Below are 51,061 nucleotides of genomic sequence, written 5' to 3'. Positions count from 1 at the left end.
GCTCTCTTTTTGTCTCTTTCTCCCTTGATGAACACTTGTTTCAGGCATTTCTGGTTAGTCAACTGTTGTTTGGTCTCTTCCAACTAATGAGGAAATTGGATTATCCATATGTATTCTCTACAACAGTTGGCCTCTCACTGCTCAACAGGTTCCTAAGGTGCCAAATTTCTTGGAGGATCTGTCCCTACAGAATCTTGAATGACTGGAGTGACTGAATGCTCTGGTGGTCATCTGGTATGATTCATAGAACCATAGTTAGATTTTCAACTTTCATTCTATTTCATCCCTCCTCACCGTCCCCCAGGGGCACTCCCTTTAGGGCCTCCCATGATTTGGAGATGCTCCTGGTAGAGTGGCACCTGACTTCATGTGGTGGAAGGTACCCTATATGCATGGATGATGACATCCACAATCCAGTCAGACAAGTCTGATGCCAAATCCGACTTCCAAACTGGGACAGGAGATCCTTCCTGTCGGGGAGATACCATGGTGGGCTGCGGCAGAGCCGGAGCAGCAGGGGAAACCATGTCCCTGCTGACCAAAAGGGGACCACCAGCAGGAGCCTGTGGCCCTGTTGAAAGACTCCCTGAAGTGTTGGCAGTATCAGAGGGATTGGTGGGATGGCGTAAAGAAGAAGAAGAAGAAGCATCCTGCCCCAGAGGACTGGTCTCCTCTGCTAGAAAGAACCAAATGGGCAGTGGATCAATGCCTCTGAGGCAAAGAGGTTCACCTTTGCCCTTCCAAACAGGCTCCAGATGGTGTACACCACCTCTGGGTGATGGCTTGTGATGAAAGTCTGCAACCTGGTTCCTCTTCCCTGGTAGATACATTGCCTGCAAGCTGGCCAGGCGGTGGCTGCCCACATCAGCAGCCCCCGGGATACCTGCAGCAACCATGCAGATCTGGTGCCGCCTTGGTGGTTCATATGGTACGCGGTTGAGGTGTTGTCTGACTGGACAAGTACATGTTTCCCCCTCAAGTATGGCAGGAAGTGCCGGACAACCATGTGCATAGCCTGTAGCTCAAGAACACTGACATGCCTGCTTGTGAACTGCAGGTGAAGTACAATGGGAATATGAAAGCAGGTGTCCTTCAGATCTACAGACATGGACCTTTCCCCCCGGAGTGATAGTTCAAAGAACATCCACTCTGCTCCCATATGGAGGGGAAACACCTTGAGGAACCTGTTGAGTCCCCTCAAGTTGAGAACAAGACAATATCCATCTGTCTTCTTCCATACAAGAAAATAAGCTGAGTAGAACCCCCTGGGGTGTGTCAAGGGATCTATTGGTTTGATTGCACCCTTGGCCAGGAGGGTAGCTACCTCCAGCTCAAGGCTAGGATCTAGCATCTGGTCGCAGAGCCAAATCAGGAGGAACTATGAGGGATGTAATTGCAGGCTCAACAGCTGGCATGCGACCCAGGCCAAACCTTGCTGCATCCTGCATGGCACCCAGGAATCAACCATCCAAATTAGGATGGGATCAACTCCTGGTGTCCTCCCAACATGTATACATCTCCCCCAGATACTCCTCTGCGGGTAGAACAGTGAAGGCAGTAGGGGCTGGTCTGCACCTGAAAAAGGCACTAACTGGTGCAGGACCTGGAGACACATCCAGCTGCAAATGCCAAGGCCATGGTTAATGGCCGTCATAGAGCTGGCCCCTGGTTTGTCCAGAGAGCACTGGTCTGAAGAATGGGAGCCCAGCTCCGAAGTGTGGGAGGCCCCTCCTTCCTCCACATCATGAAGGAGGGTGGCTGAAGCCGCTACTGATACATCTTCATCTGGGAATGACTCAGGCACGGGCGGGATGGGTGTCTCTGCATCCTCTGCCTCAGTGCCAGAACGGAGAGTTAAGCTGGATTGGCAGAGAAGTGCTCCACCTGAGAGGAGAGCTTACTTCTCTCGGATTCTGCCTTCTACCTGGAGGGGGCTCCTGCAGCAGTCCCCACCCAATGCTTAGGGTGGGTAGGTTGTTCCGGAGGCAGATGGACTGACAAGGGGAGCCATACAGGTGCTACAGTAGTGAGAAGCCAACATGGTGACAACATCTGAGGAGTATTCCCCCAAGGATGCAGTCAATAATATTAGTTTGGGTGAGAGCAACGTCGCTAATTAAAATACCAACCACCAAGTTGGCCCGAACAATAACACTGTAGGCATAAAGCTGAAAAACAGTAATACCTACCATCTATCTACCACCTGCTGGGAACAGGGAGCCAAAACCATCACCTTCGCCAGCAGGAAATGCTGTAAATATAGGGAGTGGGGAGCAGAAACACCACCTTCACTAACAAGGGTTGCTGCAAGACTCAGTAAGTTAGCACAGGCGGGAGCACCACTGCTAACGGAAGGCACAAACAAACACTAGTGTGTATTGGGAGCAGGGAGCGGAAACACCTCCCTTACCAACAAGAGTTGCTGCAAGTTAGCACAGGTGAGAGCATCACTGGTAACTGGGGACATAAAGCAGGCAATAGCATAGTCACTAACTGAAGGCACACAGTAAACACTAGTATATGTTGGGAGTGGGGAGTGGAAGCACCTTCCTCAATTAACAAAGGCTAGTATAATAACTGGCAAAACATTAAAGCTGACAAAAGCTCACAAGTACTTCAGCTTCTAACAAGCTGGGAGTGACAGTGAGTGCACTGTCCACACACAGCCCTCATCAATAATTTTTCATGACATGCTACAATTAGCTTGGCTACTTACTTTAGATGTTGCAACAATGTCCAAAAACACAGATGGCGTGTCACTCAGTCAGACTGAAAGTCATTTGTCAGGAGGGATGAAATGGAACTTGGCATTTTCAGGTGGTAGAATTGTCTTTGAAGTAGTTTAAAATTGCAGTTGGTCTCTGAACAGATATCTATTTCAGTGGACTACTTGGGTTGTTCGTAGCAGTATTCACTTCCTAACAGTGGTGTGTTGTTGGCAGAAAGGTTTGAGATGGTGTGATGTTCTGAAAAGCTGCAGCCTTATAGTAGAGCCCTGATTATATCATGATACACATAGAGTGCAACCAACCATCTAAGGCTTTGATTTTCCATTCCATTCTACTCCATTCCATGTTTTTCTGTTTGTTTACACTCAAAATCACAATTTAAATTTGCATTCAAAATGGGTTTAAAACCTGCTACTGATGTCAAACTGATTGTCAGGTCAAATGCAATAGTTTCACACTGTAGTGCTCTTTTTATCAATGATCACCACAAAATCAAAAATTTCAATTCAAAAGTTCAACTCCTCAGTGAAATATTTTGGGTCTTTTTTGAGTTGTGTTTTTGAGTTCTACCTATTTCGTTAATACATATTAATTAATGAAACACTGCCACACTCTCTAAAAATGTAGAGATGTTCTACGGCAGAAAAAGCATACTCTTACATCCAAATAATAACAGAATGTGCGTGTTGGCTATAGCTTCTATTTGGAGTTAATACTCTGGCTACATGTTTGAGCAGAAATACATCTATTCTATTCCGTCAGTATGCTGTAATTATCAGAATTGATGCAATGAAACAAACTTTTGTTGTTGTTGAAAATGAATTGTGGCATTTATATTGAGGCAAGTCCCCCAGTAAAAGGGGTCCGGCAGCGCCTATGGACAGAGTTAATATTATTCAACAGTGCCAGAAGGACAAAAAGGTTTATTGGAGATTCAGGAATCCTGTCACATTACAGGTGGTTGACTGTATTTAGTGGGGCTCCTGTGCCTCTCATGTTAATAGTGTGTGTGTCCTCCTCATTTCCCTCATCCATCAGGTCACACAGGGTGTCCACCAGGTCTTCCATCAAAGCATAAATCTGCCAGATAGATAGATTTATTCACAGACATAGGGCAGTAAGAAACCTTGAAAGGGTAAACCCATGATTTAGTATTGCACTTACATAAAGTTGGGGGACTTCACTTTTAAAAAAGAATAGTCAAAATCATAGAAGCAGATGCTGATACTTCCTGACTTTTCACCTCAGAATGGATCAAATTCCTACATTTCCCATAATGCAACTGGATACTGCTTTCATTAATCCTGATTTTTAATCCCTTGTATTAAAAATCAAAAACACAGAACCCCACATTTCCCATAATGCAGCCAGATAGTGTATTTCATGAGATAAATGAATAATAATCAAAAATAAAGTACCCACTTCTTTTGAACCCTACAACTCCAGTTTGTAAAACAGGCATTCTGTTAAAAAATTAAAATTTTATGCCCAACCTGTGATAATCCTGATGACATCATTAGGGTAATTTTCTGTAACTTTTGAAACTTCCTACAGAGCCAAAACAGATATAATGCAACTGTTTTACAGGTTGAGTCCTCATGACGAGTAAACTGAACTCAGTGTGTGAAATGCTTGGATAGATAAAATAAAAACTGTATTGTAAAGATAATTAAAGGACTCACCTTTCTGTGCAGGAGCCTTGTGTAAATGGCCATCACCTCCGGCTTTACATTTTGGTCATCAGGAGGCTGCGGATTGATCTCTGGATGGGTATCAGTCAGCGAGGCAGACTCCTTCCCTTGCTTTTCCTTAGTGCGCTTCCCCACTTCTTCCTTTCTTTTCCCCTTCTTTTTGCTGTCCTTTGTGCACAATATTGACAGATAGAAGACATTATTTACTGATGAATTACAATGGAGTTTTTTTTATTGAGCGTGCAGGATGATCCAATATGTAAAATATATTGCATGCCCTGTACTGTTTAAGTTAACATATAGCTGTGTGTGTGTGTTTTTGTGTGTGCGCCACAGATGGCTTGGACCAGTCCAAGTCCTATTAATTCACACCCTGGGCACACATTTGGAGAGCAGGTGCACATTTTCACACAGTGTTCTGTTACCATGGTACCCTGTGAGTAATAGGCGGTACCTTACCTATGATTCAACCATTACACAGAGGAAAAAATCACTGGGCAAAATATACAGTCATACAGGCAAGACTGTGTCTCTAGTATATTTCTAAATTTAATATTATGTCTTTTTTTTACCTTTAAGAGACATGAAACATTAAAGAGAGGTGCAACAGGTACTGGACCAGATTCACACCAGAACGTTGTGTATGTGGTGACCAACTGAGCCACAGGACATCTCATCATATATATCTGAACAACACAGTCAGTGTTCTCATTAGGATTTTCAATCCCTGTGCTGACAAAAAGTTGCTGAAATTTTGATTTGGTGAACAGGGTGGTGCAAAGTGGCTGGGTATAATGAGGATGGGTGCATGTTGGATGGGAGCAGGAAACAATCATCTGCATTAAAATGAGTGGGTGCTAAGTGACATTTTCCTGCTCGTTATCTCACCCAAACCAGTCACACTGCAAAAACATGAATGGAAACTACTATACTCTACTGCTAAGTTACTATAATAGTTTCTCTGGGGGGTAAAACGGTGGATGGAGAGCATTAGTTTCCTAGATTTGGTGGGAAAACTGAATGAGGACTGACTGGGTTTAACACCACTGTTCAGATGGTAAACATATAATTTGCACACACACACACACACACACACACACACACACACACACACACACACACACACACACTAATAGCCTCCAATGTTATGAAGAACTAAACCCAGCATACACACAACATGCTGAGAAACAATTTCAGAAAACAAGCCTATTGCAGAACATAATATTGCAGGTGTCTGCATTATTGAGAATGAGGCAGTAGGTGGCTGAGTTGTGTGGAGGCAGTCAGTAGTAGCAAGATATCAGGAGCCTGGTGAATGGCAGATAAATGAATGATGAACCGACAGCTTGTTTGAAGTGTTGAAGTTGACTCTTGATTGGAGTAGCTGAAAGTCAGCTGAAATTATGTGTCATGTCTTAAGAAACATGGAACTTCATTCATTCTGATAATTAAAATACTTGTGAATCTGCTGCCACTCAGTGGTCCAACATTTTTATCATTCTCCATCTCTGTGTTGGTGAAGGTGGGCCAGCTACACATATACACATATATCTTTTCCTCTCACCTCTACTGATTTTTCAGGTGTTGCTGACTTGGACTCTCCTTTGTTGTCATCTTTAAATTTGGATTTCCCTCCACTCCTTTCCTCTTTAGTAGCTGCTCCTCCCTTTTTTTCACTCTTCTCATCTTTGTTTATGTTATCAGTCAAATCTGTGATGTAATGACAGCAGTAAACAATATGAATTAAACTGCCCTCACCAATCTATGTCTGAGTAAAAGTGTGTGAGTCTCACCAGTGTCAGAGATCGGGCACTCATCCTTTTTTTCGATCCATGTCTCTCTCTCTGGGAGGCCCAGCAGGTTTCTGAGCCACATGGCCTCACAGGCCATCGTGTCCAGGAGTTTCTTCCAGAGCTGCTGTCTGCAGGGGGCACCACACACCACCATAACCTCCAGGCTTACTACACTGAGTGTACAGGTGTGGGATGCTATAAGGGAGATGCTTCATGACTCATGTGTGTTTATGCCTCACCCTATATCTGCTGCTGTTAGATGGCGGTGTTTCAGTTCAGAAGGTTCAGACAGCTGCAGAAGCAGAGAGTTGAGCTGGGCCAGGCTCTTCTCTCTAGAGAGGGTTGACTCTTGTTCAGGCAGAGACAGCACAACCTTAAGTATGAGAACAAATAAATGGATAAATATGTTATATTTTTAATGCATCATCATAATATAAAATTGCACAGAAAAGTGCACTCTGCATTAAAGAGACTATCCTTGAATCAACCCACTAAGTTTACTGCTATATGTACATTTTTGTACTAATCAAGTGTGTACTACACACTACTTTTTGTCTCTACCTGTCGGAGAGTATCAATAGACAGGTCCCAGGTGCTCCCTGGATTCACTTCTTGCCACAGTCTCTTTAGGTCCTTCACTGGCTGATCAAGGTACTGCAACTAAAACCACGGGTGGAGTTTAAATATCTGGAGTTATCCTCCTCAAACAACAATGATGCATGTCAACAGAAGCGAGAAATATGTGTGCCACATTCTGTGGTGAAAAAATGTGACCATGTGAAAGACCAGAAGAGCTGTCATGATCCTAATTTTTGGTAATGCTAGAGGAGACTTTGTTGGGAAAAGTCCCAGTCAGAGTTTAAATGAGCTGACAATAAGGAATAAGAAATAGTATTTCTGTCTCAGTGTTTGGTTCCACCTTCCAGTGCTGATTCCAATAATTCCCTCCCCATGTCTATATACCTCAGGAAACTTCGGGGCCAAACATGCTCTAAAATCACTAGAGAGGAATCTAATCAGCTTCCTAATTAACCCAGTTAGAGTCAGGTTCTCATTGCACTGCCATGGCAACATAACTTCTTTTGCACAGTGCAGAGGCAACAGTGACTGTTAGGTATTAGCAGTTATCATCTATGATTAGTTAATGAGATTAAAAAAAGAATTATGATGGCAAAATGTAGTTGCGGAGTGCTAAATGAATGGGGACCTAGATAATATTCAGGTTGGAGAGGGGCAGCCATAATGGGCTGATCATGCTCTCACCTAGAGACAGTGAAATATTACACAACATGATGAATGGGTCCATTAATTCATTCATCTCACACTAAAACAGGTGTGACTAAGATTCAGGCTGAACTAAACATGGATAAAAAGAGTCTGTACAAAGAAAAATGTTTGATACATGATGGTATATCCAATTACAAATCAAACAAAGGAGAGGAGACTGTTACAAATTTCAGGAGCTTTCTTTGTGAGCACTGCTGAGGTCCTGAAGAGGATTTGTACAAAAAATTAACACGACTTCACTGTTTTTCATGGAAATTGTGTCCATCTATAGGATTTACCTTGGGGTTTTTGTTGAGAAACTTTTGCTCTTCAGTGATGTAGAGCTCTGCAGGAGAGCCAGGTCTCTCTGGGGTGTGGACCCCACGCAGCACCTCATATACAATCGACCGACACATTTTTACCATCACTGTCTTTTCCAGCTTTGTCTGCTTGTGCACACACAACAGAAACACGGACATAAAAAATAAATTGCATATAAGTGTCTGTTAATGAACAACTTAGTGTCATCTGTCCATGTGTCTTTCTGTCTCACTTTCAAGCACACAGTTTAACTGTAAAACTACCTCTAGGAAAAGTCTCTGGTCTGCAGTTTTGTCCTGGTACAGAGCCACTCCCCTCAGCGTGACCTGCATTGATGCTCCTTGCAGCAGCACAGGATGAGTGTTGAGCTGCCATAGTTCAGTTTTGATGCCTGATTTCTCTGACTTAAACACAAACTCCACTCGCTGGGTTTCACCTGGATGGATCACACCTGGATGGGAGGGGGAAGCAAAAAATGGAAAGCAGAAAGGCGGGTTGAATACTGGTTGAAAGATATGCCTGGCTGACACATGAACAAACAGTGTATGACGTAAGAGCGGCGGCAGCAGGTGTCTGATTATGTTTGTGTGTGTACCAGAGGAGGAACTGAAGTAGAAGTGCAGGTTCTTTGTTTGGGATCGCAGGTTAGGAAAGCTGTGTGGTTTGGGAAGCTGCTGCCAGCTGTAGAAGATGGCCGTGCTGCCCTCATTGTGCAGCTCCAAGTGGGACGATGCTCTCTCTCCAGTCACAGCCTCAAAGATTATTGTGGCACTAATTCCTACTTCTCCCTGATTAGTGAGTGTTGGAGAATACAAAGATGACAAAAGAAGGAGAGGTAGAGAATGAAGTCGGTACTTAAATAATGTTCTAGTCTATCAACAAATAATGGCCGGTCAAGGCAGGGGAGCTAAAGAATATCTTAATGTGAAAGTTAGTTAGTGTTGAGATTTATTCATGATGGTTTAACATTGTCTGGGGAAACAGGAAAAGTGAAACACCTGACATGTCTCTGAAACAGTTGGCACTGTTATCAAGACAAAAGATAAACACAGAGGAAATGTTTAACTGGAGAACAGGGAAAATTAGAAATAAAAACCTGTCTCTGATAATGGCCTGGTTCTCTCAGCCAATGAAGTAAGCAAAAGGCCCAGGCAAGTCTGTACCTGGTTAGCAGTAGAGTTTCCGGCCCAGCGAGCGAAGCTGACCGCAGAACCTCAAAGCAGGAATGAGCAGAACATCTGACTGAGCATCATCATACTGTGTGTGTGGATCACTGTGAAAGACAATGAGACAGGAATATCACTCAGAATATGTCTACACTGAGCTGTTTCATTTTTAAAGCGCTGTTTTGTGTGAAAACAATTTGCATCCACACTAACGTTTCCAGGTTGTTTTAGATGAGACAAGAACAATTAAAAGACTACTTCTTCTTTTCAGTTGGGAAACAGCAAAACCGCATCACATCTAGACCACATCTAGAAAGGCGTGGGACAGACACAGCCCAGCTGATAAAATAATTATTTTATGGTCATGATGTGTTCTGACAAAATCAGCATAAATTAATGACAGCTGTTCTATATGATCTGCTATGTTCACACTTAAAATAAATAATCACAAAAAGATGCCACGAAAGTTGTCTTCTTAATTTTCTGGAATGTAACGCAATGAACTATACTGCCATACAACCTGTTTTCCAAAGCTATTTTTACTGTGTAAGAACTGATATTATACTGTTCTGTTTATACTGTTTCTTACAGGTTCTTCTCCTCCTTGTGCTCATTCTCTTCTTCCTTCTCCAGTAAGGGACTACGACACACTGTGACTGAAGTGAATGGCTTGCCAGAGCCTATCACCTCCAGTCCATCAATGTCCTGTAAACAAAGTGACAGAGTGGTGGTTTTCAAAGATGAGGTCAGCTGTATACATTCATTCAACATTCTGGTTCTTGTTATTGAAAAGTAATACCAAGCGTCCTCTTCAGTCCAGCATCAATAGATACATATGTCCTGTCCAGTCATCTAGAAAGTACAGACTGAGAGGACAGAATTGGGTGTCTAATGAAACAAGACAAGGTGCTGTGGAACACACTGTCCAGGTATCAACGGCCAAATTAAAGCTTATCATGATGTACATACACTGTCCCTCACCCTGTTCCAACTCAACTGTCTGAGAGAAGCATTTACATTCATATTTGTTCTATACTTTACTGCAAATGCCTTACCAGTAGAGCTCTACCACTGTATTATAGGTAAGTGTATTGTAAGTAAAATAAAAAAACAATGCAAATCCAATCCAATTTTTCTCCCTCCTCCTTCTGTAGTTCAAACTTGCCCATATTTTTAAGTAATACTGAAGACTTGGTTTTCTTTCACTGCTTTCTCTCCTCCCTCCCTTACTGTTTACCTTTTTCTCTTTTCTTTTCGCTCTTAACAAACCCTCCACTGTCCCCATCATCTCCATCTCTCTCTCTTTGCACAAATGTCACAGAACCATGGGCTAGTCAGCTGCTGACAGGACGAGCTGTCTCTGTCTGTGTGTTTGTCAGAGGGTACTTCAGACCCCAGATTGCCTCAACATCACATTAGCCACTGGCACGACAGAACACGCTGCGTCCATTTTCTCTTATTTCACTGGCACAAACAGTGTGTGTGTGTGTGTGTGTGTGTGTCTGTGTACGTTTATGTGTGCACGTTTGAAAGAGAGAGGAAGACACCAAATGTGAAAAAAAACATGTAATTTGAATAAACCTTCCCATAACCAACACGGTTAATAGGATTAAATAGGAACTGGCTGTGCAAACAAGTTCATATTTGTGTTCATTTGACTTTAAGTGTTTATCCCAGAACCTCCTGCCCCTGCTGATGGAGTCATTGTAATGCAGAGACAGCAGTAAGGCAGGTTCTGTCCCTTTTCTTGGGCTCTGGTACCCCACAGATCTCAACTGTTTTCCTCTATGACTGGACACGCTCCAGATTTCATAACTGTACCTTCTCCATCTTAGAGTGTACATGGGGAGACATGAGTGTTTGGCAGAGCTTCATTAATTTCATGCTTGTGTGTCCTGAATGTACATTTTACAGGCAATTAAATATATCACATATGTGAACAGATTATATATACACAATATGTGTGTGTGTTTATGCCTGTGTGCCTGCATGCATATGTGTATTTGTGTGGGTGTGCAACTACATGTGCTTGTCTGCCTTGCCCATGTGCTGTAGCTTGTTCCCTGTACAGAAGATCTAGAACAGTGCGCCCAAAGCTGGATGATCACAGGCTGTTTGTGAAGTCACAGACTGATTATTAAAGTCCCTCGCACCTTTTGCTCGTGTTGGGGGTGCTGGTAGGACACCAGTCGACGCAGCTGTACACACTGAGCGAAAAAGTAGGATGTAATATGCTGAGTGCAGGGCAGTGGATATGATGTATTGCACATGTTCTATCACCTCCTGTGTCCTCTATGCAGCCCTAGAAAATGTACCAAACATTCATTATGTTGGTCTGTATCAACTGAAGACCAGATCATGAAAAATTCATTTAAGTTGATGGTGATCGTCACACAAGGCTTACTTCCTTTTGCAGATTGGACTATGTATCTGTGAGTTACAACAACATCTTGTTTGCATAACATCGAAATTTGCCATGTCACCAACGACACACCCTTCAGTGAAAACTCTAGAAGTTTCGTAATTTAACATAATCTTAAGATTGCACTGACCAATATGAGTCTTGTTCACTGTTACAGAGAGCCAAAATGGTTAAGTGGATAATATGTGATTTGGAATTGTCGCTGTAACTTTCAGATTAGCTCAGAGGTTTTCAAACTGTGAGGCATACCTCCTCGGAGAAAGAGACTTGAGCTAAAGATGGTGCATGAGGTGAAAGCGACAGGTGCATACCAGTGTTTTGGAAACAACAGGTAGTGAGTTATTGTTGTCTGGACCACTGATTGGGCTCACTCACCTGCACAGTCAGCAGCTGGAGCTGCATCAGTGACCGTGACATACAGCTCATAGAGGCTGTTTGAAGTATGGCATTTAAAAGCCCCTGAATGCTGTAATTTGCGTCAAAAACAGCACTTCCTCTTAGTTACAGCTCAGTCAAAGTATCAATATGTCCTTTGTAGAGGATCCGTAAATCTGCTTAGAATTCACAAGAAAATATGCTCTTTATAACCCCAGAACCTGCCTGACAATCATCAAATTTTTGAGTTTCCTTTAGCTTCATCAAAATAATTCCAGTAATAATTATCTGTACATACATGGGTGCACTACAAACAGGAACTGCTAATCACTAATTCAGCATAAGTTTATGGTGCAAGTTCACCAAAATGTAAACAACTATAGGCTAAAAAAAAAAAAAGTAGGGCACAGTTCTAATTACTCCTGAAAGTACGCTGAAGGCAACATACATTATAGATGTAATGGTGTTGTATAAAACAAAAGTAAGGAAAACTTTCAACTTTCACATGGTTACTCAACAGATCAACAGGCTGTAACTTGAAATCAGAATGGTAAGTCGTAACGACCTTTTTCTACTGAAAACAGATAATACTTCCAAGGTTATACTTAATAATACTGTCCCACAATTTCTTGACTTTTGAGGCAATAGAGATATCAATATTTGGAAGCTGAAAATCAGACAAAACTTGTGTTACCGGCAGTGTGATGTCCATGTCCTGTGCAACCTCCCTGAGCTCCCGGCACTGGTGCTGTAGGTATGCACTCTGGTCCCAAGTCCGAGAGGCTGGACGCAGAGTCTCAGCACAAATGATTCCTAGAGGATTTTTCCAGACAATTTTCCCACAGAGAGAATACAGTTAGTGTGCCTGAATATGCATATGTATGTGTGTATATGTCTTTAAGGCTTTGTCCTATTTCTCACAATTGAACCTTGTGTCAATGTCACTCCCTGTTTAATGTAATCCCCCAAAAAGAGGACCACTGTGTTCTCTTCTTCCTCTGTTGTTTAAATACAACTGGTCACATTCAGTTTATGTTGCATTACCTATGTTACAATTCTTTCTTGAGCTTATTTCAGGATGGTTTGGTTTTTCCCTTGATCCCAACTGTAGTTGCTAGAAGTGCACTTTTTGTTAAATCTGGGACACCACTATGTTCCAGCCAAATGCACAATCAGAAGGAACAGGGTCGAGAATGACTGAAGGGAAAAACTGGGACACAGCGTAGGTGTACCTGATTCCTGACGTATGCTGCTTGGTTGTCCTACATGTGTGACAGGTTCACGCCTGCCCTGTTCCGTCTGAGTCAGAGTGGCTGTGATGCCGCTCATTTCATCTCCATAACGCTGGGGGAGATTCCAAAACTCACTGCCTACACGATAACCCTAAGACATACAAGTAAAGAAACATGGATGAAGAAGCCACAGAGAAACTGCTAACAGAGCTTTAGAGATTTTAGGTCTGGCTAAAAGCAAATGTGTATCATACATATCCAGAGTGGACAAGTGGCATGACTTGGTTTAGAAATTCCCTCTGCTCCTGAGTTTCTCTGAAACGGTTAGCTTGGTTCATCAGTAAATTCTCAACTGGCCTGTCAAGCAAATCTTGATAGTGTTGAGAAGAGCAGAAGATAAACATAGGGTTAGATATACAAAGTTAAGACAATGATTTAGACTTTGGAAATTAAGAAGGAAGCATCCAGTCCCTTCCTGTTGTAGGCAGCTGTACTCTCTAATAAGCTCACCGGATAAGAAGTCCTGCTGCCGTCTGCGCTGCCTCATATGTGTATTCCAGTGCTGCAGGGCATTACTCTGGATGTTTCTGTGGCCTGAGGAGACCAAACGCCCACTCTCCACAGCCTCAGAGTGATGCCTCCCTGGGGCCTCAAATGGAGGATTTCTCTCTGACTTTGGTATTCGCTTCAACAACTGGATGGTTGAGGGCAGACAGAAGAAACCTAAGCTGACTAATGCAGCAAAGTCGAAGTGCTTCTATTGCATTTGTTAGTTTACAGAATGTGAGCAAGTTCAGTTTGTTCTGAATTCACCTCTGTTTCCCCCTTGGCCTCTAGATAACTCCTGAAATCCTCTAAACTACCCAGGATGCTGTGTGGAAGAACCATCCCTTGGTCATCAAACCGAGGCCCTTCTGGCCCTTAAAAGAAAAGTACAGGGATATAAAAAATAAAGTAATTTCACTAGGTACTGTACTGTACACAATGGTTCATGAGGACAAAGAAATACAACATACCTGAGTGGCCCAGAGGCTGAGAGTCAGACTCCAGATTGATGAGGATTCACACAAGCCATTAGCACTGGTTTGTGTAGCACCGGTTTGTAGCCCTTGGGTGGCTTTGGTACATGAAGCTGTAGTCATAATCACATACTCAGTTACACATACAACTGCTTTAAAATCAAAATGCCTCACACTGTACTTAGGGAACAAAGTGATTAGCTGATGGTACTGAATATGGATGAGGTAGGTTTACTTTACTGAGGTCCTGTGGTTGACTGGCCAGAGCCTGGATATCAGCACCTATGAGAGTAGAGTTAGAGAGAAGAGGAGAGGAGAGAAAATGACAACAGTGAGGGAGTGTTTCAGTATTAATGTGTTATGTCAAACTGAGAGCAACAATATGTACAATTAGAAAAATGCATATACTTAGTATAATCTCTCTCCCTGTGTCTCTACACACAGATTATAATGAATTGTGTTGCTTATTAGTGGTCCCCTGATTTTAACATTTTAAAAAGTGAAAAGTGGTTCTACTTCATTGTACACAAGGTGCATTAGTGCTCACACACACACACACACACATACACACTTGCAGAGACAAAGAGATTACCCTGGAACACTGACATGGTTATGCAATTCTGTTAATTTCTCTTGATCCAACTGTGCCTGATTATAGTTTCCATGGCCACAACAACAATTATTAGTCCGGCTTTTGTAGGGTTTCACTTCCCTCCCTCCGTTTTTTCCTTCACAGAGTTTCTCAGATAAGTGCTTTGCTTTTCCGGAGGCAAGAGATGCCCTTGGCCCTTGAGGCAAGAAACTGCAGCAGTGCTTTCAGTCTTTGCAAATGAATTTATCAAAAGCAGACTGTATTGACCTGCTTTCTGGATGAGATTTTGTGTGATTCTCTCTCCCATTTAAGAAATCACATCTGCATGAACTCATTGCTTTACACACCCATTTTAGAAACACAATGGTGGAATGCAGCTAAGTAACTTTACCTAAGTATTGTTACTCAAGTATAACTGAGGTACTTGTACTTAGCTTTCCATGTTAAAGGCCATTTTACTCTGAGTAATTCTCCACCACTGTTTCACAATATAGCCACTACATGCAGGGATAGACCATTTACTGTCATCAGTGAAGCTCCTGAAACAGATGGAGAAGCTACAGTGCGACACACGACCAGCTCTCAGTTAGTGAGGAGGGAAACAGACAGATAGAAGTAAAAGAAAGTCACAGAGGGTTGTAGCTGACCTGAATAACTTAAAGACTTCAATTCTTTCTTCTCACCGCGGCTCATTTGGTCGAAATGTTTATGAAAAGTCACGGACAGCAAATGCAGCGTTGGCAAAGCTAACCGAGCTAGCGCGGCTTCAGCTCATATGTTTTCCTCCAACTGTAACCATGGCAACGGACGCCTTAAAACCAAGGAGCAACCATAGACTGTATTCCTATCTGCCTTTTTCTTACAACACACAATAAGGCATCCAAACAAAAACTAGATAAAATAGAATAATTAAGTTAAAATTATAAAAATACATAAAATATCAAGAATAAAATGATGTATATAGACGATATAAATAGATAAAAAAATAACGTGTGAGTGCTTGTATAGGACTGCTCCTGTCTTTTTTGCTGTTTAGGGATAGACCAGCAATCTCTTTGTTTGTTTGTTTGTTTGTTTGTTTGTTTGTTTGTTTGTTTCTGTCTGTTGGGGTTAGATAGGCAGACAAGCCTACTGGGGATAATAGGTTACTACTACTACTACTACTACTACTACTACTACTACTAATAATAATAATAATAATAATAATAATAATAATAGTAACACATCTATTTGAATCATATTGGACGTTTCAAGTTATCAAGGGGCTTCAGAAACATGCCAACCGTAAATCATATAAGAGCAGAACATGTGCTCAGCTGTATATTCTACATTATGTTTCCTCCTCAAAACACAGTGTTCTCCTGAAGAACACAACAACCCCTTCTGTCAATCAGCATGACGTTGTACCACGTGGTTGAGGATAGCCTATATAAAGACGACTGACTTCAGCTTGAGCAGGAATATAAAACGTCAGATCAGATCTGCCCACTTTGTTGCGCGGAACCGCAGGCCAAAACCATCTCCAAGCGATGGAAATGGACAGCCTCTCCACCGGCCCACAGACTACTCCAATCCCCGTTCCACACCAGCTCAGCCGCTCCACCATAGATGGTTCCCAGTTTCATGGTAATATGGACGGGCAGTGCGCCGGGTCCTCCAAAGTCTTGATGGCTTACAAAAACGCATCGCAGCACCTCAGTTCATCGGGGATTAAAGCGGGTTTGGGGATACTTAAAGTGGCCACGTCTCAGTGGAAGCAGGAGAAGAAGGTGCGTTCAGGGGCAGCCGTGAGGCAACTGTCCACTGCAAACAGTAGTCACCCCTGCAAGAGATCCCCACTTGATCAGCTGGCAGCTCTGGTTCTCCACGGTCAAACCCGGCACCGTCAGATTAGCCAAGAGCACAGAAAAGACGCCCTTTACTCCACCAAGCCGCAGAACTGCAAGCGCATCGTGGTTCTTGGTGCTCCACGGGTCGGCAAGACCTCCATCCTGAGGAGATATCTTCGGGACGGGTTTGTGGAGGAGTACAGCCCCACCTCCGAGGATTTCCTGAGGAAACTGTTTCGTATCCGCGGGGAGACCTATCAAATTGACATCCTGGACGCGTCCAGGGAAAGGGACTTCCCAGCCAAGCGTCGGCTGTCTATCCTCACTGGTGCGTATTGGTTCAGTTATAATCTATGTCCTGCAAAACTTTGTCAGTTTATTTGTTCAAATTTTATCACAGTAGGGGGTGATAGGGGCTTGTGTAAATGCTTAACTCTCTCTCGAAGAATGCATGGATATGCGTAAAACTTGGAGAAAAATGACTGAATTTCTGTCATTGTAATATTTTTGCAGGAGATATTTTTCTTCTGGTATTCAGTGTGGATGACAGGAGCTCTTTCGAAGAGGTGTGCGCCCTGCGAACGGAGATTCTGGCTGCTAAATCCAAACTCACCAAATCAGCTGTGCCAGAGCAGTGCGCACAGCCGCAGGTTCCCTTGTTGGTCTGCGCCAACAAGGTGGATCTCGTGGAGTCTGAGAGACAAATATCAACGGCAGATGTGCTCCAAGCTCTCGGTGACGACTGTGCCTATTTTGAAACGTCTGCAAAGGACAGCACTAATTTAGAGAAAGTCTTCGAGACTTTGGCAAAACGAGGCGGACTTCCGACCGAAACTGGCCCGTCTCAGCATCGCAAAGTCTCCCTTCGTTCGTACCAAGCAATGCGGACAGGCCGTGTGGCGGGGAGGGGAAGCGAGGCGCCGGGGCGCGATGATCCCTGTGGCGCTCTGTACCCACTCGCTCGTCGGCCGAGTTTTAGCACTGATCTCCGACAAGTCATTGGGCCACGAACGACAAGAAAGCCCGGCAAAGCGCTGGAGAAATGTCAGATTCAGTGAGAGACGAACAGACTATGAGACCAACGAAGAAAGCACTGATATTCCCTTAAATATAATGTATTATATCTGCATTATGAAGTGCTTTTTCACAGATGAGATATAATACATGCACTTGAGATGATGTTTTCGAAATAAAACCTTTTAATAGTATAATGGCTTGTTTATTAATACAGGATCGATCAATCAATCAATCAATCAATCAATCTATCTATCTATCTATCTATCTATCTATCTATCTATCTATCTATCTATCTATCTATCTATCTAATTCTCTCTCTCTCTCTGTGTGTGTGTGTGTGTGTGTGTGGGAGGATGTTGAGTCAGGAACTTGATTATTTGATTATTGTATGACTATTACGTAACCTATATTCAGAAATCTATTAGATAGAATCTCTCTTGCCTACACTTTTTTCCTCTTCCTGTAGCTCTCTCTCTCTGTGTGTGTGTGTGTGTTGGAGTCGTGATTGCCAGGAGTCCACTGCCTGAATCCCACACATCCTAAACAGCCAGTTTAGAGCTGAGGTTTCCAGTTGGCATATACCTTCCCATCCTACACTACTCTATAAATGACTCATCAGTAGGCCTTTCACTCAGTGGGCTCTTCTTGCCCATCAGCTATAAATACACACTAGTTATTTAGCCGTCACATCCATGATGACTGTCGGTTCATTCTTGATTTTGTGGAGCTGAAGAAACTTCTGCAAAGGGACATGAGGTCATGTTTTCATCTCATCTCTTAACAACAGAAACATAATCTCCATTCACTGAACAAGATGAAATATTGTGTGAGAAATAAAAGTCTAAAAGTTTTTTATGAACCATGATACAGTTTAATGATTTAGTGTTTTTAACAATGCATCTTACACTCTTTTATTTCTCTGTAGCTGTGAATAAAAGTGTGCTGCACTAAGTGAAGGTCACTCACTCTTAATGCTGGAGGTACTATAGATGCGTTTCCATGGGCATCGCTGTTAAGTTCAGATAACACACCACTCAAGCTTTACATTTACAACAGACCTCACACGATCCCTTCTTACAAGCAGTGTTTTTTCCCCTGTGTGCCCAATTGTAACGAGCAAAATGAAATTACACTGGATCAACAACACCTCACCCACTCTGTCACCTAAAAATAGCGCTAAAAGTGCTCACACTCCAACCCCTTATTTATGTGTTTTCTTTTTCCTGGAAAAATAAAATAAAATAAATAAAACACGTTTTTTACTCACAGAGCTCTAATTGGGTACCATTGTAAGATGTGTGGTGTGGATATGTGAGTCATGATGCCTGAAAGCCTCAGTCTGAGTGTGAAGGTCGAAAGAGGCTGAGAGAGGAAGATGAGACCTCATACAAAACCTATTTTTTGAGTAAAAGGAACTGCTCCTAATAACGCATAAGGGCACAATTAGGCTAATAGCCACTAAAATTGAATATTCAATGGACAAATAAGATGTATAATCACCTAAAGACCCATAATCTTTTCTTCCATTATGTGACTGTAGGGATGAGATGTGAAGAGGTTCCCTACAACCGCTGCTTCTGAGTTCAAATATCAGTTCACCTCCCTTCTCAAAGAAACATGTTTCCAGCTGTCATGTTTGTCTACAGTGATGACAGGTGACTTTGTATTAATGTCAACTTATCCTTCTCGGTAGATGTTTGTCAGTTGACAGGTGACTGAAATGTCAACTTTTGCTGGCAGATTGTATCAGCTGTAACTACTAGCTAATTACACTAATGTAAGGTACTGTAAAGATAATGGTTCTGAAAGAGGACAAATGTAAGTTCAAGATTACTTCATTCTAACATTTATCTGTTTGGCTGTTTCTAAAGTAGAAATTCCCCCAAATTAAAGAACGAGACAGAGCTGCTAACATTATCTGAAACTGTGATTGCATCCAGGGCCAGCTTCCTTACAGTGGGAAAATTCTACACAGCAAATCTGGAGGTGAAAGGTGCTTTAAATGTAACCTGTAACCCCAATGAACGATGATATGCTTCTTGTTCTTGGAAGTGGTGCTCTGTCTCTACAGGAGTAAGCTAGGTAGCTGAACATGCTAACAAATGCGGATTAAATTCTAAACACACTGTTTGATGCATTTCTTAAATGTCCCGAAGTCAGTGTCTATGATTGGATAATCATTGTCAGTGGGAAGCGTTTAACTAATTAATTAAATGCAATAGTCAAGTCAAATAGATACCTCTGTTAGAAATAAGTTATTACCAGTGTTTGAGCTAATGTTCTGTTTATACACTTACTCATAATTGTTTATGTTACATGCAGTAAAGTTAATACTCTTAACCACCATCGTGTGAAAATGTCTTTGGCAGCAATGTGATTCATACCAATGAAGCTAATTTGAGTATGATTCACATGACATCTGTGAAAATGTAATATCATCAAAGGACTGACAGTGAGAGAAAAACATATTTTGCAACTGACAATATGTTTACATGTTTTCTGTCTCTGCAGTGAGGCAGTCTGAACTTTCCCTTTCTGTGTGCTGTCGCGTGCTGGGAAGTTCACATTGCAGGAAGCTGCAGTGATTTTCACCCCTGTGCGGCCCCAGTGACTTTATTGCACGTGTAGTGACACCTTTTCTTTGTTATAGCAATCACTGCACACACAAAGATGCAAACACACATACACACACAAACACTTGAGTGAAAAGATGCTCCTCCCTCTGGTTGCACGTGAGGATGATTCACATATGTTCCTGTTGTTCTGTCGTTCTGTATGTTTCTCTGACACACACACATACACACAAACCATAACAGGCTTGCTTCCAAGCATGGACAACTGAAACGTGATGCTGTACTCTACTCAGCCTTCTCCTTCACTGGAAGAATTGCTGATCTGCCAAGGCAGCACAATTTGAAGTCCTTAGTTCAACAAATCAGGTGCTTTAAGTAGCATTTTGTTATTGTCATATTTTCCATGCTTGGTGTTGCACACACAAAACCATGCACAGAAATCAGTGGTATTGAACTCAACATAGAGGAGATATCGTTTTATTGGTAATTAGGCCATCTAAGTAGGTCTAAGACTGGAGTTTAGAGAGTCTGAGTTAGCATGTCAGGGCTGTGTTTTTATAAATTGTTACAGCTTTCTGTAAAATCATTGACATGTCTTTAATTGTTTGGACTTTGCTTGGGCTGAGTTTGAAGATGATATTGATGAAACATTTATACTGACAAATACAAATAAACTTGACTCCTTTGGCTAGTTTGTAAAGGTCTCATCAGGGCCAAGGTTTGTCTATAAATACATAAACTTTTTTATCACCTCCTCTGGTATGACTGCAGATGCTCTGATGTTGAAAGCGCAGGGTAAGTAGTATCAGAACATTCACTACTGTTGTACACACGTCACCTCCTGACTTTCTATGACTTCACAAACGGGGTAGAAATGTAAGCATGTTTGCACGTAGTGCATGGAGAGCTGTGTTTGTCAACAGTCCAATCAGTCACTAGTTCACAGCAGCTGGGCCGAGATGGTGCCATAGAGATAAGGATGGAGAGAGGCAGGCAGCTTGTCACGCAATTAATGACAGAGAAATTAAATGATAACAATGGAATGAGCTCTCTCTCACACACACACAAACTGGCACCTGCCACTAGTGGATGGCTTGCTTCTCTTGTTAATTAGTCTCGACTGGAGTGGGTGTTTGCTCTAATTGCTACAGAAGTACTGTTTTCAGTGTAGTGCTCCTAAAGTGAAACTTTAAACATAAATTACTGAGCATCCCTGTTATTGGACAGTTGGGTGTGTTTTGATTGTTGTGCTGTAGAAGGCTCTCTATCTGCCAACATATCACAGAGCTGAGGAAACATTTGCACAGGTAGGTCAAATATATCTATATACACATTCGTAATAAGAATGCTTTGCCTCATTATACAACCAGACAATGAAGATTTTAATTGTAATGTTAAATTGAGATCAGATGATAATTTTGAAAATATTTTGTCTGCATTTACACTTAAACTTTTTGCTTTTAAATCTTTATCTTTTTCTTATGTTTCTCATGTTAAGTTACTGAGATGCTATCAGGAAAACGTTTGGATGCCACGTTGCTCCATGCTTGTGCTTGTCACTTTATGCAGTCAAATCCTTACTGCTCAAAGCCAAAATCAACACAAAGGTTTTTTGTTTTTTATTTTGTATTCACAGTGTTACAAAGTGAAAAAACACAATAGAAATGACAGTGGAGTGGATTGAATGAACAAGTGCTCCTGGTTGAATCATTCTCCCATGCTGCCATGCTTCCTTATGCCCACTAGATGGTAGACAGGGTACATAGCGTTACATTCTTGAGCTAGTCTATCAACGTTAGATTTTTTCAAATAAGTGGAAATATCTTACATTCACCAATGTGATGTACCACAGAGACCAGGAGAGATTTCAAGTGGAGAGGAAGAAGAGGAGGGAGGAAGAAGAAAAATGCAGGCAGGCATGATCTTATGGGAGACAAGGAAAAATGATACTGCACTGGTACAAACTGGTAAAATATGGTGGATGGGGTGTCCTTGGGGTGATGCCCCTTGTTGCCAATGAACTTGAACATTTCGTGGAATTCATCAACATTATTGTAATCTCATTAAAGAAATGTGTAACATGAGTGGGATCCCTGTTAATGAAAATATCTTTGCACATCCAGCCGAGGACCTTTGTTGCATGTTGCTCACCATCTCATTCTCCCCTCATTTCCTGTCCCTTTTATATTATTCAGTAAGCCATGAAATAAATGTATCTGTTAGATTGATTACATTGCTGTAAGATACAGGGGAAAAATAAACGTGCTGTTTTAGAAATTGGAATGTGTTTGTGAAATATTCTTTTTATCTGTAAAATTGATTGTGGGCGATATTCTTGCATGAAGTACTTTTTCACAGATGGGACACATGCAGCTATAATCTCACAATAAGAAATATGATTGCATATTAACCTTCTAAACATACAAGTTGTGTACTAATGTAGAAAACCAAGCAAGCAATCCATACCCTAAACTTATCTAAGCTAGGGTGTTCAGTATCAGAAACTATGGTCAAAATATTAATTTTCATGATCTGGAACAGTCTGTAACTGGGAGTAAAGAGAAAGAGCACTTATCCTTAAGGATTGCGAGGGGGCTGGAGCCTATCCCAGCTGACACTGGGTTAAAGGCAGGGTACACCCTGGACAGATTACCAGTATACACACATACACTCATCCCTTTTGTAACCCAAGCTTCATACCATTCCTTCCTCCACCCATAGATGGCTCCCTCTTTCTTTTAACCTACCCAGTGGTGGTTTGTCGTTGGTGTTTCAGTACTGTTTTTCAGAGAAATGAAAGTAAGACCAGTGACGGTGCAAGTGACATGTGCTACATCAGTGTTAAGTGAAAAGTGGGTGTATTCTGTTTGTTGTGCTATAAAACAATCTATCCACCCACCAACATATCATACAGCTGAGGAAACAGCTGCACAGGTAAGTTAAAAATGTAGGGCTTTGCCTACATTGCTTAATTACACAGCATTTCTATATAATTTTTGCTTGAATCCTAATGTTTCAGTGCTACCTGCTTTGACAGTTAGACAAAAAATCTTTTTCTTCTTTGTGTAGTTTTTGACAGAGATTCCAGTTGCAGAGATGTTGCAAGGAAATACTTCGATCCTAGTTTGTATCCTGTTTGTGCTGCTCACATTATGTGATCAAACAGTTCACTGCCAGAATGGACACAAAGGTATGTGATATAAAAGGAAACAATGTCACTTTCAATACAGCTTTATCTCAAATAAGAATTTATTGTACATTATAACAATTTCATTTTTTACATTTATTTTTATTATTTGGGCTGGCCTAACTTAAAACACTGGCTTAACTTTAATCATAAAACTACATTAGCCAGTGCAGGTAAAGTTAATCAGTCATGTACTGTACTACATACTGCTGAAGCCTTCTCTTCCAGAATTAAGAAAAACTTAATTAAAATGCATAAATGTGTCTTATAACAGTGGTTAAAGCAAAAATAAATAAATAAATAAAAAAAAAAAAAACAATTTTAGCTTGTAGTATTACCTCTACCTTCAAGTGCATGTCCTGTCTTCCACAATGGGAAACAAATTGAACCAAAAACTTTTTAGTAATGATAGGTACCTAACTGCGTTAGCCTTTGCTAAGCCAAGCTAAAATGCTATATCAGCTGTTATAAGAATTTATAGAGTGAGGCTACTGCAGTATGCAAACAAGTATGAGGGTTAATATTAACTTCAGCTAGGTGATTAGCTGAAAAGGCTGATGCTCTACCGGTAGGCACTCTCAGGTTTTTGGTTAAAGAAAACAAGAGGGCTCCTAATGACTGTGAATGAGAATACAGAGTTATATTCTGTATCCATCCACACATTAGATACTTTTCAAATAAAAACAGTCAGGTGTAATTTTTATCAATAATTCTCAACAAATAAACAAAAAAGCACAGCTCCTGAAATGGACCATTGTAATTTTTACCATTGTAGTTTGATTAATTTTCAATAGATTCTACACCTCTGAAAGACCTGAGACTCATTCTGGTTGGAAAAACTGGATCAGGAAAGAGTTCTTCTGGAAACACCATCCTGGGGCGTAAAAATGCCTTTGAAGAGGAAATGTCCCCTGAGTCTGTGACTACAGGCTGTCACAGAGAGGAGAGAAAAGATGGTGACCAGAGCATCGTTGTCATCGACTCTCCAGGGCTGTTTGACACAAAGAAAACAAAAGAAGAAGTGAAAGTAAATATTGAGGAGTGTATTAATCAGTCAGTTCCTGGACCCCATGCTTTTCTGTTGGTGATCAGTCTGAAGTCCAGATTCACAGAAGAGGAGAGGGCAGCTGTGAAGTGGATCCAGGATAATTTTGGCTCAGATGCTGCCATGTATACCATAGTCCTCTTTACACATGCTGACTTGCTGGAGGGTAACTCTGTAGACACCTATTTGGCAAAGAGCAAACATCTACAGAGACTGATAAACGAGTGTGGAGGAAGATACCATTCACTCATCAATGACCAGAGACGAGACAAAATGCAGGTCAGAGAACTTCTAGATAAGATAGAAAAAATGGTGGAGCGCAATGGAGGAAGCCACTACACCAATGAGATGTATCAGAGAGCTCAGAAGAAACTTGAGGAGGACAGGAAAAAGAGGGAGGAGGAGGAAGAGCGAAGAAAAAAGGAAGAGAGAGAAAGGATCAGGGAGGAGGAGGAAAGGATTACTTGGTGTAAAGCAGCAGCTGCTTCTGCCGTGGCAATTTTTGGTGCAGGAGCATTAATATCCTCATATACTGTCATGTCATTAGGTGCCGCCCTTGGAATCTATAACTTTAATTGCACTATAGATATGTTAACTTAATTGTGAGACCTGTGACAAACATATGGAAGAGGTAATGCATGATGGCTAAGTGTGAAACAAGCAATTTTTGGCTTATAGTAGCCTTTAAGGAGATCCTGTTAACTAAATCTTAAACTGAAAAAAGTGTGCATACTTGGTTTGTAACTGGGAATTAGAAATACATCAGAACAAAAAATCTGTAACCAGACATGTTACTCCCATTGTTGATATTTTGGTATTATGATTATTTTTTTTGTTTGTTTTAATTAGTTAACTAATTAGTTGCAAACATTCTATATTACACACACAAAAAAAATCATTGGAATAACATAATTTCTTTATGCCATCTACATCTCTTCTAAACAAATCAAGTACAACCAGTCTATCTTGACTGTGTTATTTGAACATCATGTAAATTTAAAGGTGAAATGTCATGTCTACATACACCTACTTCTATATATCTCACCTTTTATTGGATTAAAATGTTTATCCTTGGTCTAGTCAAATTAATCTATATTCACTTTACACTGGTTTAACTGTTCAGAAAAACTGCTGCTGCTAGAAAAACTGTTTTGGTGAAGCTTTAAAGTAATCCTGCCAAAGTCATGAATATATGTCAAATTGCAGAAAATTGTGTAATTTTTTTTCTGAGGAAGGACTCAACACTCCCACTCCCATTGCATAAGGTCTGAACTGTAATCCTTGTGTTACACATAGCAAGTCACAAGATAACACTGGGACTTCTCTGGACATCAGATATCAACTGTATTAGAAACATCTGTCTTAAAAGGAAAAATACACAACAACAACAACACTACAACTAGTGAGGGTAGAAAATCTCCCTATTTTACAAGCTTATCCATTATTTTTGGGGGTGTTTGTTGTAAATGTACAGATACAGCATATTTTACATATTTAATGAATGGAGCGGAAATTGAATACATTCAGTACAGGCAAATAGATGTCAGAATGCCTTGATTTAATGGGAGGAGACATCAACAACGGAAGGATGTGATGCAGAGATTTTCTTGTTTCCTCCCTTTTAAACAACCTCAGCCTCATTTCATGGTTATTGTAAAATAACCTAATGTTTATCAGTTTAAGAGCTTGAATGCTGTTCTTGTGTTGAGGTTACACTTTCTAAAACTTACTTGCAATACATACACAAAACAACAAACAATATATTCAGAGAGCTGTGGCCATCTCCTTTTGGAGGATGGACATTTCAGATGTAAACTAAAGACAATACAAGGAAATAGGAAGCCCCCTGTGCACAGACCAGGTTCCAGAAGTTTCCCAGAAAACTAATGTCAAAGTCGAGCCACAGGGCTTGTCTAAGTTCACAGCACTGGCCTGGAGCAGTACATTTGGCCACCTGGGAACTGGAAAGGACAGATCCATAGTAATGGCTGAAGGTAAGACAATCTATCTGACCTAATGCTGAAAAATAAAATTGCATTTATCCTTTGATTAAGATGTAACATGCACTGTGATAGTGGAAAGAACAAAAGAAGCAGGAAACAAAAAACTGTTTATAATAATGTCAGTGACTAATAACCTGATTCTTTTGTGTCTCAACGGTATAATTCATATCACAGCAATACCACTGCGAGAAAAGAAGCAGAGAACTCTACCTCGGTCTGATGGGTGTGGTCTCAATAACTTTGACGGTATGTTCATTCATTGTCTCTTGCATAAAATCTCAGTGATTAGACACACATTTATCTGTGCCACGTTCTACTACAAGGAATATTTTATGAAGCTATACTAATGTTTATACATGGTTTATTATTGCCTCCAGGTCAATATCAGCTTTTCCCTTTGTCTGGGCTTTATTCTCCTCTAGTATTATTAGCTCTGTCTTGCAGCTACTTTTTAATATGTTTTGAAACCTTATCAGTAACTTAAAAACATGCATCATTTATTATAACATCTATAGCTGCATATGTTATGGCTTATTAGTCACTCAATTATTATTTATATTTAGTACTTAACTCTTAACTATACTCTCCATTAGAGATTAAAGCTTGCCCCTGTTTAGTGTTTGAGGTCCTGTAAACATTTTAACTGATGTATCAAATGTTTTCTGGTTCACTGAAAAAAAAAAAAAAAAGATGCATTACCACAGTTGGCCACATGAGGCATATTGGCAGTAATGCTGAAGAATGAGTCTGCAAAATGATAAGAACAGGAAAAACATCCGTTATCCTGACAGAGGGGTGTTCAAGCATTATTCCAAGATGGTTAGAAACCAGCTTCTGATGGTAGAGCATTTGCAGTCATTCTGATGTCTGATGATCTGATTCTGAAGGTTTAAAGTATGTGATATGACATTTGCTAGCTTATACTATTCTTTTTTCTTGCCTTTGTTGGCACATCTGCTTCAGTTCTTTTTACCTTGCTGCAAATGTCAGTTGCAGAGTAGTGTGCATGTGTATCCTCATATGTGCATAACCGAAACAAAAAAGGGTCTCACTTGTAAGAACATTGCACTTTAACACCCCTAGTAGTAAAAAACTTGACAGGGTAAGTAAAAAAAAAAAAATAAGGCAGGTTATTTTCACGAAAGAGATACACTAGACAAAGAGGTTTTAACATCCCAGTGACCCAAATGGTAGCCATAAATCTTAATCAATGGCAAAAATATGTAAAATGTACAGAATTAATTTTACTTATGTTGTTACAGCTCTGGATTTGCCTGGAGGCTTGAGGATAGTTCTGGTGGGAAAGACTGGATCAGGGAAGAGTGCGACAGGAAACACCATCCTTGGGAGAGCTGCCTTCAGAGAGGACCCGAGCCCTGTGTCTGTGACCAAACACTGTGAGACACAGAGCGGGGAAGTGGATGGGACTGTGGTTCAGGTGATTGACACTCCAGGTCTGTTTGATACAGGCATCACAGAGGAAGAATTAAAAACCAGAATAGAGGAATGTGTCAAGATGTCGGTGCCTGGCCCTCATGCCTTCCTACTGGTGATCAGGCTCGGAGTGAGATTCACAGAGGAGGAAAGAAATGCTGTGAAGTGGATCCAGGATAACTTTGGAGACGATGCCTCCATGTACACTATCATGCTATTTACCTGTAAAGATCAGGCTAAAGCTGACAACGCTCTGAAGGAGTGCAAGGAGCTACGGAGACTCTCAATAACATTTGGACGTAGATACCATTCGTTCAACAACAATGACGCAGATGACCGCATACAGGTCACAGAGCTGATCACCATGATCAAGGAAATGGTACAGGATAACGGGGGAAAACACTACACTAATGAGATGTATGAAAAAGCCCAGAAGAAGCTCAGAGAGGAGGAGGAGCAGAGGAGACAGGAGGAGGAAGAGAAAAAAGAGGAGGAGAGGAAAATGTGGGATGCAGAGAGGGAGATGAAAGAGAAGAAGAGAGAAAAGGAGAAAAAGGTTAAGAAGAAGAATATACGTGTGGCTTCAGCTATTGCTGCTGTGCTGGTGTTAGCAGGGGTGGTTATAGCAGTGGGAGCTAACTCCACAGTGGCTCTGGCTCTAGGAGCTCCTGTACTCATCCTGGGAGTCTTGTGTGGTTTAGCTGCCATTTGCATGTGGAAAGGCACAAGATGCAAAGCTAAAGAAGCTGTTTTAGTATAACCTTGCAGAGGCTAGTAAACAAGGACACATTTATCTTTATCTGAGGTATGTGACTGAATACACAGTATTCGAAATACAGTATTAGTGTTTTACATCTCACTACTCACTGTTAGAGTTAATCAGTGAATGATGCTGTTTTGGCCTTCTCTGCATTCTGCTGCCAAAATAATTAACTTTTGACACAACATTGCCATAACAGATCTATGTGAATTTAATACTGACAGTAAACAAATGGTATGAAATGCAATTCTTGTTTTCTTTTTGTTTGTTTTCTTTTCACTCATTTATTGTTTGGAGTTTATATATAAACCCACATAATGCATTATACTTGAACAGATATTTTTTGGCTTATGAGAAACAGTTTGAGTCCTAATAAATAATGTTTGTGCTATAGATCTAATGATTTTTCCTAATTTATACAATTATTTCTAAATTAATGTACAGATTTAAGTACTGTTCCTTAGTTAAACTGTAATGTGCTATTTGCCTCACTATATTATAAGTAACATTATGAGCTCACTTCCCTTCAGGAAATGTGAGACAATGGTAAACGTCCGCTGACTGATCACATTCAAGTGAGGAAACATTCTTAACAGGGAACTGAACTCACTTTGCTGCATTACATCACTGCCGGCACATACCATCTACAACAAACCTGACCAAGAAAGGCCTTAAAATGGTGAACTGAAAGCCAGACTGAACATTCTGACTTAGCTTTTCTATGTAGTAATGTAAAGCAAAACATCCTCTACAAACTGTACAATGGAAAATCAAATTCATACTTCCATTAGTCAATTTTAGCATGGTGGGTGTAGCACTTATTACTAGTGCTTTAATTTAAATCCATCACATGAAGCTTTTAACCCAAGAAAAGTGATGTCCTTTCTTTGTGGCTTTTATATCTAAAAGAAAGAAAAGAAGCCCCTCAGGTTATTTCTTTGTCGAGTAGAAGAGGTATTTTGAGCCAAACATTTTTCAGCCTACTAGCAAGTTCTTAATTCACTAGTTCACAGACTCAAGACTCATCAGATGGAATAATGAGGCGTATTATCATCACTAGTGTATTTCTATTATATAATAGCCAAAATGTAACATTAAAATCTTGTAAAATGCAGTTCATATGAATTCAAATGTGTACATCAGCTGGAGCTGTTGCATTAATGTAATTAATAAAAAATAAATAATAGAATTTACATGTTATTATTCACATTAAGCAATTAGCCCCTTTTATGCATAAAGAGGAAACTGAATGTGACATGCATTTAAAATAAACACATAAAATGCACTGTAACTATCAAGCGCATCTCATGCTTCAAGGTTCAGCTTTATGGAGCAATACAGGACTGAAATGAAAAGCAGCTGGGTTCTGGTGATCGGCTACCTCAAGCAGGCCCAGCCAATCCGTGGGTAGGTCTAACTCAGGGTTACTAGGGATGCCCAGAGAATCCTAAGGGGGGTGGGTCAGCTGCCAGTCCTGGGGCTGATAAAGAACCTATTCTACAAGTTCAAATAAAAGGCTGACCAACACCAATGACGGTCAATACTGAAGCTACTTACACATGTGTAAATCCAAACTCTGCCTGTCACCTTCCCAAGTCTGGAAAATTTGTCAAGCCAGTAGGATTCTTGGTAAATGCGCACAGAATCCCAAAGACAGCTCCTGTTCAACTATTTGCTGAAAATAACAGCTAAATTGACTATTTTGGTATCTGATCAAACACCCATCAGTCTAATGGGGAGGTATTAATTCAGGAAACATGCACACACCTCTGCTATCCAGGCGTCACCAAAAAGAGATGCTTGACAACAAACCCAGATGTAACATACTTTGTTGATGGCTCTTGCTATAAGGACCATCTAGGCAACCATGTCTGGTTTGCTGTGGTTAAACGAGAAAATGAACGGTTCATAACAATAAAAGCAGAACACTGTGACCAATCATATTTGGCACAATTGGCAGAACTGAGAGCTCTGATGGAGGCTTGCAAATTAGCCAGAAATAAAGTTGCAGATGTGTACATGGACTCTGAATATGCCCATGGTGTATGTCATCTATTTGGAGCAGTCTGGCAACAAAGAGGATTTGAGGCTCGACCAACAGGCCGGGATGCCAGTCCAGAAAAAAGCAAGAAACAAAATGTTTCCAACTCAAGTGCTGAAACTAATGAGCACCCTGATGTTGGCCTCTGGATGTTGCCAGAGAATCAGGCGTAGGAGAGGCAGCCATAGAGGGGGTACAGGCTGGTTCCATTCCACCACCACAGAGTGAATCCAAAAAACACAAATCAGATGAGTATGATGCAACCACATACATGCTAAATGTAGATTCAGAGATAAAAGTACCTACACTAACACTGACAATAAACAGAGAAACTGATAATGTCCTTACCTCTGCTAACCTGGTGTATGAAGAAGAAAAGAAGGTAAGGCTTTGTGGAAATGAGAAGCAGAGATACCAGCTCAGAAATTAGGGGGGGAAGAGTTCAGTGTTCAATCACAATGGTGACTCAGTAGATTTGCTCAGTATTATCATTGGTATTGATATCTATATGCATGAAGTGTAAGAATTTAATATTAGTCTAATCATGTTGCATTTAATCCTCAATCAGGGTAGAAGTTCATACACATAACAAGTGAAAGATATTACTGATCATTATCACATGTTTTACTTACACACAACTGCACAAAGCAGGCAAGAGTTAGCTCAGTGATGATTGTCCATGCTTACATTACATTTATAACTTGGTTCATATAGTCCATACTAAATATATATGTATGATCAATGCAGGTGCAGAATGTGATCACCTAGTGATATGGAATGTTTTGGGGGTTGTGGGGGAATTTTTCCCAGCAAAGATTATGCCGGGTTTTTCACCTTTACTTGCATTGATTAATTGGTTGGCATCTGGTGACCTTTTACCATTTTATGGTATGTGTTATATTGTGAATGCCTATGGTTATCAAAGGTTGGGGTATGACGGTTAAATGTTTGTGTGTGAAGATGTGTGAATCATGCCTATGTGCAAGAATGTGAGAAGATGTGAGAGGGCTGTGTGCAAAAAACAGAGTGTGGGCATGGTAAGAAAAAACAGAAGTAATCAACCGGGCTCAGTGGTGTGCGGTTATCAAAATAGGTTGACATACATGTTATTGTTTCATTTGCAAATAAACTCATTCAAACCCGTAAGTCACAGTCCAGTCTCATTTGTAGGACACCCTCTCGGATACAACAATACCCACACTACATACACTGAAAGGGCTCAAGGTTCAGTTTTATTGACTTTGTATTTGTTTGGACATGTAGCAATATTGACACAGAAATGCATCTGAAGGTTCAAGGTTCAGTTTTATTGTCCTTGCACAGTCCAAGACTGGAATGATTCTCAGTTGGACATGTAGCAACACCCACACTACATACATATGAAATATATAAATAAGTCAGTCCCACTCATCTTTCAATGATTCCTCTTTGCCGCTCCTCTCTCTGTAATTAACAATCTCAACAAGCTATGAACCCTCGGCTTAAATCAAACTATGTGTCAGAGTCAGACAGACAAAACTGGACCCACAGAGCAGACCAGAGACAGTAGGATGAGGTGAGGCGGTTTATTCACAAGAATAAGTAAAGGCAGGCAGAAGTACAAAATCACAAGGCAAAAACCAGGTCTCAAGAAACAAACTTGGTCAAAATCACGAAGAACTAATCACAGGGAAAACGCCAGAACGCTACACACTAGGACACAGACAATCTGACAAAGACACGCTGGGGAAACCGGTTTATATACACAGGAGGGGAGGAGATAATGAGACACAGGTGAAATCAATGGGGCAATCACACACAGGGGAAGACAAGACACCTAAAATGAACACAAACAGGAAGTAAGGAAAACCAAAAGAATAAAACAGGAAATCAAAACAAACTACACAGTAAAGGGACTGACACTATGAACTACCATGAGGGCATTCTGGCAGCTGTAAAAATGCTGTCTGCAATGATTATGGGGAGTACAATGTTCAGAAAACCTCATAAATGTTCATGAAAAACAGACCTAGTTTAGTATTATAATCCTACTTGTAATGCTTTTGTTAGGGTGTTGTTATAAGACATTATAATACATTAATTTCTTATACATGGATTATAAATCAATGAGTAGATTATTAATGTTTTTTATGCCCTTACAGGAACAGTTTTACATTTTGGAAAATACTCTTATTGTATATATCGTATTTATCGTATATAAAAGAAACAAAGAAATAAAAAAAAAAAAGGAAAAAATCTATCCAATATGGACATGAAAAGGCCATTAAAATAAATGCCCTCAAAAGTTTGCTTAAGACATTACCTAGCTGTTTGTTTTTGGTTTCATCCACCTTCCAAGAGCTTTAGAAATCCCTGCCCCTGTGATCATTAAAAGTGATCCCACTCTAGCTGCCATTCCTACTTCCTCCGCCACTATGGCAAGACCAGCGACTGGGGGGTTAACTACAGCTGCAACTGCTGCTGCTCCCATCAGAACATCACCCACAGTGTTGATGGTGTCTCCCCGCTTATTCCACTTTTTGTCCTCATTTAACTTTCTCTGTACCTCTTCGTATATGCTACTGGTGTAATGGTTTCCATTTAATTGTACTATCCTGTCTATGCTTTCAAACAGATCAGCCACCTGAGTGCGATTTTCCATGCGTGTGTTATCAAACACGATGTACCCAGCTTTACAGTCTTTGATGACCTCCTTGAGCTCAAGATTTTTGGCTAAATAGTTCTCAACTGACTTTCCCTTAAGTTCATCACCCCTAGTGAAAAGCACCATGGTATAGTTGGAGGCTTCCTCACCAAAGTTGTCCTTGATCCATTTGACAGTATTCTTCTCTTCTTTAGTGAATCGTACATCCAGTCTGATCACCAGCAGGAATATATGGGGTCCTGGGAGAGACAGCTTGATACAGTTCTCTATTTCACTTTTCAACTGGAGCTCTGTCATCGATGTATCAAAGACCCCAGGGGTGTCAATGACACTCACAGTCCTTTGATCAAAGTGTCCAGTTTCTTTTTTGCAGCGAATTGTCACAGATGACATAGAGATGTCCTCTGTCTCAAACTCATTTCGTCCCAGGATGGTGTTCCCTGTTGCACTCTTTCCTGATCCAGTCTTTCCCAGCAGAACAATCCTCAGGCTGCTGTCAGCTGGAGAGCTGGAATCTGTGGAGAAAAAGACAGTGATGTATTCTTGGGTTTTGGGTCAACTCACAGACAGAGTGTAAAAGTCCTGCATATATGCCTACACAAAAGTAAATACAAACACTCACCTTTAGTTAAACTCATCTTGTGGCAGAGAAAAACTACCAGGAAACAAAGATCAAACCTAACTTTGAACCACAAAATCTGTCTGTGCTTTTCTTAACCTTCCAGATCACCTCACATCTGTTCTTGTGTGTGCTAATTATTCCCTCCTCTCTTTTTCCTCTCTCCAACAGATTGGTTTCCAGGGAAACAAAACTCTCTTTCTCTCTCTCTCATAAAAGCAGTTTCCTGGAAAATGAAACTAGAACTTGAGAGACCTGTTGACATAAGTTTCTCACATGCTAAAGCAGGTGACACCCTCTCTGCACACATTACAAGCAGCTATTACTCTGAACGTACAACAAACAATACTTGGTAACAAATACATGGGATCAGATTTAAAGGTGCTGGAGGAGGAGAAAGAAAGAGGAAGGAGTAAACCAGAAACATGGAACCCAGGGTGAGGCTGTGTCAGAGTGAGAAAGAATGCCATGCAGAAATCTCTATACGTCTGACTCATCAGCCCACATTGCATCAAAGCCAGATATATTTTTAGTCCAATCTCTGCTGCCAGCCTCAGAACTATCAGCCATCTTATCATACAGGTTATTCCAACTATGCATACTTCTGCAGTGAGCACAATGCAACTAACGTAGGAAAAAATGTGGACATGGTGGTAGTGGTTCTAACGCCTTCTAGTGGCTAGTTAATGAACAACTTTTAATTTGTCAACATGCATGCTGTCAGAGTGTGTGCACAAGTACTACAAAAAAAAATCAGTAGAGTCAACTTTTTTTTTTTTTTTTAACTTAAAAATGTTATAATTTCTACATCTAACAGTGATTGCTATAGTTTTGCACAATAACTGAAGAGGCTGTACTTGTCAGGTCTCCTGTCTGCATCAGTCTCCAGCTTTCACCTCCTCCTCCTTGGTTTCATCCATAATCCACCTCCAACAAATGACAACATGGTAGCAATCAACAATGTCTGAAACAAAGTGTCCTTGTGCTGTCATTTTTTGCATAACTAACTGTGTGTGTGTGTGTGTGTGTATGTATTTAGTATGCAGTATGACACACTGCTGCCCTCCTACACCCCTGCATATGAGATCCAGAGAGACAAGCTGACCAGTCATAATAGAAGAAAGACACCAACTACTCACATCACGCAACTATACCACCAAGAAACTCAGAGAGTCTTGTTAACACGCTGTCTATGGACATCTGATTGAAAAGTAAGTTTTATAGAATTTTTAATTGTGGAACTGAGTGGTCAAGCTTCACTACTTCATTGCTTTATAGCAGAATAATATGTTTACTGCTCTAATGATTTTAACTACTAGCTAAGATCTACTATTACTTCATGTGTGAGTTAATTTTAAATCTGCTTCTATAAAGTAAAATTGCTGAAAACAATGCCATCTTTACCTATGTAGGTGTTAAACAAGAGGGAGCCATCTCAACATCTCACAATCCCTGAAGATCTCACTGAATGACTGTGGGAAGATCTGACGTTTATTTACTCAGTACTCAACTCTCAGCAACCTTCTTGTGAGTAAGAAAAGAAAAAACGTGGACACAGGATTTTCTACGGAACGTTTTTGTTGATGTTGAGAGTGTTCTAAAGTTTCTCTCAGTGATCATGGCATCAACAGGTCTCCAGCTGCTGGGCTTGGTTCTGGCTGTGCTGGGTTGGGTGTGCGGGGCATTGGTGTGTGCAGCTCCTCTGTGGCGTGTGTCTGCCTTCGTGGGCGGAGAGCTGGTGATTGCCCAGGTCTTCTGGGAGGGACTGTGGATGAACTGCTTGTCTCAGACCACGGGCCAGATCCAGTGCAAGACCTATGACTCCACCCTGGCCCTGCCCATGTCTGCCCAAGCAGCCCGGGGCCTCACTGTCCTCTCCCTGCTCCTCTGCCTTCTGGCCCTCATACTCGGGGTGGCAGGGGCCAAGTGCACTCACTGCATGGGTGACGGTAACCAGGCCTCCAAGGCTCGGCTGGCTAGGATAGCAGGGGTGCTCTTCCTTGTGGCCGGCCTTGCCTACTTGATACCCATCTGCTGGACGGCCTATGCCATAATCAGGGACTTCTATGATCCGAATGTTGCAGCGCCTCTAAAAAGAGAGCTGGGCCCGGCTCTGTATCTCGGCTGGGGGGCGAGTTTGTTGCTCCTGGTGGGGGGCTCTCTGCTGCATGTTGGCTCTTCTCCACCAGGAGGAAGAGTGCTGCCTGTTTTCGGAGGGGTAGCGAAGGACAACCCGCTTACGGGGGCAGCAGGAGAGGGGAAGCAACAGGAAAAATCTTTTGTATGAGCTCATTTTATTGGACATGTGAGGTATGAACAAACTCAGAGGTCACAACCTCATCAAACAAGCTTTTGGAAACTGCAAGATCACAATCTGTAGAAGGCTAATCAGCTTCTATTGTGTTTTGTATTAGTTATCTGATAAAACTGAGTCTGTTTCTTTACGTTATAATGTGGATTTCATTTCACTTTTTACACGATTAACTATATAGCAAAGGAGCTCTAATTGAATTTACATTATTTAAGGGATTTGTGTCAGAGTGGGAGTTGAAGTGAACTGTGGGAGGATTTTAGATGTTTACTAATGTGTGTGAGTTACATTTCTCAAATTCCACCCTGCCTCTGCTTGTGTTTGTGTTTGTGTGTGTGTGTGTGTGTGTGTGTGTGTGTGTGTGTTGGGGGGGGGCAGTCTGTGTACAGAAGGACAGTGTACATAGTACTTCTGTGTATGCTGGTGTGGGCAGTCAGAGTGATGCTAACTGTTTATTTACTTTTTATGGACTTCTCTTTTTTTTAGTATTCAGTATTTACTCTTTATGTTCAATTTTCCTTTTTACTTCTTTATTCTTTTTTACATGTATTGTTTTTTTAAACTGTGGTTCTGCAATATGCACTTTTGTGCCCTTTTGTTGATGTCAGTTCAAACACTCCTACTGTCCAAATTTTAGAGCTTTGTTGTTTGATTAATTATTAATATTTATGTAATGTGTATTATTGTGTACAATGTATTATAACTTCCATTGGTTGTAATTTTCTTAATTTAGTTCAACAAAAAAGAATTTGTTGCTCATCTGAACTGTTGTCTGACTGTAATAAGATGGTTCAGTGTTGGCACTCACCTTTCTATTATGTGACTGTAATATCAATGAATACAGTAGTTGTCATTTTAGTTCATTTTCACTATCATATAAAAGTAGTCTTTAGCCACTCACCGGATTACAATGTAAAAAAAAAGAAGTCAGGATTAGCATTACAGACTCTAGGTCTGTAATAACTCTAATGATAATGATGATATAATAGAAATAATCTTTCATAATGCTTTTACTAATAGTTGTCTTAATAACATTATACAGTACACATTATTCACTGCATGTACATAAGTGTGACATTGCATTTTCCACCCTTACTTTTTTGTCAATGACAGTCTTTTGATGTATCTTCACTCATGTACAATAAATATATCTGTTTACTGTCCCCACAACTGGTTATCTTTTACACATTACATATAAGCTTCCTCTGATAAAATGGTATGTACATGTAGAATATATCTTCCCTACAGACACATGCCATATCCCCAATTTTTGTGAGGACTGTGAAACACTGGACTATTCTGATGACTTTATATCATTAAGACAAGACAAAAAAGACATGTTACTGTCTCAGAAGAATGAGGAAAAAAAACATCAGATGAAGCACAGCATGTCACTTGTAGGGGAAAGGCATCTGGATATTTATGTCCATGGATAATGAATATGTGTAGTAACAACACACATAATACACTTGGGGGCAGTAGACAATAAGTAACTAATGTTCTCTCCAATATAAAGAACATTCACTTGTGAACTCATATCACAACATCCACTACAACTCTGACTATTTGTACAAGCAGAGAGAAGGCAAGATAATGTAAATACTAAGTGATGAAGAGCTAAAGTATATGCTTGGCATAATAAAATGATAAAATGCAACTAGTGCTGTTTTTATCAGTTTGAGTGCCAGTTAGCAGCTTTTGGCAATCCCCTTACATTTATGTTGACTGTAGTTTCTCTTTTTGCCAGAGTATATCGCTGTGAGTTATTGCTGAGTTGCTTCTTGTTGACTACCAACACGTCTTCTACAGCTGTCCTGCCAATGCAGCATGTTTGCAACAGCGATTAAGGAATAGGAGTATAATTGTGTTTGGTTGTGTAACAGTTACCCTATATTGTAAAACCTCTGTAAGTTTCAAACATGCCGGTACATGTCCATGTATCTAGTTGAACTGCTATAATCTTGTTCATTTGTTTGGTGTGAGTTAAAATAAAATGCTGCATATGAGCTCATAGACAACTTTTATTGGAGACATTATTGCAGAAACGGATGCAATATGGTGCCAAGAGCCAGCCAAGAAAAGAAATTCAACAATGTCTCCAGGCAGTCTTGCCTGCATGCTGCCCTGCTACACTCTGCACAACACAGAGGAACAAATTCACTTGTTTTTAAGGGCACGCAAAGACCTGCTGCTCTCTGAGCTGTGCCAAAAGTTCCTCTTGGAAAGGAACACACATGACTGTAACTTGCCTGATTAAGACCTGCAAAATTTAAAAACTTACCTCTTTTCTGAAACAACATCGTCATTACCAAGAACTTAAACTGCAGTTTACATTACACCATTTCATGTGTAAACAATGAAATCTGCTAACAGGAGGATACATCTCCTTTAACTTACAGAATATGTTATTTTAAAATGTTCATTTATTATTACTATAATTATTAAAATTTGACTATTAACTGAATATTAACTTTGGATCAAAAGAATCAAATGAGAGTTAGCACGCTGTAGTTTTCAGCTTATTGTCTGATTTCCATAAAGTTGAGTCCCAACAGCTCTAATAAGCCCTCTGTCAACAGACAACTCCAACTGTTACACTGCATGCATGAGAGATAGTCTTGGGTTTAGGAAAAGTGTGGGGCACCCTAGTTGCATACAGGCTAAGGCGCCATCCATGAACTTGGCTGGCTGTGGTTCCTCATAATAAACTCAAGATACAGGTGTAAAACGACAAAAACCCAACAGGAGTGCTTTCTTTAAAGAAAAAAGAAAGGCTTAAAATAATGGGCGGAGAAGACCAAACTGTGGCAATGGATGTCGTTCAGCTATTGAACACAGGGGGCGACAACAAGCCCATTAATGTAAACACAGTGGTCATTCAACACTAATGTAAAATACATGATTTATGAAGCATCTTCAGACATCATATGAAAAATCAATTAGAAAAAGCATCAAGTATGTAGATCTATACTAGCTAAGTTACACATGCTATAAAATTGTAGCTGTAATTGTGGTCACAAGCTAACGGGGGAAATAACATCTGACACACTTACAACCAGTTTGGTCTGGTTTATTCTTAAAAGAAATAAAATAGTCAAATATTAAATACACTAAGAAAAAAAGACCAAGTCTATGTCTTCAACTGTATGACTACACTCAGTGGCCACTTTTTTAGGGACACTTGTGAAATCTGATGCAATCCACTGTAACAGCTCAGCCATAAATTTTACCTTTACAAAGACAATAATGTTAGTTTTGAGCTGTCACTGTTACAGAGGTATTCATTTCTCTTTATTTGTTTATCATTGAGGTTGTAGGTTGCAGCAGTGTGGAAATGAACAACTTTATACTGAGAGATGTTTCTAATGTTTTAGCCACCCCATTTACAATATTAGAAACACAATTTTCAATATAATACAGCCCAGTAACACCACCTCTGACTACAATCTCAGTAATAAAGATATAGTTTTATTAACACCAAAAAGAAAGTTTTAACAAAAGCAGGCCGTTTGAAGCTTGATATAGGAAGAATATGTGGCAGAGCGGTTGTGCTGGATTGAATTGGACTGTAAAAGTGTACCTAATAATGTTGGACTCCAGATAAACAATGCTGAAAAAGGCCGATGGTTGAACCTAATTGTCCTCTTCAGGCCTATATCTTACTTCTCAAATGACAGTTGTTTGAACAAATAGAAAAGTTTAAGGGTAGGCTATCCCATATTTATAATTTATAAGTTCCTCTACTGAGTTACCTTAAAACTCACCACATTGCAACAGCAACAGTGCGTGTGAACTCTGTATAAGACAGTACACGCTTGTTACTGGTAATCTTCCCAAAACGTTGTTTTTTTCATGGTAAACTGAAGTTTCAGCTCCTCGGAGAATGTGGACTACTGTCCTCTTAAAGAGACAGGGGAGTATTCGGCCGCTCAACAGCTACAGGAAAGATGAGTGTCACTTTAAAACTCGCATGACAGTCGGTAGTGGTGAAAGTGGGGTATGTGAGTTTGTACTGTTCGGGGTTTTAGCTCGCCCATAACCCGCCGCCGTCGACCTTTAGATCTCGGGCCCCGGGGCGGGTAGGCAGCTCCGCCGTCCACGGTGGCAATTGGCTGCGCTCCTCTCTTCTGTCTACAACTGCTTCCTACTGCTCCGCGTGTCGTGGCCCAAGCACAGCAGACAGTGCTCTCTCTCTCTCTCTCTCTCTCTCTCTCTCTCTCTCTCTCTCTCTCTCTCTCTCTCTCTCACACACACACACATACACATGCATACACACCCGCCTTTCACGTGCAAACACGCACATTATGTGGCGTGAATGCGCGCGATGCTACTGGAGCCCAAAGTCCTCCGGACCGTGTCGCAGTCTCTTATCGGTATGTTTGAAGATTAACGAGGTTATCCGTGTCCAGTAGACCACAAGCCACCGCCAGCTGTACCAGGCCAGGAAGCCGACGGAGCGGGGGCTGACAGCGTGTCGAGGCCGGCTGGGAGGAAGGGAAGTCAACCGCTGAAGCTGCATCGGACTACAGCAGAGGACGGGTACCATCATGACCGAGAAACGGATGTCACGCTGGTATTTCGGGGGGTTGGCGTCCTGCGGAGCCGCCTGCTGCACGCATCCTCTGGATCTCATCAAGGTGAGGGGGCTGAGGGGGGAGAGGGAGGACAGCCAGTGTCCGCCGGAGGGGAGAGGAGTGCAGGCCTGAACAGCAGCCTACAGCTGTTTCCAGCGGTAGACGCACAAGACAAGACAAGACAGGCTAGATAGCAGCTATTTATCCCCGGACGACTCATCATGTTACTGTACCATTTTAAGCGATCACTGTGTGTTCGCTGTAGCTGCAGTGAGATTTTAGTGACCATGCCACGCTGAGGGATCGCATGTCTCCTGTGCTGTCACTGTAATGTCAGTGAGGATGTACAGGGGTATCATATAGCCCTATAGTAATTAGATATTAGAGAGTAATTGTTGAATTAAATTTTAAAGTATATGTAATGTCACAGTGTAGTGGTAGTTTTAGATGAAGTAATAAGGGTTTATTGAGATGAATATAATAATATAATTTTAGGATCACATGGGAGGGGGGTTCCCCTCCACAGGCAGCCTGTCATCGCCTGACAGCAGGTGTGTGTCAGTGGGGTCACGCATGTTCACGATTGTTAATATAGAAGGGTAAACCAGTACATCTCAACCATATGTCAAAATCCTTTCTCACTTTGCATGTACCTCTCTTTGGGTTGAAGGGTGGACAACCTCACATGACCCTGATAATGCAACTGGTCCTCAGGAAGTCATGTGTTGTATAATTGCGCAGACAAGGCCAGTAATCACCTCTCTGGAGAGCTTCATTTCTGCACCAACTTGATTGTTAGTTGAAATTATAGTTCCATAAGGCTGAAGCATGAAATTGTGAGTCTGGTGACTTTGTTGCTTCAGTGATCATAAAGTCTTTTATTATCATAGGTGGAGTAGTAGTCAGTGTAGCTGTGTTACCGCTCTACTTGTAGTGCTGAGAACAACCACATTTTTGAACTGGCCTGTTTTCTCTTATGGCTTTCACCAAATAACATTTACAACACACACACACACACACACACACACACACACACACACACACATACAAAAAAAACAACAACCAAAAAAAGATCATATAAACTCCACACTTAGAAAAAAGTACAAAAGTGTGTTTTTTTATCTTTAGGAAGGCAAGTATCATTAAGCATAGTGATTTACCCCAAATTGTAGTTATGTGTGATCCTCACCCTGCAAAGTTATCATTTAAAGTATAAACAGTAGCTTAAATGGCAGAGAATGAACCTTTGCTTTCACATTCATTGCAGCTTTAATTTGAAAAATACTTCTTGAAGATTTTTAAAAAAATCTAACAAATATTCTAATTGATTGAATTCTGGAAAAAACAGCCATGAGCTAGGTTTGAATTAAGTTTACTGCTTGTCTGGTTGACAACAGACAATTTCTTGCCTAGATTGGGCTCTCGTCCATGGGTGTTGAGTCGGTAGGGTTCCTATGTGTGTGTGTTTGGCTTTATGATGTGATCAGTTGTGTGTCTGTTTATTTAAAATTTCAGAGGAGATTACTGGCTCATGAATGCAGGAATGGTCCAAATGGCCCTGAGAAGTTGTGTCCTATTAACTTTTGAGATAGTGGGGTTTAATTTACTCCTTTGATGAAGTGCCGTCCTACCCCACGGCCCAATCCTCAGTCAAAGTTGACACCATTGTAAGTAAGCCAAGTTAGCTATTAGCAGCTCCTTTTTGCAGTGGGCCCATGGATTTACAGATAACAGTGGAGACACTGAAGAAAACTTTAAAACATGATAAGTTCTGGAGTTATAAAGAGCCTCTCTTTTCACTGATTTCTAAGGCAATGTAAGGATGTGCAGTCATGATAGACAAAAAAATAACGATGTCCTCGGAAAGTGTAAATGACACCAAACCTGAAAATATGTGTACCAGATCAGCATCTTCAGATTTGACTGAGTTGTGACCCCAAGAAAGAGAGCAGTCTTAGAGCAACTTTAAAGTACCTTAAAGAACCACTTACCACACTCTTACAGTACCATAATTTCCTCCATGCAGGTATGGTGCAGAGGGTAAATATTTACTTTCTATTTTAAGACTGTTTGAGGGTGACTTGTTGCCCTTTTAATGATCCCTTCCTCTCACCCCATACACACGCACACACAATTTTAAGGCAATACAACACCGCAAAGCGAACAGCCTCAAATTAAAGCTGAGACTCAGCACTTGGAAATCAATTTCATTGTTTCCTGTAGATCCATTGTGCCAGAGTACAGAGGCAGGCGGAACAAAAGAATGTGTCACTGTTCAAATACTTACTGATTACTAAGTATATGCTCATGTAGTTTTACGCCAGTCAAACTGTTCAAGTGGCAGTCAGGTGAAGAGTGATACTGGTGTTGGGCGCAGGTTACACTACATTTGGTCCACAATCAAGTCTGTTGCTTTTATGAGCTACATCTGACAAGTGAAAGGGAATAGTTTATGATTACAAAGATATATAAACTATTAAAAAACATGCTCTAAAAACTCACTAAGAATGTGAGAATGATTAAAAGAACACCTGTTCAGCTCTAAATGACACATTGTAGACAAGTTGATCCCACACACCTTATTTTATGAGCCTCTTAATCCAAATACTGAAGGTCATGGTTCAAAAATATAAAGTTTATATGCTTAAATTGTCACTATGATATGAATAAAAGTTCCTCCCCCCCTGACGGTGACATGACGTGATCTAGAAAACATTCCTTGGTGGTTTTACAGTGGTGGTGCAGAATGGACAATCCTTCACAAACTGTCTTTGACAAATACTGACAGCAGCCAAGTTTAATTTAAGCCTGTCATTTAGTTACTTATCGAGTCAGTTTGAAATCAGTCACCACTCCTTCCGATTATTTGTTTACTCTCACACGCTAATCCTCACAGGCTAATGCAGCTAGATGTTGCACTGTAGCATCCAGAGCCTGTTGTTATTTCGAAGTGTGATTTGTTTCCCATAGTACCCCATACCCCCCCGGGTGGTTATAGGTATGGTAAGGTTAGGCTCTGGTTAATGTAAGGGAAAACACATATCAAGGGGAAACAGACTTAGACACAAAACCGGACAACTTAAAAAAGAGCAGTTGCAACAAGATCTAGCTGAGGTGAACACAACAAAACAGAGAATATAATGGAGGGATCAGATTTTCATCATCAACACCGAATGTCACTTCCTACAAGTGAGAACATGCATAATAGAAGCTCAAAGAAGCACTGTCTTAATCATCGTCCTCATACTTACTCATAGCAGAGTGGACTGAAATTACCAGTGTTGATTTCTGTGCAGTTGAGCAGGACGACATCATTAATGTTGTTAAAACATTTATGGACGGTGAGACAGATGGTGACTTTGTTGCAGCACTGTATGAAGCTTAAAACGTTAATGGCTTCATAGTGCTGCACACTTACGACACTCTTGTAAAAGCAAACAGCTAAATTTAGAAGGACTGAGGTGTAATTTGGAGTAGAAAATATGTGAATATGGTTTTCAGCAGAGAAGTAGGTCTTAACTAAGCACACATATCACAGGGCAAAAAGTGTCGAGTCATGTTTTATTGAGTTCCTCCTTTTTTGTAACCCAGGCATTCATTCCACCCTCAGAAAGGCTAATCTATCATTGCCCTAAACTGATAAAACAGAGTTGCTAAACAGGATTTGTCAGACGTCACCTAAAAAGACTTGAAGCCAGACACTTATCAGCTCATCTGTGTGTGATGTTTCACCACAGTGTGTACATGAGTGTTCTTGTGCATATACACATTAGCTTGCTGATGGGTCAATAGGACTTTGTCTTAACACTTTGTGATGCTCTTTACCAGAGCTTTAAGGCAAAAACACCAGAGTTACAGTCAGTTCTGTCTATGCCTGGTTTACATTCCTTGAAGTTCCGAGTGAAACTTTGACTTGGGAAGTATAGGATCCAGTATGTTTGGAAAGTCAGGATATTTCAGGCTCTCCTGTTTAGACTTTGACCATTGTTTTTTTGCCCTTTGACACACTTAGTTGCTTAAATATGTTAACTAGTGTGTCTAAGTGACTCCACAAGAAGGAACAAGAGGAAAAAAATGCTGTGTCAAACCCAACAGGATCACACACCGTCTGTGTCTGTGTCGGCAGATTTGTCTGCCACTACGGTGCCTTGCGTGGTGTTGAAACTGGCATCAAGCCTAATACATGACTGTCTCTCCAGGTACACCTGCAGACGCAGCAGGAGGTGAAGAAGAGGATGATGGGGATGGCCATTCATGTGGTGAAGAACGACGGCGTGCTGGCGCTTTACAATGGCCTCTCTGCCTCCCTTTGTAGACAGGTCTGTATGTCTGTAGCTTATCACTCTTTTCTTTATAGTTTGGCAAAATTAAAACAGAATGAAATACCTGACAATAACATAAAGATAATAAAGATAATAATAAAACAGACATGTTGGACATAAACTAGTGTTCTGGAAAAAATAAAAGGCTTTTTTTTAAAGATACATCTTGCTTTCGTCTGTGCATACACAACTTCCTCCTTAATGAAGGAGTGCATCTGTCTCAGTTCTTTTCCTGACTGAAATGTAATTTGAGTAAAATATTGTGTTGACCATCAAGTTTTTCATTTTTCTGGTTAAAGGAAGAGCGATGTATGACAGACCATTAGAACTGGTTTTTCAGTAAATATCCTGTAACTGCTGCAGTCTAATGAGACTCAAATACATTCACATCCTGTTGCCTCCTCAGGTTTGCTCTCAAAACATTTAATTAGGTTAAGTCAAACAAAATAAACAAATAAACAAACAAAGTGCTGGTTTATGGGAGTATCCATCCATCTATTATCTATACCACTTATCTTTTGTGGGTCACAGGGGGGCTGGAGCCAATCCCAGCTGACAGTGGGTGAAAGGCAGGGTAGTTTTATAAAGCACTCAAGGATTGCAGTGTGTATAGCAGGTCTGTTGGGGTAGAAACAGTTTAATCACAGCCACTAGATGATGAAGAGTAGGATAAGCTTTATCCTATAAACAGTGCTTCTGTTGATGGGCCTCTGTAAAATATCTGTACTCTCCTTTCAAACTCACCAGGCTCCACCTAGTGGCTGAAAAATGAAAGTGTTAAACAGTGAGCAGAGTACAGGATTCATTCCTCTCCTCTCCTCTCCTCTCCTCTCCTCTCCTCTCCTCTCCTCAGATGTCCTATTCCCTCACCAGATTTGCCATCTATGAGACAGTGAGGGACATGATGGGTAGCTCAAGCCAGGGCCCCATGCCCTTTTACCAGAAGGTCCTGCTGGGAGCCTTCGGAGGTGGGAGCACACACACACATTAATGCTTTCTTCTCCCTTGCTCTCTCTCTCTCGTTCACTTTATCTTACATACACATGCATGAACACATGCAGTATCACTCATGCAGGATTCCTCTGCCAACAGGTTTCACTGGTGGGTTCGTTGGTACACCGGCAGACATGGTGAATGTCAGGTAAGATGCCAGAAGCAGCATTAATACATGCGCAGTTCCCGCAAACAAACAGTTATGGATGTTTTTGGTCAATGGCCAAAAAGAGCAACCTGTGCAGTTAAATGATCTGAACTGTTTCTGTTTCTAGGATGCAGAATGACATGAAACTACCACCAGAACTGAGGAGAAAGTGAGTGTTGTAACTGGTTTTCATCAGTCTAGATATTTAAAATCTTTTACTGTCATTTAACATTAATGTTTTTTTCTTCCAGCTACAAACATGCCATAGATGGGCTCTTCAGAGTCGCCAGAGAAGGTAAATCCCAAGAAATATGACGTGTGTAACCTCATATGTAAAGCACAGTAGCATCATGTCTGACATCTGACCTGTGTCCTGTACTACAGAGGGTGTGAGGAAGCTGTTCTCAGGAGCCACCATGGCCTCCAGCAGAGGAGCGATGGTCACTGTCGGACAGGTACGTCACCCTACTCACAGTCTGTAGGTTGGGATTTTTCATCTGGAACACTTTTACACACTTTTCTGGCTTAAAGTCTACAACCTAAGTCAGATACATATTAGTGTATGTATTAGCCACGTTAAAGGGAATTTTAAATTCAGAGTCCATCTCATCATTGAATAAGATGATTTATTAAAATATAATTAAATTGAAGGTACATCAATGCTGAATCCATTTCCTTTATGAATAGGCTGCCTCTTTAAATGGTTCCATTTAAATATAATACACTATGCATTATTAATCCATATAACCTCAGCCTCACTTGAATTAAGTCTGTGTTGGCAAATATATCTGAAAGACACTGGCTTCATGCAACTGTTGGCATCCAGTTAGTCCAGAGATGTCATAGTATTTACATAGATTGACCTCTGGCTCTTAATGTCAGTTTATCTTTTTTTTTTGATTTTGAAGACCAGCATACATCATTGGTGGATTTCTGTCTACCACAGTGTCTTTTTTTTGTACCACCACTGGGGGAGAAGCCAAACACTGAAATGTTATAATTTAACACTAAAAACTATTTTTTTGTCTCCTTTTATTTTTTCAATTTTTAGTTGGCATGTTATGACCAAGCCAAGCAGCTCGTTCTGGGAACAGGGATGATGGGAGACAACATACTAACACACTTTCTCTCCAGCTTCATTGCTGTAAGTATCAGGTTTTATTTGTGTGTACTGGACACCTGACTCAGTCAGTGTGTTAAGTTTACACGGTTCTTTTGTCAACTGATCTCAGCTTGCGTGAACTGCTCCTCTGCAGGGAGGCTGTGCTACATTCTTGTGTCAACCTCTGGACGTGCTAAAGACGAGACTGATGAACTCAAAGGGAGAGTACACGGTGAGTAGATCCCTCCTCACCTTCTCCATTGTCTCCTCTAATTCTTTCATTCCCTTCTGTTTCTGCTTTTCAATCTTCTCAATTTCTCAGTATTCATTCTCACCCAGCTTGTCTCTCTCTCTTCAGGGGGTGACACATTGCTTACGAGAAACTGCCAAGCTGGGTCCACTGGCATTTTACAAGGTAAAAAAGCAGTTGTGCAGTCCCTTTATTTAGGTTATTTAGTGCCACCGTTAATCAGGAGTTCTTTACAGGTTCTTCAATGTATTATTTCAGTTATTTGACTCATTGTCAGACAGGATCACCCCTGGGTGCCTTGATTCACATTGACCAGTTAGAGCTGCTCCCTGCCTGTAGCACAGCAGTGAAAGAAAATTCCTCTGCCCTGGATAAAACCACTCAGTCCAGAGTAGTAGGGGATGCTGTAACAATATAAATGATGATGGGAAAGTATGGGCTATAAACTAAATTTGCCTGTAATGTATTCACATACAGGCTAATTAATTTCTGATGTGTACTAGATTCATCTTAACTCACACACTTTTGTTGATATAATCCAATAAACAAAAGCGCCTTGAATACAACAGTGCATGTGTTATACTATGCAAATAAACATGCAAGAAATGGAGCAGGAAGTGTGATAAGAAATTGTTACTTTTCAGAATAAAAGTAGTAGTAGTAGCTTTAAGTTGACAGCTGTTACGGGAGACAACTATAAATAATGATCCAACGCTACATTTTGTTTCAGGGTCTCGTCCCAGCAGGGATCCGCCTGATTCCCCACACAGTGCTCACCTTCATCTTCCTTGAGCAGCTCAAGAAATATTTTGGCATTCGCATCATCTCCTGAGCACGCTCTGTGACGGGCCACTCTTCAGCCCCTCCTCTTACCCCCTCCCAACACTGCCACCGCTGTTCACAAGACCCCATCAGTTCTCTGCTTTTAGCATTTCCAAGAAAAGAAGGGACGTAAGGAAGTCACATCAGTCCTGCAAGCTCGTACACGTTTCCTTCTCCTTTTGCTCTACCTCTGTCTCATGGCCAGACACTAAGTGATTTTAATTATCAGGAGCACCACCTGCTGGAAGGGATGAATACTGGAATAACAGATGATTGCCTATGCTAGGAAAGAAGTTACTAATTATACATGTGCTTTCCTGATGTTATTAGCATGACCTTCCAAATTTAGAGAGATTAAAATTAGCTTTAGCAGATGTTTAATGTACATTAGTTGTCCATCATAATTTCAAGTCCTGTTAGTTACGTGACTAGATGAGAAGTTGTATGCCTTGATTACAGCAGACTAATTCCTGATCAGATTTTGTGATTTATGTTTTAATCTCAGCACTAAGTACTTTAAACCCAATCTATCAGTGGTGTACAGCGCCTTCAGAGCCCACGCCACTGTAATAACAAGACTGTGGCTTAAAAAGTTTGTGCCAAGAATGTGTGCTCTATAGTTCTCTACCACACTTGATTGTTTTCATAAAGGCCAACATTAGCAAAAGTCTAAAACGTACTTATGAAGCTATAAACAAACACAATATAGCCTTGCGGTTCTTACCAATTCATAATATTTCCCAAAAGCTATCACTGAAACATGAACTGAACAAGGTTTTATGTAATTGCATAGTAATCATTCCCAGTAGTGGTGACCAAATGTGATGCCCCCTGATTTTTACATTTACAAAGAATTATTTGTTGCCTGTTATTATTTTTGAAGTGGAAATCAACCTCTAACACGTTAAAATTTCATTCCACTCCTATCACTATATCATTCTTATATCTTTCCGGGGAAGAGGACCAAGCTCGTCTGTCGTGTTTGTTTTTAAGTGAGGAGGGACGTTAGTGGAGAAACTGTGAAGAAGAAGGTACATTTGGCAGCGGTTCTTTTAGTTTTCATTCCCAGTGAAACTGTAAATGACCACTTGATCCCTTTTAAGTTCTTACTGTTTGAATAGAGATGCCTGTTTAAAAGCTTGTAGGCAACTGCTGTACAGTATAAATATACATGTAGCATTTCCATCTATAATATTGTTTCATTGAGCTGAATGCATGTCAGTCTTTATGACTCAGGATGCTACTGTTTTATACAGCACTTTACTGAAAATCCCTTGACTCCTACTGACTAAGCTGCTGCGTAGATACACATGCTGCACACTAAAACGTGTTCTAAAAGTAAAAATGGAAACATTTTCATTTGTTTTGATTTTACACTATTAACAGCTCCAGGTGAGCATGTTTTGTGGCTCTCGTCGGTTATCGTCCCGTGATAAGTTTGACTTTGGTTCAGAGGAATCAAGCGTTCCCTGTGCTGTGCCTGTTCTGTTTACACAGACCATGTCAAGTAATGTTGCCTTACAGGATCTGTCCCACAGGGGGCAGTGTAGTAATGTGTGAAGTATCTTCTCTTATGCAGCCCCGCACCTTCATCTTAGAATCCATTTAAAGATAAGAGTCACAGTGTCACTGACTGACTCTGTTTGCCTGCATGTTCTTATGTTCAAGAGTTCCTTGACAATGTGAGGGTCTGGACTGTAGGTCAGCCATATTATATTATATTGGTAATGTTAACCCTAACTTTATTCATACGCACAGTAATAAAACTGGATGGACCCACAGTTCTGGGAGTTGTGAATTTGTATTTTGTAGATCATTAACTAATGATTTTGGAATTAAAATACTAATGGAAAATATGTGTCTGTTTTTTATTCAGTACATCAGGCTACAAACTTATTTATTGTTTTGGTAGTGAATGAGATTGGTGTAAACTAAACCACCTTTTTATAATTATTATTTTTGTCATGTCGTAAATCAGCTGCAGGCCCTCTGGGCTGTGTTAAATCCACGTCATAAAACAAACAGAGAGATCTTTGTGTTTCTGGTTTCTGCTGCCACAGGCTCACAGTACAATGATGCTGGCTGTGACTGGATTTGCCCTCATCAGAACAAGGGAGTAGTTTGATGTTGGCTCTGCCAGTCCTTCACACCAGCCCACAGACTTGGTATCAGTACTTATTTCACACAATTACAGCTTCTCAGCCTGCACCATGTGGCAGGACTGTCCACAGTTAAGTGGTGGTATTCAGCTATAATGATAAACGGCGGCAATGTGACTCCGTTCCTCTGCCTAGATGAAGATAGCTGCCCATTCCTTTATTAATACCATCCATCACAAGCAAAGCATTAATGAATCCAACCATTCACCTCTACCATCACATGTATGTATGGGAATTCATGAGACTTATGCCTGTGCATGCACTCTGCTGATTTTCTCATCATCAGGAGTGCTATTTTTGCACAGCCTTGGAATGCTGCCTATGTGTACAGTGATAAGGAAAATCAGGCTGTAGGCCTACTTATTGTGATGTTCTTATAAGCTTTGATTTTAGGAGGAACCATCACCCCAACAGCCACACTCATTAATGATCAAACAACTCTGTGTTTGGGAGCTATAAATATGTGCTGTTTTCATAGACAATAAGACGATATTGTAGTCATTATGAACATATGGGTGCAATAAGAAACCAGAAACATGTTGTGCAGAGCATTCAATATTGTTTAAAGCATTCAGAGATTCAGGGTGTAAAAGCAAATTCTGGTTATGAAAATACCAAAACT

The 51,061-nt window shown here is 40.8% G+C and overlaps 7 protein-coding genes across 8 annotated transcripts; 5 read left to right on the top strand and 2 right to left on the bottom strand.

The window, feature by feature from the left end:
• Nucleotides 1-3,634: 3,634 nt before the first annotated feature.
• mycbpap (mycbp associated protein) lies at nucleotides 3,635-14,057 on the bottom strand (the record flags this gene model as incomplete). Its single annotated transcript, XM_018679807.2, is given in 18 exon segments — nucleotides 3,635-3,809; nucleotides 4,412-4,588; nucleotides 5,985-6,130; nucleotides 6,214-6,341; nucleotides 6,453-6,586; nucleotides 6,775-6,873; nucleotides 7,779-7,925; nucleotides 8,064-8,251; nucleotides 8,396-8,588; nucleotides 8,964-8,996; nucleotides 8,998-9,073; nucleotides 9,556-9,671; nucleotides 12,458-12,576; nucleotides 12,996-13,146; nucleotides 13,250-13,365; nucleotides 13,506-13,689; nucleotides 13,809-13,915; nucleotides 14,012-14,057. Coding segments are annotated over 18 exon segments (2,289 nt in total), but the record flags the coding sequence as incomplete, so codon positions are not given.
• A 1,796-nt stretch (nucleotides 14,058-15,853) lies between these two features.
• Nucleotides 15,854-17,646, top strand: si:dkey-27j5.5 (GTP-binding protein Rhes). Its single transcript, XM_018679806.2, has 2 exons — nucleotides 15,854-16,763; nucleotides 16,949-17,646. Exons 1-2 carry the CDS (start codon nucleotides 16,136-16,138, stop codon nucleotides 17,491-17,493), a joined length of 1,173 nt encoding a protein of 390 aa, XP_018535322.1. The 5' UTR covers nucleotides 15,854-16,135; the 3' UTR covers nucleotides 17,494-17,646.
• Nucleotides 17,647-22,811: 5,165 nt separating this feature from the next.
• LOC108885446 (GTPase IMAP family member 9-like) lies at nucleotides 22,812-25,342 on the top strand. Its single transcript, XM_018679805.2, has 3 exons — nucleotides 22,812-22,959; nucleotides 23,095-23,215; nucleotides 24,007-25,342. Exons 1-3 carry the CDS (start codon nucleotides 22,819-22,821, stop codon nucleotides 24,855-24,857), a joined length of 1,113 nt encoding a protein of 370 aa, XP_018535321.2. The 5' UTR covers nucleotides 22,812-22,818; the 3' UTR covers nucleotides 24,858-25,342.
• Nucleotides 25,343-25,466: 124 nt separating this feature from the next.
• LOC108885444 (GTPase IMAP family member 7) lies at nucleotides 25,467-28,847 on the top strand. 2 transcript variants are annotated; one of them, XM_018679804.2, is made up of 3 exons: nucleotides 25,467-26,251; nucleotides 26,435-26,506; nucleotides 27,523-28,847. In XM_018679804.2, exons 1-3 carry the CDS (start codon nucleotides 26,242-26,244, stop codon nucleotides 28,452-28,454), a joined length of 1,014 nt encoding a protein of 337 aa, XP_018535320.1. In that variant the 5' UTR covers nucleotides 25,467-26,241; the 3' UTR covers nucleotides 28,455-28,847. The 2 variants fall into 2 exon arrangements, with proteins under 2 accessions (XP_018535320.1, XP_018535319.1); XM_018679803.2 differs by having other exon boundaries at nucleotides 25,467-26,506.
• Nucleotides 28,848-32,046: 3,199 nt separating this feature from the next.
• Nucleotides 32,047-34,088, bottom strand: LOC108885443 (GTPase IMAP family member 9). Its single transcript, XM_018679802.2, has 2 exons — nucleotides 33,762-34,088; nucleotides 32,047-33,654 (listed from the first exon to the last, which is right to left on the bottom strand). The coding sequence occupies exons 1-2, from the start codon at nucleotides 33,775-33,777 to the stop codon at nucleotides 32,798-32,800; spliced, it is 873 nt and encodes a 290-aa protein (XP_018535318.1). The 5' UTR covers nucleotides 33,778-34,088; the 3' UTR covers nucleotides 32,047-32,797.
• Nucleotides 34,089-34,845: 757 nt separating this feature from the next.
• On the top strand, nucleotides 34,846-37,232 carry LOC108885442 (claudin-9-like). The gene is made up of 2 exons (XM_018679801.2): nucleotides 34,846-34,969; nucleotides 35,171-37,232. Exon 2 carries the CDS (start codon nucleotides 35,377-35,379, stop codon nucleotides 36,043-36,045), a length of 669 nt encoding a protein of 222 aa, XP_018535317.1. The 5' UTR covers nucleotides 34,846-34,969; nucleotides 35,171-35,376; the 3' UTR covers nucleotides 36,046-37,232.
• A 3,105-nt stretch (nucleotides 37,233-40,337) lies between these two features.
• Nucleotides 40,338-50,134, top strand: slc25a10b (solute carrier family 25 member 10b). The gene is made up of 11 exons (XM_018679800.2): nucleotides 40,338-40,706; nucleotides 44,843-44,962; nucleotides 45,819-45,933; nucleotides 46,058-46,106; nucleotides 46,234-46,275; nucleotides 46,358-46,401; nucleotides 46,491-46,561; nucleotides 47,158-47,250; nucleotides 47,363-47,440; nucleotides 47,567-47,623; nucleotides 48,189-50,134. Exons 1-11 carry the CDS (start codon nucleotides 40,617-40,619, stop codon nucleotides 48,288-48,290), a joined length of 861 nt encoding a protein of 286 aa, XP_018535316.1. The 5' UTR covers nucleotides 40,338-40,616; the 3' UTR covers nucleotides 48,291-50,134.
• Nucleotides 50,135-51,061: the final 927 nt, after the last annotated feature.

Source organism: Lates calcarifer, linkage group LG5 (assembly GCF_001640805.2).
Source record: "Lates calcarifer isolate ASB-BC8 linkage group LG5, TLL_Latcal_v3, whole genome shotgun sequence".
In the NCBI taxonomy this organism is placed as follows: domain Eukaryota; kingdom Metazoa; phylum Chordata; class Actinopteri; family Centropomidae; genus Lates; species Lates calcarifer.
This window is presented reverse-complemented; position numbering and strand designations above follow the sequence as displayed.

Bases quoted from the DNA above. Each gene is read 5' to 3' on its own strand.
- LOC108885446 (XM_018679805.2), top strand. From the start codon at position 22,819: ATGAAAGTAAGACCAGTGACGGTGCAAGTGACATGTGCTACATCAGTG. The intron at 22,960-23,094 runs GTAAGTTAAAAA...TTCTTTGTGTAG, and splicing joins CTGAGGAAACAGCTGCACAG to TTTTTGACAGAGATTCCAGT. The intron at 23,216-24,006 runs GTATGTGATATA...AATTTTCAATAG, and splicing joins CTGCCAGAATGGACACAAAG to ATTCTACACCTCTGAAAGAC.
- si:dkey-27j5.5 (XM_018679806.2), top strand. From the start codon at position 16,136: ATGGAAATGGACAGCCTCTCCACCGGCCCACAGACTACTCCAATCCCC. The intron at 16,764-16,948 runs GTGCGTATTGGT...ATATTTTTGCAG, and splicing joins TCGGCTGTCTATCCTCACTG to GAGATATTTTTCTTCTGGTA.
- LOC108885444 (XM_018679803.2), top strand. From the start codon at position 26,377: ATGTCAGTGACTAATAACCTGATTCTTTTGTGTCTCAACGGTATAATT. The intron at 26,507-27,522 runs GTATGTTCATTC...ATGTTGTTACAG, and splicing joins TGGTCTCAATAACTTTGACG to CTCTGGATTTGCCTGGAGGC.
- LOC108885442 (XM_018679801.2), top strand. From the start codon at position 35,377: ATGGCATCAACAGGTCTCCAGCTGCTGGGCTTGGTTCTGGCTGTGCTG.
- slc25a10b (XM_018679800.2), top strand. From the start codon at position 40,617: ATGACCGAGAAACGGATGTCACGCTGGTATTTCGGGGGGTTGGCGTCC. The intron at 44,963-45,818 runs GTCTGTATGTCT...TCCTCTCCTCAG, and splicing joins CTGCCTCCCTTTGTAGACAG to ATGTCCTATTCCCTCACCAG. The intron at 47,441-47,566 runs GTGAGTAGATCC...CTCTCTCTTCAG, and splicing joins ACTCAAAGGGAGAGTACACG to GGGGTGACACATTGCTTACG.